General features: G+C 41.2%; 1 protein-coding gene across 3 annotated transcripts; it reads left to right on the top strand.

Moving 5' to 3' along the window:
* The first annotated feature begins 25,468 nt into the window (after nucleotides 1-25,468).
* On the top strand, nucleotides 25,469-65,199 carry pif1 (PIF1 5'-to-3' DNA helicase homolog (S. cerevisiae)). Of its 3 annotated transcripts, none has more exons than XM_072574502.1 (13): nucleotides 25,469-25,758; nucleotides 35,910-36,483; nucleotides 38,609-38,738; nucleotides 39,755-39,880; nucleotides 41,607-41,760; nucleotides 43,441-43,555; nucleotides 45,237-45,343; nucleotides 46,827-46,966; nucleotides 53,085-53,191; nucleotides 54,491-54,578; nucleotides 57,574-57,719; nucleotides 59,874-60,065; nucleotides 64,837-65,199. In XM_072574502.1, exons 2-13 carry the CDS (start codon nucleotides 35,917-35,919, stop codon nucleotides 64,897-64,899), a joined length of 1,935 nt encoding a protein of 644 aa, XP_072430603.1. In that variant the 5' UTR covers nucleotides 25,469-25,758; nucleotides 35,910-35,916; the 3' UTR covers nucleotides 64,900-65,199. The 3 variants fall into 3 exon arrangements, with proteins under 3 accessions (XP_072430603.1, XP_072430604.1, XP_072430605.1); XM_072574503.1 differs by having other exon boundaries at nucleotides 25,523-25,541; XM_072574504.1 differs by lacking the exon at nucleotides 25,469-25,758 and adding an exon at nucleotides 26,808-26,826.
* Nucleotides 65,200-72,089: the final 6,890 nt, after the last annotated feature.

Below are 72,089 nucleotides of genomic sequence, written 5' to 3'. Positions count from 1 at the left end.
TCATTTCCCGCCTCAGGCGACTGACTGTGTGGAGTTTGCACGTTCTCCCCGTGTCTGCGTGGGTTTCCTCCGGGTGCTCCAGTTTCCTCCCACAGTCCAAAAATGTGCAGGTTAGGTGAATTGGCCATGCTAAATTGCCCGTAGTGTTAGGTAAGGGGTAGATGTAGGGGTATGAGTGGGTTGCGCTTCGGCGGGGCGGTGTGGACTTGTTGGGCCGAAGGGCTTGTTTCCACACTGTAAGTAATCCAATCTACCCTTTAACCTTAAGATCTACAACCAACTTATTCTTAAAAATATTCTATGTTTTAGCTTCACTCACAGGCTGAGGCAGGGAATTCGACAGGCTCATCACACTCGAGGTGAAGAAACTTCTAATCTCAGTCTGAAATGGCCTACCCTGTATCGTTAGACGTGAACCCTTTTTCTGGACTCTCTGCCATTGGGAACATGCTTCCTGCATTTACCCGATCCAGCCCTGGTAGGATTTTATTGGCTTCTTTGAGATCTCACCTCATTCATCAAAATCTTAGTAGTCCTAACTGATCCAATCACTTTTCATATGCCATATGAGGAATCATGTAAACCTTTGTTGAACTTCGTCCCTTGCCAGAATGTCCTTCCTCAGCTAAGAAGACCAAAGCTACACACGGGCGGCACGGTGGCACAGTGGTTAGCACTGCTGCCTCACAGCACCCAGGTTCAATTCCCACCTCAGGTGACTAACTGTGTGGAGTTTGCACGTCCTCCCCTTGTCTGCGTGGGTTTCCTCCGGGTACTCCGGTTTCCTCCCACAGTCCAAAAGATGTGCAGATCAGGTGAATTGGCCATACTAAATTGCCCGTAGTGTTAGGTAAGGGGTAAATGTAGGGGTATGGGTGGGTTGCGTTTCGCGGGTCGGTGTGGACTTGTTGGGCCAAAAGGCATGTTTCCACACTGTAAGTAATCTAAAAAAAAAATACTCCAGTTGTGGTTTCACCAAGGCATCGTACAATTGCAGCAAGTCATCCCTACTCCTATACTCAATCTTCTTGCTATGGAGCCCAACATACCATTTGCCTTCACCATCTGTGTGCTTACTTTCAGCAACTGATGTACCAGAGAACCTAGCGGGCATTGCACCTTCCTTTTCCCCTATCTATCACCATTCAGATAATAACCTGACTTCCTGTTTTTTGCTACCAAAGCAGATAACCTTATATTTATTCACATTATACGGCATCTACCTTGCATTTCTCCACCAAACTTCTCTAAATTACACTGAAGCATCTTTGCATCTTCCTCACAACTCAACCTCCCACTCTTCTTTGTGTCATCTGCAAACATTGAGGAATTATAGTTAGTTCCCTCATCTAAATCAATGTATATTATGAATAGTTGGTGTCCAAGCACCGATCCCTGTAATACCACACTAGTCACTGATTGCCACTTGAAAAAAAATCATTTGTTCCTACTTTTTATTTTTTGATTGCCAACGATTCTCAATCTATGTCAATACACTAGCCCAATCCCACATAGTTTAATTTTATATACTAATCTTTTATGCATGATCTTATTGTAAGTCTTCTTAACATCCAAGTAAACCACATCCAGTGGCTCCCTTTTATCAGTTCTACTAGTTACATCAAGCAAGATACTTCAAGTGAGATTTCCCTTTCTCATCGTCTTACTGGCCTTAGCCTTTGATTCCTCCTCAGTCATTTTTCATACTGAGCTACTGCTCTGGTTTCCAGCCCCCTGCCACTCTAGTTTAAAACCTCCTGAGTGCCACCTCCCTGCCAGTTTAAGTAAAACCCTTCCTTCATGCACAGGTTCCACCTGCCCCAGAAGACATCCTAATCATGTTTTGAGAAGATTTGTGGCTCAGGTTGAGGTTCTGGATGTAAGTTTGCTTGCTGAGCTAGAAGATTTGTTTTCAGATGTTTCATCACCATACTAGTTAACATCATCAGTGAGCCTCTGTTGATGGTACAATACACCCACTTTTTATTGATGTGCTTAGGTTTCCTTGGGTTGGTAGTGTTATTTCTTGTTCTTCTTCTCTGGGGTTGGTAAATGGGATCCAAGTCAATGTGTTTGTTGATGGAGACCCAGTTGGAATGCCATGCTTCTAGGAATTCTTGTGTGTGTCTCTGTTTGGCTTGTCCTAGGATGGATGTGTTGTCCAGTCAAAGTGATGTCCTTCCTTATCTGTATGTAAGGATACTAGTGATAGTGGGTCATTTTTTTTGTGGCCAGTTGATGTTCATGTATCCTGGTGGCTAGTTTTCTGCTTGTTCGTCCAATGTAGTGTTTGTTACAGTTCTTGCAAGGTAGTTTGTAAATGACATTAGTTTTGTTTGTTGTCTGTATAGAGTCTTTCAAGTTCATTAGCTCTGATTTAGGGTGTTGGTGGGTTTGTGGGCGACCATGATGCCAAGAGGTCTGAGTCGTCTGACAGTCATTTCTGAGATGTCTTTAATGTAGGGGAGAGTGGCGAGGGTTTCTGGATATGATTCTGCTTCTTTGGGTTTGTTGCTGTGAAATCAGGGGACTGTGTTCATTGGGTACCCGTTCTTTTTGAATACACTGTATTTTCCACTGCTCTTCATAGCTCCTCTGTGCTACACAAATTGCTCCATGAAGTTGAGGAGGCAGCTGGTTTTGCTGCTGGAGCAACTCCTAATGTTCCTCAACAAAGGCTAGGATAGAGCTGCATACATAACTCCCATGATGCTGTGAATGGTGACAGCAGGGAAATGAGGAAGAAGGGAGTTTCTACAGTATGTTCACAGCTAACCAAATATTATTAAAGAAAGGGACAGTGAACGTACTTTTGCAGGAATGGAGACCAAAGTCAACTGATAAACTATTACCCCATGTGGCGTAATAGAACAATCTTCTGAACAGAACAATCTTCTGCAGGTATATATGAAACTCCATCATCATTCTATTGAGAAATAAAAAAATCTGTTGCTCATCAAACTTAAACAACCTAGCAGTCAGATACTAATAACATCCAAATCGGAGCATTTTAGCTGAAATATTTGGATCTCTAGCAACCCCAAGAACAAACTCTATTGATGTATTGGTCTAACATGGCAAGTTGTCAACGTGAGTCATATTTGAACAGCACTGGAGATAATACAAGTCCCACTAACTAAATTATATCATCTTTACTCTTAAAAAAAACTTGTGTTCTCCTGAGGCAGCTGAGATCAGATAGGTACCAGAAATAGCACAAGTCACAGTAACCTCTGTCATGCTGCAATGTTTACAGGCAATTGGAACAGCACAGAGCAGAGCATCCACTGGCCAAATAGCATCAGAATGTTCAGATTGTTGTTTGCCCACTGTAACGAAATGTGCCATCAGAAATATCATTTCATGATTTAAGAATGGACGGGAAGGAATCGGTACAAATGTGTTGTGGGGAATGTGGACAACATGCAAAGTTTGGTAGCGGTTTGAAAACTCATTTAATTCTGGAACAGATCTTGCTTTAACTCTTTAATTCAGTATTGCAGCTGCATCCTGTACCCATTTTTATCATTTACTCAGGTTGGGCAGGTGGAATGGAGGTTCAGGCCCTCACAGCAGGTCAGTGTTGACATCTGCAGCATCTGGACTACATCTGTACCCAGTAAGGGTAAGAATTGCTCAACTCGACACTCATTCAACAGGATTAAACCACCAAGGAATGATGAGGAGAATGATGAAGGCTTCTTCCCCCCCAAAAAATGGAAACTTAACTGGAGTTCCTACTGCAGATTTGAAGAATCACAATGCAGTGATATTTGCCAAGAATGAGAGAAACAGGCCAGCTGACCATAACACTCTTCTGTAGATCAAAGTGCTCAAAGTAAACAACATGTGTGTCACACTTTACACGTGTAGACAGTATGCCAAGGTGTTCACGTACATTAGGGTGTGGTTCGAAAAGGTATTTTCTTAATTGATGAATTTTGGAATCATTAATTTAGGCTATAATTTATTGCCCACCCCTCACTTGTAGTTGTAGGGTTGGAGTCATATGTAGGCCAGGCCAGTTAAGGATGACTGGTTCTTTCCCCTAAAAAACATTAAGAACCAGATGGGCTTTACCAACAATAGTTTACATTGTCTTCACTAGACTCTTAATTCTAGTTTTGCTTTTCTTCAATTTCAATACCACCATATATTTTGAATTTGAACCCTAAGTCTCTGAATTAATAGTCCAGTGATAATACCTCAAGGCCATTGCCTCCTTATGTGGTGATATGGCGTGATACAGGCTTTAGGCACCACAGGAACAGAGAGAACTCAGATTTCTGCTGGTCAGATCTCAGATATTGAACTAGATCTCGTGCTATGGGACTTGAGGATTTACATTGAGCATGACAGAAAGAGGCCGGCCCGGCAAAGCAAACATGTATGCATGGAAATGATTGAATACACAAGCAACAGCAGCAGCATGGTCTCCCAAACCGGAAGATGGGTTCTCAAGGGGTTTGAAGGTCAGGAGAAGTCAGTGGTAAAACTGTAAGTTGCATGGTCATGTTGACACTGGGAATTTTTGTACATGCAGACTGACACGTTGGCTTCTGCTTCCAAAGCTGCTCCAACTCACACACCTCAGATGTTTTTGCAATGGAAAAGATTTTACAGGGAACATTGCAGTTGATGCAACTGCTGGTGCTTCTGCTGCTCTCCTCTTGTTCCTTACCAGACGGTCAAGGTAGAGATGCTGTAGCTGCTCCCATTCTGTGCTGAAAGCAGTTTCATAAAACCGCCATTGCGTCTGTCTATCTTGACACCAAACGTATACCTGGGGTAGAATAATCTGTTAGACAGAATACATTGATTGCAACAAACACAACAGAAGATATGATAGCTTACCTCATATTGTCAAATACTAACAAGTTCACGATCATAAAACCCTCAGACAGAGGAGCAAAAGGAGGCCATTCGGTCCATCAATTCTGCTCCACCATTCAATGAGATTATGGTTGATCTGCCAATCCTCAAGTCCACTTTTCTGTCTTTTTCCGAGAACCCTTAATAATGAAAAAGCTGCCTCCATCAGCCCTGAATATACTTAATGACCCAGCCTTAACAACCCTTTGTGATAAAGAATTCCACCGATCCAACACCGTCTCAGAGAAGAAATTCCTCCTCATTTCTGTTTAAAATGTGTAATCCATTATTCTGAGATGCTGTCCTGCAGTCCTTGACTCTGCCATGAGGGGAAACAACCTTTCCATACCTACTCTGACAAGTCCCCGAAGAATCTTACATGTTTCAGTAAGGTTGCCCCTTATTCTTCTATATTCCAATGATTACAGGCCCAATCGACTCAACCGCTACTCATAAGACAGTCCCTCAATACTTAGTATCAGCCTAGTCAACCTTCTCGGCACTTCCTCCAATACCGATATTTCTTTATGTAGGTAAGAAACCCAATAATGCTCAGTGTTTCTGCTGTGGTTTGATTAGTGCATTGTATAGTTTTAGCAAAACCTTTCTATTTGTATGCTCCATTCCTTTTGAAATAAATGCCAACATTCCATTTGCCTTCCCTATTACCAACTGAACTAGGATGCTAGAGTTTTTTTATGTCATTCATAGATGAGGACTCCCATATCCCTCTGATCTGTAGACTTATTCAAGTCTTTCTCCATTCTCACACATTGTCTTCCATCTGCCAGGTTTTTGCCCACTCGCTTAACCTGTTTATATTCCTCTGCAGACACTTTGTGTCATCTTCACCACTTACCTTCCCACCTGTTTTTGTATCATCTGCAAACCTGCCAGTAGTACACTCACTTTCCTCATTCAGGTCGTTATCATATATTGCAACTAATCATGGCCCCATCACTGATTCCTGTGGCACTCCACTAATTACACATTGTTATCCTGAAAATGATTTGTACCACCTCTGTCTTCTATTAATTAGCCAATCCACTATCCATGTTAATATTTCCAACAGTATTGGTTCTTATCTCATTAAGTAACCTGATGAATGATACCTTATCAAATGCCTTCTTAAATATTCATACAGATTTTCTAATTGCAGAACAATTGACTTGCTTCTAATGCCAGGTTAATATGAATTACAGAAAATTCTTTCATTTTTGGAACTAATCAACTGATAACTCTTTTTATGCAGTTTATGATTTCCATCTCAGGAGCCAAATGCTTTAACCAAAAGAGGATTTTCAACAATACATCATTCTTTCATTATTAACTCTGAGCTCTCAGTACATGGATAATTTAAGAAACGCATTACAGTAGTCCCCCCATACCCACAGGGGATATGTTCCAAGATTTACCACGGAAACCTAAAACCGAGTGAACCCATACGTTTCAATGGGAAATTTACCTTCCAGGCAGCCCACCAGTTCCTGGTTCCGGAAAGTTCTCTATAATAGATTCGGGTCGCAGTAAACCATTGTTTTCCCTTTGGAAAACAATTCAGAGGATTCAGGGCCACCCTGTACTTAGTTGTTCACTTCTAACACTTTCAGCCTCTGGCCTTATCTAGTCATAGAGTATCCACAAAAACCCAAGCTGAATACCAGTTGTGATCAATATAAAGACTTCAGGCTGTATGAATAATCAAACCTTTTCTAGGAGCAGCCTTCTGTGGGTCAGAATGATGGCAATACTTTCAATTCTTCAGTTTCTTTCATAAAGCTGTTCACTGACTTCATTTACTCTGAAATGGATCAAACAGAGTGCAACAGTCAGTGCAACTCCATTAGAATCAGTGAAACTGGTTCTGCAGCCTCAAATTTTACCCCATTAATCTCATTTTAGAGTCATCAAGTCACAACGGTTTACAGTGTGGAAACAGACCATTCAGTTCCAATTCATCCATGTCAACCAGATATCCTAAATAAACCTAGTCCTATTTGGCCCATATCCCTCTAAACCCTTTCCACTCATATAACCATCCAGATGCCTTTTGAATGTTGCATTTGTATCGGCCTCCACCACTTCATCTGGCAGCTCATTGCATACACATACTACCCTCTACATAAAAAAGTTACCCCTTAGGTCACTTTTATATCATTCCCCCATCACTTTAAACCTATTCCCTCTAGTTCTGGACGCCCCCACCCCAGTAAAAAGACCTTGTCTATTAACTCTAACCATGCCTGTCATGATTTTATAAATAGCTATAAGGTCACCCCTCAGCCTCCGCCACTCCAGGGAAAACAGCCTCAGCCTATTCAATCTCTCCCCATAGCTCAAATTCTTCAACCCTGGTAACATCCCTGAACCCTTTCAAATTTCACAACATCCTTCCTATAGCAGGGACATCAGAATTGCATGCAGTATTCCAAAAGTAGCCAAACTAATGTGCTGTACTGCTGCAACATGGCCTCCCATCTCCTATACTCAATTCACTGACTAATAAAGGAAAGCATACCAAACAACTGCTTCAGTATCCTGTCTACCCAGGACTTGTATCAGCCTCCTAGTTTGTTCACAGCAAGAGATGCTGGATACATTGGCCGAGTAAAAACTGTAATCACAGAACCCACATGCCAGACACAGTGCAAAAAAAAAGCCAGCTGCTAATGTTATTAGCATAGTGTAAAAAGTAACAGTTATTTTGGACAGACATACCCCACAACTTTCACACTAAACAAAGGCGAGCCCAGACAGAAAAGCATTGGGTCCTGCTACACAAAGAAATTGATGGTAGCATGCTATCAAAATACTTGTTTAGTATCTCCCCCATCTCCTGCGGTTCCACACATAAGCAGCCTTGCCAATCTTTAAGTGGCCTGATTCTCTCCCTAGTTATCCTTTTGTCCTTAATATATTTGTAGTATCCCTTTGGATTCTCCTTAACCCAATTTGCCAAAACTATGTCATGACCACTTTCTGCCCTCCTGATTTCCTTCATAAGTAAACTCCTACTGCCTATATCCTCTTATAGGGATTCACTCAATCCCTGCCGTCTATACCTGACATATGCTTCCTTCTTATTCTTGACCAAAGCCTCAATTTCTCTAGGCATCCTCCACACCTACCAGCCTTGTCTTTCACCGTAACAGGAACATATTACCTCTGCTCTATCCTTATCTCATTTTTGAAGGCTTTCTATTTTTCAGCTATTCCTTTACCTGCAAACATCCGCCTCCAATCAACTTTTGAAAGTTCTTGTCTAAAACCATCAAAATTGGCCTTCCTCCAATTTAGAGCTCTTTCCTTTTAGATCGGTCTATTCTCTTCCATTACTATTTTAAATCTAATAGAATTATGGTCACTGGTCCCAAAGTGCTACCCCACTGACACTCTGCCTTATTTTGCAGCAACGTTTTTCACTTCCTCTTGTAGGTACATCCACAAACTGAATTAGAAAAGATTCTTGTGTACACTGTCATGGACCAGGCCAGACCCCTCAAAACATTTCAAGAAGGTAGCCCAGACCCTAACTTTGCTAGTTGTTTTAAGTGTTGTACAGTGGATATTCCAAGAGTAATGCAGCTGGTCAAGCCACTTAGTTTTAAACAAAACAGAATTTATTTACAAGATTACTGAATGAAACACAAACAACAGAAAACCGAATACCAAACGATCTAACCTCTCCAAAAACCCAACAGATCATCCCAACTTAATGATGCTGTTCCAAATGATGCTGGCAACAATCCCCATAAACACTCCTTGGCACAAAAGGTAAAATCAAACACAAGTTCTTAAAGGGTAGAAGTCAGAGAGAGAGACCAGCCTGGACCTGCTTCTGTGGGTCCAGCAGCTCTTTTTCACACTACTGCTAAACAGAACCAAACCAAACCAGAGAAATGCTGAGCTGGGAGAACTGGCCACTCCCCTTTCATTGTCCAAGTGTTTTCTTTTAACTTGAAAGCCTTCTGCCTGAGGCAGTCTCTGTTAGTTATTATCAAATCGGTCCTAAAACCCTTCACCTCCAGACTTTTCAGAGTCTGTGTCATTTACGACCTACCTGAAAAAAGAAAGCCAAGGGCAGTATAACCTTGTTAAAGGAGCAGCTTTATCACAACACTTGACAAATTCCTCTCCATCTAAACCCTTAACATGATGGCAGTTCCAGTTTTTGTTTAGAAAGTTAAAATTCCCTACCGTAACCACCCTATTATTCTTACAGATAACTGAGATCTCCTTACAAATTTGTTTCTCAATTTCCCACTGACTATTGAGGGGTCTATAGTACAATCCCAATAAGGTGATCATCCCTTTCTTATTTCTCAGTTCCACCCAAATAATTTGCCTGGATGTATTCCCTGGATGTATCCCTTATCAAAAACACCACTTCCCCTCCTATCTTGCTCCCCTTTCTATCCTTCCTATCGCATCTATACCCTAGAACATTAAATTGCCAGTCCTGCCCATCCCTGAGCCATGTCCCTGTAATTGCTATGATATCCCAGTCCCATAATTCCCAACCATGCCCTGAGTTCATCTGCCTTGCCTGTTAGGCCTCTTGTATCCAAATAAATGCAGTTTAATTTATCAGTCCTACCTTGTTCACTGCTTTGCTCTGCCTCCCGACTGATTGACTTGCTCCTTTTCCCAGCTGCACCAGTCTCAGACTGATCTCTTTCCTCACTATCTTCCTGGGTCCACCAACTCACCCACTCTCAACACCCCCTCACTAGTTTAAATCTTCCCAAGCAGATGTAGCAAATCTACCTGCCAGTTTATTAGTCCACTTCAGGGACAATCAGTCCTTCTTATACAGGTCACTTCTGCCCCAGAAGAAATTCCAATGATCCAAAATGTGAATCCTTCTCCTCTGCACCAGCTCCTCAGTCATACATTCAGCTGGTCGATCCTCCTATTCCTAAACTCATGGTACCAGGAATAATCCAGATATTACTATCCCTGAGGACCTCCTTTTTAAAGTCCTACCTAACTTCCTATATTCTCTCCTCAGAATCTCTTCCTTTTCTCTTCCTATGTCCTTAGACCCAATGTGTACAATGACATCCTTCTGGTCACTCTCCCCTTTGAGAATATTCTGCACTTTCTCTGAGATATTTTTGATCCTGACACCAGGGAGACAACATACCATTCTGATATCTCAATGTTGGCTGCAGAAACGTCTATCTGTGCCTCTGACTAGAGAGCACCAATCGATCACTTGGAACTTGACATATCTCTCATTACATTAGAGTCAGTCTCGGTACAGAAACCTGGCTCTCAGTGCATCATTTTCCTAAGGGTCCATCACCCCCTACATTTTCCAAGCCAGCATACTTTTTTGAGGTGGGGATAGCTGTAGGAGACTCCTGCATTACCTGCCTACCCTTCCCTTTCCTGAAGGTAACTCATCTACCTGACTGTGTCTGCGGGTTTTCACCCTTCCTGAAAATGCCATCCATTACACCCCCAGCTGCTGTAAATTCCTTATTGCCTCTAACTGCTGCTCCAACCGATCCATGCAATCTGACAGGATTCACAACCAAACACACTTCCTGCAGACATAATCACCAGTAACATGGAAACTCTCCCGAATCTCCCATACCTAACAGGAAGAGCACATCACTCTACTAATGGCCACCTTTACTCGTAGCAATTTACAGACCCAGAAAATAGCACTGACCTATTCCTCCAAAACATTGCTCCAGGCTAACTTGCTACTTAGGTTTTATATTTTTAAAGTTTAATCAAGAGATTTCTATCTCTTGATTCAGTGAGCAATAATGAGAATGGAGATGAGCATTCCAATTGTTGATAGTGTTGGATCCATTGATCAGGGCCCACTTATGTTGAGTTGTTGGCAATAAAATTAGGAAAGTTCAAAGATATCGATGGGGGTCTAAGATTAATTAAGTCCATTTCTAAATGCTTTATACATCTTGTTGCCGAAGAGAATAACCATAATTGATGAACCAGTACTATTAGCCTTTTAATTTATTCTGTTAGAGATATGGGAATGCCATAATTTGTTGCCCATCCCTAACTGTAATTGAATGGAGTGATTTATTAGATCATTTCAGATGGCACCTAAGAATCAATTATATTATTGTGGACCTAGAGTTACATGTAGGCTGGACTGGTAAGATGGCAAATTTCATTTTTTAAAGGATAGTATTGAACTATATAGGTTTTTAACAAGAGCTGATGATAGCTTCATGGTCACTGTCATTCAGATTTATAATCAATTGTATTGATATTCCATCAGCTGCCCTGATGAGATTTGATTTTGCGTCCTCAAGCATTACTTTGGGCCTTTGTGCTACTAGTGCAGTCACATTACCACTGCACCACCGTTGCCATTCTAATTTGTTCATGTAAGTAACGGGAGTAGGGCTGGTGGTAACTGCTTTCCTGGGACTTTAACATGGGATCCTCATAGGACTGGCGACTACCGTCAACACTTCAGACATCAGTGATACATGCGAGACCAGCAGTAATGGCAAGTAGTTATAACTGCAGACAACAAGGAGAGAACACCAAATCCAGTGTGGGCAGGTGAGGTTTCAACAAAGAAGTAACTGAGAGTGGGGCTGTGTAACAATTAGTAACCAGGTTCCAAGACTCTACGATGTATGAGCAATAGTATTGAAGGTTTCCTAGCAACAGCAACTTTAACTAATGCATCCTACACTGCAACAATATCACCGGCTCAATTATATGGATCAAAAACTCACTAAGATGTTCATTAATTATGATACAAGATAGCTGTGCTAAGACAGACAGTTCAACAAATAATGTTTCTGTTCATCACATTTCTCTCATGAGGGAAAGTTGTTCAGATGTTCCAGCCAATCACATTGACTCCTAGAGCGATCAATCACTCAGTAACAAACTGTGCAATTCCTTTTTGTTCACTCAAATTCATTACGCAGCCTCCTGCCTCAATTGTGTCGAGATTATAAAATTATCAGATTTGATCTCACTCAGAAATGCTCAGTATGAAGTGTGAAGCTTCTCTGTCATTTGACTTAACCAGCTAAACACCTCAACTTGATGTACCTTTTTGCTATGTATTCGGGTTTTATTTAGATTGCAATGGCAGAATGATCTGGAATGTAAAAACAAGTTTCCCTATGGATCCAATTCAGTGAATATGGTAGGTGGGCAATAGTGAAGAAATTACTAGCCTTTTCAGGAATAGAGTTCACTCCCTGCTTGTGGGGCACCACAATGGTTCCGTGGTTAGCACTACTGCCTCACAGTGCCAGGGACCTGGATACAAATCCAGCCTTGTGTGACTGTGTGGAGTTTGCACATTCTCCCTGTGTCTGTGTGGATTTCCTCCCACAGTTCAAAGAGGTGTAAGTTAGGTGAATTGGCCGTGCTAAATTAGTGTTCAGGGATGTGTAGGCTAGGTTCATCATTCAGGAGAAGGTAGGGGAATGGGTCTGGGTGGGTTACTCTCTTAAGGGTCAGTGTTGACTTGTTGGGCCGAATAGCCTGTTTCCACACTGTAGTGATTCCATGAATATGCCAGTGTGTTTGAAGCAGTGATTTTGTGTTTTTTAGGTTTGTGCTGACTTTGTGCCTCACATTTCATATAATTATAGGAACTAGACACCATTCATCTGAAGTTGTGTGACTTAGTCAGGAATTGAATTGAATTTTTAGTAGACTATGAGTTTTGTTATGACTAGGACTTTTTGACAAGTCCTTGCCGGGATAGTCAGAAGTTCCATTATGTTTTAGAAAATACTGCAGGTAGCTGAGGCAAAGTTTCAACCTTGGACTTTAAAGTGTGGCTAACAATTTTTGTCCAATCTCTGGGACATCTTCAACTTTGCTGATGATGCTAATAAGCAGCTGAATATATTAACAGAATACTGCAGATTCAGCACACTCAGACTGACAATGCTGGCCAATCAGGAACTCCACGGTGGAACCTGCAAAAGAGCCCAAAAGAGACAATATGGAATCTGGCACAGAAGATTTACTCATCACAATTCATAGAACTCAACAGTATTAACTGAGTTGTCCTTCAACATCTACAAATCACCTTTGAATCTTCTTGTTGATGTTCCATTATGCACAATCTCCTCATTCAGATCATCTAGCCAATCACATTCACTCCTAGAGAGATCAGCCAATTAACTTTTAATTTACTTTGTTTCTTGAACTGAAGGAATTTGTGCAGCCTCTTGCATCAACTGCATCCAGTTTCTGAAGCTATGCTGATATCTGATCTCACCGTGATCTCAGGGTCAGGGTAAAGCTAGTTCTGTGACGTCATTGCTTGACTCAACCGGCCATGTGTTGTCATTGTTTGACTCTAATAGTTAGCGTATTTTAACGTATGTTATCCATAAGTATATGTATATAATATATAGTTACTAAAACAGCTTTGCTCTGCACAATAGCATATGAAGAAAACAAAACAAATACTGAAATTGGACTTTATCCAATAAACAAACCAAAGGCATCTCTTACTTGTGTAAGGTTATATTTACATATATTTGAGGCACTGGGAGAGTCCAATAACTGAACAGACCCCCATTTAACTTCAGCAGAAAGGTCTCAGATAGTGGACTTTCCCACTGCAGCAGCTACCTCAAGCTTTAGTGCATCCCTCAGCATGTAGTCCTCAACCTTGAAATGTGCCAGTCTGCAACACTCAGTCAGGGTCAACCTTTTGCTCTGGAATGACTGCAGTTTTGAGCAGACCATAGGGCACCTTTCATCGAGTTGATCGTCCTTCAGTTGCAGTCAATTTTGATCTCAGTGTGCATCCCAGGGAACAGCCATAGTGCAGAGTCCTGCGTCAAGGAACTGCTCTGGACAAAAACCATTGCACTTTCTCCAGACCTTCTTCACAAAAGCACATTCCAGAAGGCAATGTGTGACAGTCTCATTGCCCCCTACTCCTACCCCTCACCCAGCAGCAGCTTTGAGGGCAGTGTGTTGTGGTGCAGAGGTAGTGCCCTTGCCACCACCAGCCAAGCAATCTCAATCGGTTAGGTACCTCACTTTGATGAAAATGTTGGATGAACAGCCTTGGGTTTTAATTTATGTTATGAGGACAGATCTATGTTATAAACTGGCTTCCATGCGCTTATCCTTGAACATGGGGGAGGTCCCAGAGGACTGGAGAATTGTTAATGTCGTCCCCTTGTTTAAGAAGGGTAACAGGGATAATCCAGGTAAATACAAATCTGTGAGCCTGACATCAGTAGTTGGGAGGCTACTGGTGAAGATACTAAGGGATAGGATATACACCCATTTGGAAGAAAATCAGCTTATCGATGATCGGCAGCATGTTTTTGTGCAGGGAAGGTCATGTCTTACAAACCTAATAGAAATCTTCAAAGAGGTGACAAAGTTGATTGTTGAAGGAAGGGATGTAGATGTCATATACATGGACTTTCAGAAGGCTTTTGATAAGGTTCCTCTTGGGAGGCTGATGAAGAAGGTGATGGCGCATTGGGTCCAGAGTATTCTAGCTAAGTGGATAGAGAACTGGTTGGGCAACAGGAGACAGAGCGTAGTAGTAGAAGGGAGCTTGTCAAAATGGAGATCTGTGACCAGTGGTGTCCCACGGGATCCATGCTGGGACTACTGTTGTTTGTGATATATACATAAGTGATCTGGAGGAAGGTGTGGCAAGTTTGCAGATGACACTATGGTATGCTTTCCTTCATCGGAAGGGGTATTGAGTACAAGAGTTGACAGGTCATGTTACAGTTGTATAAGACTTTGGTTCATCCACATTTGGAATACTGCATACAATTCTGGTTGCCACATTATCAAAAGGATGTGGATGCTTTGGAGAGAGTGCTGAGGAGGTTCACCAGGATGTTGCCCTATATGGAGGGTGTAGCTATGAGGAGAGGTTGAGTAAAATAGGCTTATTTTCATTGGAAAGAAAGAGGTTGAGGGGGACCTGATTGAAGCCTACAAAATCATGAGATATAGACAGGGGTGGATAGCGAGGAATTTTTTTTCCCAGAGTGGAGGACTCAGTTACTAGGGGTCATGAATTCAAAGTGAGATGGGAAAAGTTGAGGGGAGATATATGTGGAAAGTTCCTCATATTTAGGATGCTGGTGCCTGGAATGCGGTGCCAGCAGAGGTGGTAGGGGTGTGAACGATAGCAGTATTTAAGATGTATCTAGACAAAATCATGAATGGGCAGAGAACAAAGGGATACAGACCCTTAGAAAATAGGCGACAGGTTTAGATAGAGGATCTGTATCGGCACAGGCTTGGAGGGCCAAAGGGCCTATTCCTGTGCTCTAAGGTTCTTTGTTTTTTGTTCTTATAACCCAGTGAATATGGCCAGTGGGCAATGGTGATGGGATTGTTCATCTTCTTGATATCATTTTCCTTTGGTGAAGCATGATTGCAATTGTCTTTGAAACAGTGCATATGGAGTCCTGTGTTGCTGTACACTCAAAATCATCAGTTAGTATCAGACACCAGTGATCAGAATCCACTGATTATATCTTGGTCCAGAGGCAAACAATGGAGTTGATCACTGCTGGTGCGGACCTTAGTTGGAAATGAATTAAATTCACAAGTTGAATGTATCAGTGCTAAGGCTTTTTAACAAGTCCTTGCTTGGAGAAAAGCTATCCATAAATCAGTTTCATTGAACTCTATTTTTCTGGACAAGGGAAAATGTCTACTTGGGTCTTTAGCGAGTAGATCGCAAACATAAATCATTTTAGTCTAACTTCCAGAGTATCTCAAATATTGCCATCAGGAGGGGAATGAGTACTTAACTCTGATTGGCGATGCTAGTCATTCAGGACTCCAAGCAAGGACCTGAAAGTCAGACTGATTAATCATCAAAGAGGCAAAAGTGAGGACTGCAGATGCTGGAAACCAGAGTTTAGATCATCAGGAATGGAGGCAGGGAGCATCCAAGGTGGAGAGATTTTATCCCTGGCTCCCTGCCTCTATTCCTGATGAAGGAGTTTTGCCTGAAACGTCGATTTTCCTGCTCCTCAGATGCTACCTGACCTGCTGTGCTTTTCCAGCACCACTCTAATCTAATCATCAGAGAGATCAGGGTCTTGGTACACAGCTACATACCAGCAATAACACACAAGATTTACTGATAGCAAATAAAATTATTCCATACTGCATATTTATTTATCGGTATACTTATTGGGTTTATAATGTCCTTCACCAATTACAATGCAAGATGACCATGGTAACACAAAACAAAGCTTTATATTTTCAGTAACCTTCCTTGAATCCACAATACATGATGTTACCACAGCTCATGCTTCTTTCATGAAGTAAACTTGTTCTGATCTTCAAGCTGATCTCATTCAGCATTAGGTAGATCAACCAGTTAGCAGTTCCATTACTTTCACTTAAACTGATTGTGCAGTCTTAAACTACTGTGATATTTGATCTCACTGTGATGCTTGATCTCACTGTGATGCAGGCATGGTGCAGATAAGACTTGTCCTGTGACATCGTAATTTGACTCATCTAGTTAAAAGGGGGAAAACAGCTGAAATTATGTTTGATTAGCACCCTTGGGCTTCACTGACTGAGGCTGCAATAACTTACAGTGCAAGTATTCAATAACAGGTTTCTATGTAATCAATCCTCGAGGCCAGGGAACACTTGCAATGGGCAGCAATGGGATTCTTTGCCACAAAATAATTATCTGCATTTACAAAACCGAGACATTAGGAACCACTGATGATAATTTAATGCCAGAATCAGAAAAGCCACTTGTCTTTGTTGGAAATGTGGCCATCAGGATTCTACAGTCTGTAAGCAACATTTTTCAAGACTTACCATCTACAGCAATTTCAAAGAACCCACCCTTACCCCACATCAATATTTCTAACTGTTACATAAATCAAATAGCTTATTAAAAACCTTCATTAGTTACAAAGTAGCCTTAATCAGATAAACTTCCAATATCCACAGCCTTATATCTAATCTATCAGTTGATTATGTTGATGGCATTTTGTTCACAGTGTAAACATTTTCTAACTGAGCACATTCATTCCTAGAGAGATCAGCCAGTCAATAATAATCAGTTTATTTCAATTTCTTTCACTAAAACTAGCTGCACGGCCTCCCGCCTCAACTGTTTCCAGTTTCTAACACTGGTGTCTGATCTCACTGTGATGCTCAGTGTGAGGGCAAAGCTGGCTGTGTGATATCATTGCTTGACTCAAGCAGGTTTGTGTCTCTCCATGATGAAAGCGTTGGACAAACAAGCTTAAGTTTCACCTATGTCATAATGACAGATAGAGCTGCAATATTAGAAATTGGTTTCCATGTGGTTACAGCCCAGAAAACGTGGGTTGGTGGACAACAGAGATGGGATTGGGTGTCTTCACAATGCCTCCTTCATCCTTGCTCAATGCTTGGTTCCTAGGTTTTGTAGTGATGTTCTGCTGCACACTCCTGATCATTGATTGGTGCAAGATACCATTCTTAAGAAGCCAGTGTAGAAAGCTTATGTCTCGAGACATCTCTGTTGTCCACCAACCCACGTTTTCTGGGCTGTAACCACATGGAAACCTTTTCAACAAGGTTATTGGAGTTGAGCCAGTTTCATTAAACTATTTTTCTGGATAAAGAGAGCAGTTCATAAAAAATGATCATGTTAGCCTAACCTCTAGAATATCTCAAATATTGCCAATGTTGTCAGTTCCTAATTACATAATGCATATCATATTGTTACATAACAGGTCATGAACTCTGTGATTGGCAATGCTGGTCAGTCTGAGACTATAAGGAAGGACCTGACAGTGCAATTGATTAATTTTTAGACAGATCAGACTCCAGACATCTAAGTACCTATCAACAATGTCATGAAAAAAATCCTTGTGACAACAGATACAATTTCATTCTACAGTACAGCAGTATTCAAAAATACAAGAAAACCATTTTGAGACAAATCTTTCAATTATCTGTAATCTACTATTTTTGGTTGATGATGTTGTGATTGTTCACAGTGTCTCCCCAAAGTGAACTTCTCAGATCTTCTAAGTGATCACATTCACTCCGAGGTAGATCACCCACTTAGTAAGATTATGCAACTCCTCTTCTTATTTAAACTGTTTAACCTATTGCCTCAAACTTAACCAATTAACAAACCTATTGGGACATGCCATATGAGGAAAGCTTGCTTTCTGATGTCATGGCTTGAACCCTTAATTAAAAGGGGCTCGATTTTGATAAAATTGTGATTAGCAAAAAGCCTTGGGCATCAGTTCGGGCAAAAGTTTGAGAAAATTACAGAAAATAAAGGCTGTTTGGCAAAACTTAAGTCAACCATCCAAAAATATTATAATGCTCTGCAACTGGATATAGGTTGCTTACTGAGCTGGAAAGTTTATTTCCAGACATTTCATTACCCTACTAGGTAACATCTTCAATGGGCATCAGGCAAAGCACTGTACATGATTCCTGCTTTCGATTTATACGTTTGGGTTTCTTTGGGCTGGTGATGTCATTTCCTGTGGTGATGTCATTTCCTGTTATTTTTCTCAGGGGGTGGTAGATAGGGTCTAACTCGATGTGTTTGTTGATAGAGTTGGAATGCCATGCTTCTAGGAATTCTCATGCATGTCTCTGTTTGGCTTGTCCTAAGGTGGATGTGTTGTCCCAGTCAAAGTGGTGTCCTTTCTTGTCTGTATGTATGGATAGTAGTGAGAGAGGATTATGTCATTTTGTGGCTAGGTGATGTTCATGTATTCTGGTGGCTAGTTTTCTGCCTGTTTATACAATGTAGTGTTTGTCACTGTTCTTGCATGGTATTTTGTAAATGATATTAGTTTTGCTTGTTGCCTGTATTGGGAGTTTCAAGTTCATTAGCTGCTGTTTTAGTGTGTTGGTGGGTTTGAGGGCTACCATGATGCCAAGGGCTCTGAGTAGTCTGGCAGTCATTTGGAGATGTCTTTGATTTAGGGGAGAGTGGTTAGGGTTTCTGATTGTTTGCCTGATTGTTTGGGTTTGTTGCTGACAAATCGGTGGACTGTGTTCATTGGTACCCAATCTTTTTGAATATGCGGTATAGGTGATTTTCCTCTGCTTTGCATAGTTCCTTTGTGCTGTAGTGTGTGTTGTCTCGTTGAAATAATGTTCTGATGCAGCTTCGTTTGTGGATGTTGGGATGAATGTTTCTGTAGTTCAATATTTGGTCCATATGTATTGCTTTCCTGTAGATGCTGGTTTGAAGGCGCCCATTGGCTGTTTGCTCTACTGTGACATCGAGGAATGGCAGTTTATTATTGTTTTCCTCCTCTTTAGTGAATTTCATGCCAGTAAGAGTATTATTGATGGTCTTGAACGTTTCCTCTAATTTGTTTCATTTACTGATGGCAAAGGTGTCATCCACATAGTGGACCCAAAGCTTGGGTTGGATGGTTGGCAGAGGGTTTATTCGAGTCTCTGCATTACTGCCTCTGCTAAGAACCCTGATTTCAGAGATCCCATGGGTGTTCCACTGGTTTGTCTGTAGGTTTTGTTGTTGAAGGTGAAGTGTGTGGTAAGGCACAGGACAACTAGTTTGACAGTACTGTCCTTTCTGATGAAGTTTGTTGTATGTGTCTTTGGTTCTCCTAATAGTGTAGTCAGTGTTTCCTTGGCCAGGTTGATATTGATTGATGTAAACAGGACTGTTACATCAAAGGAGACCATTATTTCATCCTCTTCTATCTTAATGTCTTTGATGGTCTTCAGGAATTCTTGGGTGGAGTGGATGGGGTGGGGTGAGTGTTCTTCTAAGTATTTTAGTCTTTGGTGTAGCTCCTTGGCTAATCTGTAAGTTGGTGTTCCAGGTAGTGAGACTATGGGTCTGAGGGGGGCTCCTGGTTTGTGAATTTTGGGTAATTGGTAGTAGTGTGGTGTGTTGATCTGTCTAGTTTCATTTTTTGGAAGTTGGTCTTATTTATTTCTCCAGATTTCTGAAGTTTTTTGAGTAAGACTGTGATTCAGTTCTCTACTTGTGGAGTTAGGTCTATTGCTACTTGTTGGTAAGTGTTGGTATCTCTAAGTAGTGTGTTCGCTTTTTCAAAGTAGTCTCTTCGATTTAGAATGACTGTCAAGCGTCCTTTGTCTGCAGGTAGAATAACATGATTTGCAACTTTATATTGCTACATCTCATTGTTTCACAACATCTATTGGATATTTTTGCAGGGTAGTAATTAAACAAATGCTGTATACTGTCCAATTCCTGCACAAGTCTGTTTAAGTCTCTCACTGAAAGCCACATTCCCACTTGCACATGAGCAGAATCATATTAATTGAACAAATGTAATGAAGGGCTTTGTCTAAGATAGACAAAATGCTGTTCTTCATAAGTGGGGAAATATATTTACAATTAATTTATATTAGATTCCCTACAGTAAGGAAACAGGCCCTTCGACCCAACAAGTCCACACTGACCCTCTGCAGAGTATCCCACCCAGCCCTATTTTTACCCTACATTTACCCCTGATTAATGCACCTAACACTATGGGCAATTTACCTGACTTGCACATCTTTGGATTTTGGGAGGAAACCACAGCACCCGGAGGAAATCTATGCAGGCATGGGGAGAATGTGCAAACCCCACACAGACAGTTGCCCAAGGCTGGAATCAAATCTGGGTCACTGGTGTTGTGAGGCAGCTATGCTAACCACTGAGCCACCGTGCTGCCCCTTATGAAAGTCACATGCTACTTAATAACACAATTTCAAAATTACCAAAAGTTTAAGGATCATACATGTGTTATTTCATGAGGAATAAGATTGATGTGAATTATTGGGTAACTAGGACATGCCTAGCTCTTCTATTATTAAAAACAACAAATTCCAAAAATCACAGCAGATCAGACAGAATCCACAGAGTGCGAGAAAACAAGTGTTTCGAGTTTAGTTGACTCTTCATCAGAGCTGAAGTGAAGTGTGGAGGGGAGTGATGGGTGTAGAATGCTGATGAAGAAAAGATGTTGATAATTCAGATTAATTGAGCCATATGTGAGAATGGCAGAACCATGGTGTGTCTAACTACCGATTTCAAAGAGCAGACAGCTCCCCTGGAGTTGGGGAAGGGAGAGAGAGAACATGGTGATTTGGAATGTATAAATAAAGCTAAAAGGAAGGGAAAAATGGGAGAATGCAACAAGTAAGATAAAAAGAAATGGAAGAAATGGGAGTTGGTTCACAATTTGAAGGTGTTGAACGCAATTAAAGTCCAGTAGGCTGTAAAGTGCCTAGTCTGAAGTTGAGATACTGTTCCTCCAGTTTGTGCTTTACTGGAACACTACAGCATCCTGAGGACAGACCTGTGGGCATGTGAGCAGGACACTGTGTTAAAATGACTGGCTATGGGAAGGTCGGGGTCATATTTGCACACAGTTCAGAGGTGTTCCACAAAGCGTTTGCGTTTGTTTTCTCTAATGTAGAGTAGGCCACACTGGGTGCAGCAAATACAATACACAAGATTGGAGGAGGTACAGGTGAAATCCTGCTTCACCTGGAAAGACTGTTAGGCCCTTGGATGGTGAGCAATGAGGAGGTGAAGAGGCAGGTGTCGCACCTTTTGTGGCTATATGGGAAGGTACCATGGGAACGGTATATGGTGTTGGTGGTTGTAAAATGGACTAGACACTCCCCGAGGGAATGATCCATGCAAAGTGCAGACTGGGGAAGTTAGGGGAAGATGTGTTTGGTGGTGGCATTCTGATGGAGTTGTCTGAAATGGTGGAGAATGATGCTTGAATGTGGAGGCTGGTAGGATTAACAGTGAGGACAAGGGGAACCCGATCATGCTGTTGTGAGCAATGGAAAGGGGCAAGTGCGGAAGCAAAGTGATAGGTTGGATGTGATAGAGGGCCCTGTCAACCACAGTGGGTGGAAAACCATGGTCATGGAAGGAGTAACCCATGTCAGCAACTCTGTTTTGGAAGGTGGCATCATCCAAACAGATGCGACTTTGGCGAAGGAACTAGGAGAATGGGATGGAGTCCTTGCAGGATGTAGGGTGTGACAAGCTGTAGTGAAGGTAGCTATGGGGGTCCGTGGCTTTGTAGTGGACAGCAGTGAACAGTTTATGCCCAGAAATGGAGACAGAGAGATCAAGGAAAGGAAGGGAAGTGCCAAAAATGGATGAATTGGAAGTTATGGTGGTGGGAGGTGGGCAATTCTGGTCTCCTTCCTATCGGAAAGATGTTGTGAAACTTGAAAGGGTTCTGAAAAGATTCAGAAAGGGTTCAGAAAGGATGTTGCCAGGGTTGGAGGATCTGAGCTACAGGGAGAGGCTGAACAGGCTGGGGTTGTTTTCCCTGGAGCGTCGGAGGCTGAGGGGTGACCTTATAGAGGTTTACAAAATTATGAGGGGCATGGATAGGATAAATAGACAAAGTCTTTTCCCTGGGGTCGGGGAGTCCAGAACTAGAGGGCACAGGTTTAGGGTGAGAGGGAAAGATATAAAAGAGACCTAAGGGGCAACTTTTTCACGCAGAGGGTGGTACGTGTATGGAATGAGCTGCCAGAGGATGTGGTGGAGGCTGGTACAATTGCAATATTTAAGAGGCATTTGGATGGGTATATGAATAGGAAGGGTTTGGAGGGATATGTGCCGGGTGCTGGCAGGTGGGACTAGATTGGATTGGGATATCTGGTTGGCATGGACGGGTTGGACCAAAGGGTCTGTTTCCCTGCTGTACATCTCTATGATTCTATTGTTATTTGGTGTCCTCCTCAGTTGCTGCCATTTGGATCCATGCTGCTGGGTAAGTGTGAGCATTCCCCACAGAGGAATTCAGGCCCTGGGAGGTCAAACCCTGATGAGCAAGGGAGCAAGTTACTCAGGTCCTGAAAGTTTTTGATTTGTTCATGGAATGCTGGTCTTGCTGGCTAGGCAAGTGTTTATTACCCATTCCTAATTCCCAGAAGGTAGTTAAGCATCAACCACATTGAAGTGGATCTGGAGTCACATGTAGGCCAAACAAGGTAAGAATCACAGATTTTTTTCCATAAGTGATTAGCTTACAACAAATCTACCGCTAAAGGACATTAGTGAATCAGATGGGTTTTACATCTATCAAAGGGTCACCCTTTTTTTTAGTTTCTGAATTCAAATTTCACCATCTTCCATGCTCAGATTTGAGCCCATACCCCAGAATATTAAACAGAGGTTCAGGATCATTAGACCGGTGTCATTACCACTATTCCACCATTTCATCCAGCAAAGGTCGAACCAGAGGCAACAAACAGTGCCGATTGCATCTGTGGTTGGGAGGTGACTGAATCCCAGCTTGCTGAAATCTCACTCCCAGTGCTGGAAACTGAAGCTGAAAGAAGAGCTGTTGCAGCCAAGTCACCTCATCAGTAACAGAGCATCGGATGATCGCAGATCAAAGGCTGAGGGGGTGAAAGATAGCTCCCCTGGGCCTGGTGAAGGTCATAATGAACAGGGTGGAATTCCATGATCCAAATGTTGGAATTATGCCAAATGGCATAAATTTCCCACTCCAGCATTATTTATGAAATATGTTGTTTCTTTGGTCAACAGAATTCCAAGATTTGTAGATTCTACTTACTGCCACATTAAACATCAGAAACTGTTCCATTCACATTCCATATATGTCAGTTGTACAATCTGTGGCAATGTTGTTGTTAGAGGTTTTCTTTTTTTTCAAACTATGGTTGGTTGGTAACACTTGTATCTCTGAGTCAGTCAGAAAGGTTGAGTACAGACTCTGCTGCAGAGTCAGGATAACAAAATTTTCAAACTGATTCCAGTGCACTACTGTTTGCAGTTGTTGTCTTTCAAGTAATATGTTAAAGTAAGGCCACATCTACCCTCTTAGGTGCATGCAAAATACTGCATGACATTATTGCAAAGAATGATATTCCTGGTGTTGTCAATCTTTATCCTTCAATCAACTTTTAAAAAGAACTGGTCATTATCGTATGGTGCAGCTTGCTGCATTTTCTACATCAACGGCTATACTTAAGAAGCTGTGGACAATGTGAAGCACTATGTAAATACAACTTTTACCAGAACTATCCCTGAAAAGTGAGGGATTAGTGTCAGCTGGTGATTGATTGCTTTATTTGCTAACGCATTTTACATTAAAAATGTAAACTATTGCAAAATGCTGTGGTTTAATTTAGTTTAGATATTTAAATAGTGAAGCACCTGCTTTTTCACCTTGATCCTGGGGATTGAACAAAAAAAGTTCACTCTGCACATACGTTCTCTCAACAACAACTTTTATTTATTCAGTCGGTTACCCAAAATGAAGATGGGAGATCCAAGAAGGGGAGGGAAGTGTCAGAGATGCTCCAGGTGAATTTATTTATTGAGCACCGTTTATTTATCGTAATTAACAGTTCCAATCAGGCAGTTTGCAGGAACATTGATTTGTAGGTGCCAGTCCTGAACTGGGGTGTACAAAGTTAAAAATCACACAACACCAGGTTATAGTCCAACAGATTTATTTAGAAACACTAGCTTTCAAAGTGCTGCTCCTTCATATGTGGTTGTGGCAGATCAGAATCTGATGGCCAAGTTCGGTACCCATGAGGATGGCCTCACTGGGACCTTGAGTTCATGTCACACTACAGGTGACCCCACTGCACTACAAAAACACACAGAGACACTCCTACAGACCCATACACTCACGCAGACCTTCTCTCATACGCTTACACATACACTCCCACACACACACTCGCACCCTCTTTACACTCACACACTTTCGCACACCCCACCCCCAACCGCACACACATACACAAACACATACACATAAAAGTTTGTGGGTGAATTTGTACTTGAAGAATTACATTTTATTTTGCTGAAGAACTGCATGAATCCATGTAAGATTCTGCAAATCCCTTTTTTAGGTTAGAATCCATCTGAACATTGGGGCACAGACAACCTCACATAAGGCACCTTACACCTTCAATGCATTATCTGGGCCAACCCGGTACCTATTGTTAAAGCTTACTTGAAAATGTAACTTTAAGGAAGTTCTTGGATTTACATATGAAAGAACTGAAACCAACATGCCCACTGTAAAAGATGAGAGACTTAACAATCCAGGTCTTTTTCTATATATAATTTCAGTTACATCGCAATGTAAACTTTTGCTATAAATTGAGTCCTCCGATCTTATTCTCCACAACCACCTGATGAAGGAGCGGCGCTACAAAAGCTAGTGCTTCCAAATAAACCTGTTGGACTATGACCTGGTGTGTGATTTTTAACTTCGCAGGAACATTACTATTCCCGATAGCCCAGCGTTGTCCACAGCCGTTATAAAAGAAACTGCGAATCTAGAAAACGAAAATAAGTTAGATTCATAAACGCCAACTCGAAACCTGCCTTTCCTCGCAGGTTACCCCCCTCATTCCCTGTCAATTTCCCTTCGGTGTCCGGGGCAAGATGTTTCATCTTGTGCCCCGCAAATGTTGCAGCCGAACGCCTCGCAGTAATGTCACAATGGAGTTCGACCTCTGACCCAAGCCATCTCCAGTCACCGGGAGTTGATTGGCTAATAATTTAAAGCTCCTTTCTCTGATTGGTGTAATTGACGCCGGCAAATTTGAAAGTTGCAGCGAATGCGGAGAGGGAACGAGCGAATGAATGAACTCGAGCAAAACTCCGGATGTACATAGACTAATGCACAGGCAGCAAGCTTACACAGGTGTGTGTGTGTCGAGGGAAGGAGAGGACAAGTATCCTGTCCCAGCCTGGGCCAGCCACAGAGTAAATCCATAGATTCTAAACATCCCGTGTATTGAGCTACAGAGTCAGAAGGACGCAGGATTTGGAAAGATCAAACCGATTGCATCCGCAGTCGAACGGTGACTTAAACCTATTGTAGGGCCGATTTACGTTCTGTGATTGACCCAGATCACTCAGTAAGTAATATAAAGACTTCGTTGTAATTCAACATGTAGTATGCTATGTGTGTAGACAAACACTTGGAAGTTAAGCCAACCCAAGTACTTTCTGATGGTTCTTTTTTTTGCAATTAGAACTTAAGAAATCAGATTGGAGTGGAACATTCAGTCCCTTGAACATCCTCTGCCATTCAGTGAAATCATGGTGGATCTCATATTTCAATGCTATTTTCATGCATTCTCACCATAACGCTTAACGTTTTTAATATAGAAATCTATCAATCTCAGTCTTGAACATATTCAAGAATTGAGCCTCCATAGCCCTTTTCTACAGAGAATTATTAAGATTTATTACCTATAGGATGAAGAAATTCATCTTCTTCTGTCAGAAATGGCCTTATCCTAATTCTGAGACCATGCACCCTGATGCAAGATCATCAGCTGAGGTAACCATCCTTCTGGCATCTACCTTTTCTCATTCATGGGATGTGTGTGTTGCTGATTAGGCCAGCAGTTATTGCCTAACCCTACTTGCCATAATTAACAGTCAACCACATTGCTGTGGGTCTGGAGGCACATTTGCGTCAAACTAGGGAAGAATGGCTGTTTCCTTCCTGAAAGGACAGTGAACATAGAAAATAGGTGCAAGAGTAGGCCATTCAGCCTTTTGAGCTTGTACTACTATTCCTGCTTTCTCTCTTTGATCCCTATAGATGCAACAGCATTATGCAGCTTCTGGATTAGTGGTGCTGGAAGAGCACAGCAGTTCAGGTAGCATCCAAGGAGCTTCGAAATGGATGTTTTGGGCAAAAGCCTTTCATCAGCCCTTATAGCATTATGCAGCTCCCTCTTGAATACATCAAATGAACCAGCCCCAATTCTGTGGTAGAGAATTCCACAGGTTCACAATCCCAAGTGAAAAAATTCTTCTTCATCTCAGTCCTGAATGGCTTACCCTTATTCTTAGACTGTAACTCCTAGATCTGGACTTCCTCAATATTAGGAACATTCTTCCTGCATCTAGCCTGTCCAGTCCCATCAAGATTTTGTTTCTATCAGATTCCTCCCTCATTCTTCTAAATGCCAGTGAGTATAAGACCAGTCTTTGTTCATATGTCAGCCCTGCCATTCTGGGAATCAGTCTGGTGAATTTTTGTTGGGCTTCCTCAATAGCAAGAATGTCCTTCTTCAGACTAGGAGACCAAAATTACCCACAATACTCAAGGTTTGGCCTCACCAAGGCCCTGCATAACAGCAGCAAGACATCTACACCTCTAATCAAATCCTCCTGCTGTGAAGGCCAGCATGCCATGAGCTTTCCTCACTGCCTGCTTCTCCTGAATGCCAACCTTCAACTGTTCCACCATGGCACCCAGGTCTCGTTGCACCTCACCTTTTCCTAAACTGCCCCCATTCAGATCATAATCTGCCTTCCTGTTTTTGCCACCAAAGTGGATAATCTCTCATTTATCTACATTATGCTGCATTTGCAAAGTATGTACTCATGTAGCCAGCCTGTCCAAGTCACCCTGCAACCTCTTAGCATCCCCCTCACAGCACACACTGCCACCCAGCTTAGTGTTGTTTGCAAATTTGAAGATATTGCATTCAATTCATTTGTCCAAATCGTTAATGTATATTGTGAACAGCTGGGGTCCCAACACTGAACCCTTCAGTAACCCACTCATCACAGCCTGTCACTCCGAAAAGGTCCTGTTTATTCCAACTCTATTCTTTCTGTCTGCCAATCAGTTCTCTATCCACGTCAATAAATTGCCATTTGTCAGGAAAATATTTCTGATAATCGTTTCATAGTCACTATTAGACTCTTAGGTTCAGATTTTTATTGCATTCAAATTCCACTATCTACCATAGCAAGATGCAAACTGGCCTCGATTAATAGTCTACTGACAAACCAGTCGGCCATCTCCTCCCAGAGACCTTGATGATCCCGTTTGCATTTTAAATATTTGATTGAGATCACCATTTATTCTTCACTACCTGATATGGCAACTGTACCATTCAAGATTGGAGAAGGTTACAGAGAGTGGTGAACTCGGCCCGGACAATCACAAAGGCCAACCTCCCATCTATAGAATCCATCTACCAGGCCCACTGTCAAGGAAAGGCCGCCAGCATTCTCAAAGATCCATCCCACCCTAGCAATGTTTTTCTATAGTCTTATTTCTGACACTCCTTGTGTTAAAGCAGACACACTTTAACCAATCCTTTTGTTTCATCACGTGAGAAACCATCCCAATAGATTCACTACATCCTGTCACTGACACCCCTTTCTCCACCCCCCCCCCCCACCCCCACCTCAGATATGTGGCTCTGATTCCCAACCCCTTGCCAAACTAGTTTAAACCCTCACAAACCACATGAGCAAAAATTCCACCCACGACATTTGTGCCCCTCCAGTTCAGGTCTGACCCATCCTTCATGTACAGGTCTCCCCTTCCCCCTAAGTCATCCCAATGGTCTAGGTATCTGAAGCCCTCCCTCCTGCACCAGCCTCGTAGCCACATGTTAAGCTGCATTCGCTGACCGTTTCTCACCTCGCCTCACTATCTCGTGGCACCAGTAGCAAACCTGAGATCACTACTCTACTCGTCCTGCTCTTCAGCTTCCAACCTAGCTTTCTGTAGTCACTTTTCACAGATCCTCAATCCCTTTCTTGGCTGTATCATTGATGCCAATATGCACTACGATCTCTAGCTGCTCACCCTCCCCCTTCAGAATTCTGTAAACCAGATTGGCAACATACCTTCCCAGAATCCCGTTCCTGACCACAAAATCTCCTGTCAATCTGTCTAACTATTGAGTCCCCTACCACTAGCACTTTTTTATTCTCCACACCCACCCCACCCCGCCCTTCCCTTCTGAGCCACAGTGCCAAGCTCAATGCCAGAGACCTGAACAAATATGGCTTCCACCTGGTAGGCCATTCCCCACCAGTAGTATCCAAAATGGGATGCTTATTGCTGAGGGGAATGGCAGCAGCAGTACCCTGCCCAATCTGTTGGTTCCCTTTCCTCGTCCTGACTGCAACCCAGCTGTCCTTATCTTGTGTCTGAGGAGTGACCACCTCCCTGTACATCTTCTCAATTTCTCCTTCAGCCTATTGGATGATTTGTAGTTCATCCAGCTCCAGCTCCAGTTCCCTAACTTGGTTTTCGAGGAGATGAGTTGGGTGCACTTCCCGCAGATGTGGTTGTCCATGCTGACCAGATATCCCAACAACATCTAGTTCCATATGACTTGAGAGAAATCAGGAGGGCAAAATTGGGACATGAGATAGTTTTGGCAAATAGAATTAAGGAGAATCCAAAGGGTTTTTGCAAATACATTAAGGACAAAATGGTAACTAGGGACAGAATAGGGCCCCTCAAAGATCAGCAAGGCGGCCTTTCTGTGGAGCCGTAGGAGATGGAGCAGATAGCGAATGAGGATTTTGCATCAGTGTTTACTGTGGAAAAGGACATGGAAGATATAGAATGTAGGGAAATAGATGGTGACATCTTGAAAAATGTCCATCTGACAGAGGAGGAAGTGCTGGATATCTTGAAACGCAAGAAAGTGGATAAATCCCCAGGACCTGAGAACTCTGTGGGAAGCTAGGGAAGTGGTTTCTAGGCCTCTTACTGAGATATTTGTATCATCGATAGTCATAGGTGAGATGCCGCAAGACCTGGAGGTTGGCTAATGTGGTGCTACTGTTTAAGAAAGGTGGTAAGGACAATCCATGGAACTATAGACCAATGAGCCTGATGTCGGTGGTGGGCAAGTTGTTGGAGGGAATCCTGAGGGGCAGGATGTTTATGTATTTGGAAAGGAAAGGACTGATTATAGATAGTCTACCTGGCTTTATGTGTGGAAAGTCATGGCCCATAAGCGTGATTGAATTTTTTGAAGAACTAACAAAGAGGATTGATGACGGCAGAGCGATAGATGTGATCTATATGGACTTCAGTAAGGCGTTCAACAAGGTACCCCATGGGAGACTGGTGAGCAAGGTTAGATCTCACGGAATACAGGAAAAACTCACAATTTGGACACGGAACCTACTCAAAGGTAGAAGACAAGGGGTGGTAGTGGTGGGTTGTTTTTCAGCCTGGAGGCCTGTGACCAGTGGAGTGCCACAAGGATCGGTGCTGGGTCCACTACTTTTCATCATTTATATAAATGATTTGGATGGGAGCATAAGAGATATAGTTAGTAAGTTTGCAGATGACACCAAATTTGGAGATGTCGTGGACAGCAAAGAAGGTTACCTCTGATTACAACAGGACCTTGATCAGATGGGCCAATGGGCTGAGAAGTGGCAGATGGAGTTTAATCCAGATAAATGCGAGGTGCTGGATTTTGGGAAAGCAAATCTTAGCAGGACTTATACCCTTAATGGTAAGGTCCTGGGGAGTGTTACTGAAGAAAGAGACCTTGGAGTGCAGGTTCATAGCTCCTTGAAAGTGGAGTCACAGGTAAATAGGACAGTGAAGAAGGTATTTGGTATGCCTTCCTTTATCGGTCAGAGTATTGAGTACAGGAGTTGGAAGGTCGTGTAGCGGCTGTACAGGACATTGGTCAGGCCACTGTTGGAATATTGCATGCAATTCTGGTCTCCATCCTATCGTAAAGATGTTGTGAAACTTGAAAGGGTTCAGAAAAGATTTACAAGGATGTTGCCAGGGTTGGAGGATTTGAACTATAAAGAGAGGTTGAATAGGCTGGGGTTATTTTCCCTGGAGCGTCGGAGGCTGAGGGGTGACCTCAAAGAGGTTTATAAAGTCATGAGAGGCATGGATAGGATAAATAGGCAAAGTCTTTTCCCTGGGGTGGGGGAGTCCAGAACTAGAGGGCATAAGTTTAGGGTGAGAGGGGAAAGATGTAAAAGAGACCTAAGGGGCAACTTTTTCACGCAGAGGCTGGTATGTGTATGGAATGAGCTGCTAGAGGAAGTGGTGGAGGCTAGTACATTTGCAACATTAAAAAGGCATCTGGATGGGTATATGAATAGGAAGGGTTTGGAGGGATATGGGCCAGGTGCTGGCAGGTGGGACTAGATTGGGCTGGAATATCTGGTCGGCATGGATAAATTGGACTGAAGGGTCTGTTTCCATACTGTACATCGCTATGACTCTACCATTGGGGAGAAGGTGCAAAAGCCTGAACACATGCACCAGCCGATTTCGAAACAGTTCCTACCCTACTGAATGAACTCACAAACTCTTAACTGCCTGTACCTGTGTTTTTGTTTTTGTTGCTGTTTACCTATTATTTACTAATCTATGCTATTTTAGTCTTATTTGCCCATATTGCTCGCAAAACAAAGCTTTTCTCTGTGCCTCGGTACATGTGACAATAAATTCAATTCAGTTCAAAAATTCAGAGAATATAGGTCCAGTCCATTCAATCTTTCCCTATAGGATAATCCCTCCAGCTCAGAAAGTTTAGTGAGCCTTCATTGCACTCCCTCCATCGCAAATATATCTTCTTTTGGGAAGGAAACCAAAGCTGTACAAAATGTGGTCTCACTAAGACTCTACATAATTGCAGTAAGATATTGTTACACATATACTCAAATCCTCTTCTAATTCAGGGGCAACATACCATTTGGCTGCTTTAATTGTTTACTGTACTTGCAAGTTGATGCTCAGTGGCTCATTAACAAGGACACCTAAGCTTCTTAGAAATGTAACACTTCACATTTTCTCACTATTTAATAAATACTCTGTATTTATATTTTCCTACCAAAATTGATAACCAGGCATTTGCCTACTCAGCCTAAAACTGTTTGAAGTGTCTTTGCATCCTCCTCATGGTTCATGTTCACAGATGTGGTTGACCTGGATTTCTACGTGGAACCTGAGAGCACCCACAATTACAGCCATAATATATCAACTGGCCTGCAGTCTTAACTATACACTTGAATGCATTTATTTAGTTAAGTTGTTGTTCCTCTCTTTGCCTGACTCCTGCTTTCATATTCTATGAATCTCAAACAATCCTTAGGTGGCACTGAGAAACCTATATTTATAGATATTTTTAATTAACCTGTTCAGAGTTATCTGCACCTCTGGAGCAGATGGGACTTGAACCTGGCCCAGTGGAAGGGGCACTACCACTGCAGCAAAGAGTCTTTTACCTGCATTTATATTCTTTTTTGATGAGCTGTCAGTTAGAAGTGTTAAGGTAGTTATCTTGTTAGCAAACCTAATAGCTACAACTTCTCTGAGCATTTCTTTTATCCGTCAAGTCTGGAAACTACTGAACACTTCTTCTATATAGTAACTTGCTTCTTTTATCGGTAATTTTTAAATTAGATTAGATTACTTATAGTGTGGAAACGGGCCCTTCGGCCTAACAAGTTCACACCGACCCGCCGAAGCGTAACCCACCCAGACCCATTCCCCTACATTTACCCTTTAACGCAACACTACAGGCAATTTAGCATGCCAATTGACCTAACCAAGCATGCAGGTACAGCAGGTCGTGAAGAAGGCTAATAGCATGCTGGCCTTCATAACAAGAGGGATTGAGTATAGAAGCAAAGAGGTGCTTCTGCAGCTGTACAGGGCCCTGGTGAGACCACACCTGAGTACTGTGTACAGTTCTGGTCTCCAAATTTGAGGAAAGACATTCTGGCTATTGAGGGAGTGCAGCGTAGGTTCACGAGGTCAATTCCTGGAATGGCAGGATTGCCTTACACAGAAAGACTGAAGTGACTGGGCTTGTATACCTTTGAGTTTAGAAGACTGAGAGGGGATCTGATTGAAACGTATAGGATTATGAAAGGACTGGACACTCTGGCAGGACGGAACATATTTCCGTTGATGGGGGAATGCCGAACCAGAGGACACAACTTAAAAATACGGGGTAGACCATTTAGGACAGAGATGAGGAGAAACTACTTCACCCAGAGAGTGGTGGCTGTGTGGAATGCTCTGCCCCAGAGGGCAGTGGAGGCCCAGTCTCTGGATTCATTTAAGAAAGAGTTGGATAGAGCTCTTAAAGATAGTGGAGTCAAGGGGTATGGAGATAAGGCTGGAACAGGATACTGATTAGGAATGATCAGCCATGATCATATTGAATGGCGGTGCAGGCTCGAAGGGCAGAATGGCCTACTCCTGCATCTATTGTCTATTGTCTATTGTCTAACCTGCACATTTTTGCTAAATGTAAGCAACATTAGACTTTACTGAGAGATTATTTTTTTAAGATCAGTTTCACTAAGCTAACCCCTAGTTTCACACTCTGCAGTTATGCTGCATTTACTGGTTTGACCATGGCCGTTGGATATATCAGGGTTGCTCGATCTCCTTTACTTATCATAATTCCTTTTGCCATAATCATTACTGCGTTATGCCCCAGAGTCATTGAGATCTACAGAAAAAGGCCCCTTGGCCCCTCATTTTCATGCCAGTCAGAAACAAGTATCTAACTGTTCTCCTCTCATTTTTCAGCAATTGCCCTGTATGCCTTAGCATTGCAACTGCATATCTAAATATTCACCCTCTCACAACCCATATTTGCTCCACTAGTCACCTAAAACATGTAACATCTCTGACTTTTGCCCATTCTGACAAAAGGTCAAGGACTTTACAAAATTAGCTTGATTTCCTTTAGCACAGATGCTACCTGACTTGCTAAGTATTTCCACTATGTTCTGTTTTCTTCATCAAGATTTTTTATTGTTGTTCAATGCTTTTAAACTTTCTTAGGAAACAAAAAGTCAGTTCTGAATCTCAGCATCTACAGATAATGGAAATATGATATGAAGTAGATATAATTACTTATCGGAACATGTGCACGTAATATCTTCCCAAATTGCTTGAATATGAGGGAAAGCTGGCGATTCTAATTTGTAACAAATGTATGGTCTTATGAAGGAAATTACGGTATCGTACTTTCTTGAAATGCAGCTTCTAGGTATGGTTTACTGTAGATGCCAGAAATAATAGCACCAGTAAATGAAAGCTTGGAGGAAATATTTAGATAATGATCCTTGTTTGCTCCTGCACTTTTTATGTTCTGTCCTTGCCTGTTGTCAATTCCTAAAAACCCCGTGCACTGGCCAAGAAACTTAGAGAAAAAAATGATAAATTACTTCTGAAAGAAGCAGGAAATGCACAAGAGGCCAGTCAGCGGTGAGAACACACAGGTTTGAATTTTGGTACCAACTTTCTTTAGAGCAAGAGCCTTCAGATGAAGGGTTCACACTCCAAATATAAACTTGTCCATTTATTTTAATGGAATTCTAACTTTTGTAATACATTTAAAGGTTGGTTTTCATTTGCAGTTTTTACTCGGGCAAAATTGATTCTTGAGTGTCAAGTGAAATTTAATTGAATGTCACTGCTGTTGACTGCAATGAGTAGACTGAAATGTAATGGGCAATCAGCAGCTCAGTTGGCTGGATCCTTGTTTGCAAAGCTGAGTGGTGAAAGCAAAGGCTTTGCCTGGTGACCCCCAGGATAAACTCACCATCCGTCACTTCTCTGTAATGAGCGTTCTGCCCGGCACTGTAGCAACTTTCATTTTTGAGGCATTACCTGCCTCCAGGAGTGGATATGAATGATCCAATGGTACTACAGACTGTTCTGATATAACGCAAAAGTTGTGTTCCCATGCAATCCCACGTTTTAAGAAAATTGCAGCACCATTTAAATCTTTGGAACCAGAATTGGGTTATAGCCAATACAGGTAAGGAAAGTTTGCATTCTACAAATAATAGCCTCAATTCTTCAATTGTGTTATAGACAATTCACATTGAAGAAATGCACGTTATCACAGAACCAACTGTATTTCTAAGATGTGATCAATCTTGCTCCCTCACCATCATCACAAAAAACATTATTTGGTCATTCTCACATTCCTCTTTGTCGGAGTCAACCACTCTCATCTCTCACTCTCTCTGATTTCATCACTGAATACACTTAAAAAGGACTTGATTAGGTGTAAAGTGCCTTGAGACATCCCATAACTATGACAGGTACCTGTATAATAACACATATTGTGCAGGATTTTGGTTGAAATCTTCTGTTCGATTACCTGATGTACTTATATAAGGTATGATTTGTCTCGTTAGTATGCAAAACAAAACTTTTCACTGTATCTTGGTACATGTGAATAATAAATCAAATCAAACCAAAGATTGGCTTCGAAACATGATTGAAAGTCAAGTGTATTTCTCTATATAGATGCAAGACATTAACTCCCTGCACAATCCAGTCTGTGCCTCTGCCAAGCATCCGTAAAATAGAATTCTGTCTGAATTTTTTTTCACTGTTTGGTGTAACTTTGCTATCTTTTCCACTTTATATGAAATTAAGAATCACACAACACTAGGTTATAGATAAAGGGCTTTTGCCCGAAACGTCAATTTTCCTGCTCCTTTGATGCTGCCTGACCTGCTGTACTTTTCCAGCAACACTCTAATCTAGACTCTGCTTTCCAGTATCTGCAGTCCTTGTTTTTAACACCAGGTTATAGTCTGACAGGTTTAGTTGAAAGTACAAGCTTTTGTAGCTCTGCTCCTTTGTCAGGTAGCTAGTAGAGTAGGATCATAGGACACAGAATTTATAGCAAAAGATTACAGTATCATACACTGATGTGATATATTGAACAAACCTAGATTGCTGTTAAGCCTTTCATCTTTTAGAATGAGTTGCAGGTTTCAATTCATTAATATGTAAATTATAGAACTTCTTTCAAGTCACATTCCCGAGATAGCTTAAGTTTTATAAAACCTTCTATTTTATCTCTGGAATGTGACTTGAAATAAATTCTAGGACTTATTTATTAATCAACCAAAACCTGCAATCAATTATAAGAGATGAAAAACTTAACAGTTTAGGTTTGTTCAATATATTGCATCAATGTATGAATCTATGATCTTTTGCTATAAATTCTGCATCCTATGATCCTACTCCACTAGCTACCTGATGAAGGAGCAGCGCTCCGAAAGCTTGCACGTTCAAACAAACCTGTTAGACTATAACCTAGTGTTGTGTGAATTTTAACTTCGTCCCTCCCAGGCGAACACCGGCACCTCCACACCTTTTATGAAAATTAGTTAGAAATCCTTTAAGCTGCCAACATGTGATACGATAATACAGCCTGTAACCAGTCATACTTTAAAATTCTACACCACTTGTTTTTACTTGTAGGAGGAGAATGCTGTCTGCCTCTTCAGGAGCTGAGGTCCAGTGCAACATTACAATTGAATACCTCAACCCAGCTGGCCAGGCGACCAAGCGCAAAACAATTCGCAATGCCATTGTCACCCTCGGGCGCAATGAATTCCGTGACATCCTTCTCCGGGTACACGATGGCAAGCTATCTCAAAGCTTTGTCCTACGTGAAATCCAACTTTTCACACAGTTTATTCGGGATGGAAAGAGTTCCATCAAACTGATTCCTGATAATATTCAAATCCTAGTTTCGAACTGTCCACCAGATAACCTTAAAGTACTCTTTAAAACTCTTTCCGTAAAATATGCTGCAGATAAGAAGGCCAGCAAACCAGTCAGTGAGCGAACCCGGCTGCTGTCCACACTCCCAAGGACATTTGATACAATCAGCCCAGTACAAGTACAGGACATGGAAAGGGCTAATGGGCTTAAATCACAGAGAACTGTGCAAACACCAATTTCAACCAAGGGGCTGAAGAATCGAATAAACGATGTTGGGCCAAGCAGAAACATAAAACGACCCCGGAGCATCTCATCAGAAAACTGTCTGGTATGTAATCTGTTCCCAAGATGCTTTATTTAATGTTGGTCTCAATGTGGCTTTCAATAATGATGTAGCAAGGTAAGTTTGATATACCAGATTGTGGAGGGAGCTGGTGTTAGATTGCGTTGGACAATGTTTAAAAATCACACAACCCCAGGTTATTACCCAACAGGTTTATATGGAAGTACTAGCTTTCGGAGCACTGCTCCTTTATAAAACCTTAAGTTATCTCAGGAATTTGACTTGAAAGAAGTTCTGGGATTTACATATTAATGAAACAAAATTTGCAACCTATTCTAAAAGATGAAAGACTTAATAGCAATCCAGATTTGTTCAATATATGGTATCAGTTGCATGATACAATGATCTTGTGCTATAAATTCTGTGTCTTACAGTCCTGCTCCATTAGCTACATGATGAAGGAACAGGGCTCCAAAAGCTAGTACTTCCAAATAAATCTGTTGGACTAGAACCTGGGTGTTGTGTAATTTTTAACTTAATGATGCACACAGAGTTAGGAGCTACTTCTGAAATCCTATTGAACTCGAGATGTTAACTCTGTTTCTCTCTACCCAAATGCCAGCAGACTTGGTGAGTTCCCCTAACACTTTCTGTTTTTATTTCAGATTTCCAGAATCCAAAGTTTAAATTTAAATTTTTTATATGGACTATATATGCCTGGCGTAGTTCCAGAGGTACTGGCATGAAGGTCAAGAAAGGCACCAACCAGGAAAAAAGATGCTTCTTTCAGTGAGGAAAACTTTTATGGGATGGTCTTCCCTACTTGCCTTTTGCATCTGGCCTCCTGACAACCGTAAATCAAGCGGTATTGACTGGGGCTTGCAAGCATCTTTTTTCCTTCATTCTTGGCCAAGGAACTCTGTGTGAACAGTTTCATAAGGTTCAACTGAAGTATTTATTATATAATCCTGTGTATAAAGGAAAGAAGGCTGAGCAGCCCTTATATAGCAAAGAAATGGGCAGCACGGTGGCTCAGTGGTTAACACTAAAGTCTCTCAGTGCCAGGGACCCAGGTTTAATTCCACCCTTGAGTGGAGTTTGCACACTCTCCCTATGTCTGCGTGGCTTTCCTCCAGGTGCTCTGATTTCCTCCCACAGTCCAGAGATGTGCAGGTTAGGTGGATTGGTCATGCTAAATTGCCCATAGTGTCCAGGGATGTGCAGGCTAGGTGGGTTAGCCATGATATTGCAGGGATGGGGTGGGTCTGGGTAGGATGCTTTTTGGATGTAAGTTGGTTCGCTGGGCTGGACGATTTGTTTTCAAAGTTTCGTCCCCATACTATGTAACATCATCAATGAGCCATCGGTAAAGCACTGCTGTTATTAACCTGCTTTCTATTTGTGTTTAGCTTTACTCGAGTTGGAGATGTCATTTGTTGTGGTGATATCATTTGCCGTTCTTTTTCTCAGGGGGTGGTAAATGGGATCCACGTCGATGTATTTGTTGATAGAGTTCTGGTTGGAATGCCATGCTTCTAGGAATTCTTGTGCATGTCTCTGTTTGGCTTGTCCTAGGATGGATGTGTTGTCCCAGTCGAAGCACTGTCCTTCCTCATCTGTATGTAAAGATACTAGTGAGAGTGGGTCATGCCTTTTTGGATGCTCTTTGGAGGGGCAGTATGGACTCCATGACTGAATGGTCTGCTTCAACACTGTAAGGATTCTTAAAAAAATAAATCTATAACTTGAGGCTACAAACTTTTTTGTCTTTGTTGTTGTGTGAAGTTTGTGAATACTGCTATCCTATCTGATAATCTTTGGATCCTGGGTTTGACTTTGGCTCAGATGAGAATGCTCATCTCTTTATTAGCATTCAGGGTCTGGAGTGAAATGACAATGTTCACCCATGTTCTGGTCTCAGTTAAAGTCAGAAGAGGCTGGATTGGAGGTGGCTGAGGTCAGGATTCGGATTTCTTTTCATTTATTACTTTCACCTCCCACCTGCCTAAACCCACTGCATTCCTCTTTTTAAAAATCCCACAAAGTTCTTACTCCTGGACCATGTATTGTAAAGTGAGTCATGAGGAAGGTGGAGGTAGTGAGAGTGAATTTGGGATGATTTGGAAAACTTAAAGGTTTTTTTTAATGTTTGTGTATTGCCCTTCTGCAGGTCACCGAGCTAAAGTCTGTTAAAAAGCCCACGTTGTCAATGCCAAGTGGACGGAAGCTCACAAAGGAACAGTCACAAATCCTTAGCATGATCCTGAAAGGAAAGAACGTCTTCTTCACTGGAAGTGCTGGTAATTTGGTGATATTCATTATGCTTCAGGAGGAAGATTGTAGGGACATTTCCTATTTCAAAAATACAATACAAGCTCAACACATAAAACATTAAGTGCAAGGTGATCAAACTATTGTACAATGACAAACCAAAATGTTTGCTTGGATCTCTGAGTCCATGTAAGAGGCAAATCGAGATAGATCAGAATATCCTGGAAATGACACCAATCCAGCATATCCAATCTCTACTATCTCCTAGTGTGATTTACAATTCCTAAAGAAATTTAGGGCGGCATGGTGGCACAGTGGTTAGCACAGCTGTCTCACAGTGCAGAGACCTGGGTTCAATTCCCACCTCGGGCAACTATCTGTGTGGAGTTTGCACTTGAGTTTGCACATTCTCCCATATCTGCATGGGTTTCCTCTGGGTGCTCCAGTTTCCTCCCACAGTCCAAAGATGTTCAGGTTAGGTGAATTAGCCATGCTAAATTGCCTGTAGCATTAGGTGTAGGGGAATGGGTCTCTGGGTTGCTCTTTGGAGGGTCAGTGTGGACTTGTTGGGCCGAAGGGCCTGTTTCCACACTGTAAGTAATCTAATAAGAAACTTTTTTTCCCAATTTTTCCTCTTGAATTTTATACCAGGTTAACGAAACTTATTGTTCATTAATTTTGTAAACTTATGCCTGTATTAAATGGTGGTTTACAATATTGTCATTCTATCTCTGCAAGCTTTTGAGGAATTTCAGCAAAACTAACAGTAGGTAAATCAGCATTCTATCATTCCACGTTCCAAGCAAAACCTTCCATTGCAAGCATTATATCGAGTTAAATGGGCATGTGTTGTTTATGCTAGCATGAGGAACAGAAATCTCAATCAGGGTAATTCCTGTGACTGAATCTAACGGACATTGTTATTTCAAAGCAATGCTGTTTATCATAAGGTTAAAGATGTAAAAATGACCTCTTACTGACACTGATATTTCTGTAATATGTGTACATTCCCAACCACTCACTCTCTTTCTGACTTTACTTCAAGGAACTGGAAAATCATTTTTACTGAAGAGAATTGTGGGAGCATTGCCACCAAAAAGTACTTATGCAACAGCGAGTACTGGAGTGGCTGCCTGTCACATTGGAGGAACAACTCTCCATGCATTTGCAGGTCAGTTGTATGCGATAGTACATTTCTCTGTAGTAAGCTATCCATAACTAGGAATGAGAAGAGCTGAGAGGGTGGGGGAGTCCAAAACTAAAGGGCACAGGTTTAAGTGAGAGGGCAAAGATTGAAAAAGTCCCTGAGGGGCAACGTTGTCACGCAGAGGATGGTGTGTGTATGGAATGAGCTGCCAGAGGAAGTGAGAGAGACGGGTACGATTGCAACATTTAAAAGGCATCTGGATGGGTATATAAATTGGAAGGGTTTAGAGGAATGTGGACCAATTGCTAGCATTTGGAACTAGGTCAGATTGGGATGTCTGTTTGACAAGGACAAGTTGGACAGAAGGTTTTGTTTCCATACTATATGACTCCATAACTACCCCCATGAGTCCAAATCAAACTGCACTTCACAAATAAATGCACACAGTAGAGTGCGAAACATAACGTTACCTCTCAACAAGCTGATATCCCCTAATCCCGTCAAACCAATTATGAAATGCTTTTGAACTATTTCAAATGACCAGCTACTATATAGATTTCTCTTGAACTCCAGAGATTCTGAACATCGAATGAGACTATTCATCCCATTAAGTCTGCACTAGCCTCTGCTGGAACATTCCAACACATATGGTTCTCTTCCCATTGCCTCAAATATCACCCACATTTCGCTTGAAAGAAAGCTTTGATGGTTTCATCATAATGATTTGAAACTCAAGATACAATTCAAAGGTGAAATGTAATGTTTATGGCATCTCCTAAGTTAATAAAATCAACTCCCTGGGTATCTATTCTTATTGTCCACATTGTTAAGCACCTCATTCCACTCCACAAATGGTTGGACAAATTACATCAAGACTGTCTGAGGAAAATAAAGGATTGCAGAGGGGGGTTAAAAGGGAACATTTTTTTTTCTAAGCTATAATTTAGGTAATGGCTGATTAAGGAAACTGGGTTAAATATGCACATCAACAAATCTCTCAAATTCACACTGCTCAATCTGCTTCTATTTGTTGATTATATATCTTGTCTCTTTGCACAGTTGTAGAAATTACTGTGTTATTAAACAAGTTTATCAGTGTCACTGTTTGAGTAGAGAATATCATTCACAGCTCTTGATTTTCTGGTTCTGTGGGTCTAGCTGGTTAGGCATTTGATTTTACATTGATTATTGGTTACAAATAATGCTTTGAGGTAGTCATTTTTATGGAGACAAGCTTTTTAGGAGCAGGTTGAGAAAAGTATAACTTTTATTGGTAATGGAAGAACAGCAAAATAACAAACACTTCCTAATTCTAGCTCATTATGACATTTTATTAGTCCATCAAATAAGCATACAAAAGGTCATAAAGAGCTGTGTTATTTTGAGCTTACAATGTGGAAAATCTTCAATGTAATAGGCCATGGAGAAATATCAAAGGGAATTTCCTCACTGTCAAAGCTCAATTACAAATGGTCATTTACAAATGGACTGTTGCTTTCTGTAGAGATTTGGCCTGATCTGCGCTGAATATTTCCAGCATTTTCAGTTTTAACTTCTGACTGTTACTACCTTGCCAAATAATATTTTCTACAAGAAATAATTGCAAGTTGCAAATGATTGAAACACTGCCATACAAGAATGAATGCTCTAAGAGTTTGATTTTTGAAACAGTTAAAAGTCACAAATGCATAGATTTAGATTTATTCTCTCCCTAAAATGGGTTAAAATTTTATATTTATTTTGTCATCAGGAATTGGTTCAGGAAAAGCTCCCTTACACCAATGTGTAGAACTTGCTCAGAGACCTGGGATTAAAAAACACTGGCAAAACTGCAGACACCTTATCATAGATGAAATCTCCATGGTAGAAGGAGAATTCTTTGACAAGCTTGAAGCAGTGGCCAGGTATGTCACATGAGCTGCAAGACCACTGTAAAATCTAGTTTCTTTTTTCCAACCTTAAAAACAAAGTCGCTTTTATTTATGTCCTTTTAATATGATCATATATTGTAATACTGTTACCGCACCAATTAAGAAACATGCTGTTCACAGTTGTGTTAGACATCACACACTGTCAATTGTGACCACGTTCCTTATTGTGTATAATAGCGCAAGACATCTCATTTTTTTTGTCCATTGGACATAGGTTAGTAATGTTCCAGATTGTACATTTTGCTATCTTTCTGATATTTATCACCGCATGCATCTTATTAAATGTGCAATTTGTTTCCAATTACCATTCCCTAGATTTTTTTTTCTGATAACCCTGTACTCCTGAATCTATTAATGCTGTAGTGGGTTCTGAAAGTATAACACTGTTAACAAGCTGAAAATGCTTATGGTTTCCCAGTTTGTTTTCTGTCAATGTATCACAAAGGAGATGATATTTAGCTATGTTTAGATGAGCATCCTAAAATGGTACACTTTGGCACATCCAAAGACAGTGTTCACTTCCACCTGAACACTAACAGTATTTAGCTGTACTCCACCATATGTTCCTCTATTTCCTCACTGTCTCTGTCCAGACAGACTACTTGACTTAGACAAATCACAATTGGAACTCTGAAGCCATTGTCTTCTGCTCTTGTTACAATCTCTGTATCCTTGCTGTTAATTTAATTATCTATCTGTCTTGACTGAATTGAATTGTTCATAACCTTGGCATTCTGTTCAAATCCTGCTTTAATCTCATACAATATATCACAAAGGTTGTTTGTTTCCACCTCTATTACTGGTTACTTCCACCCTTGCCATTGTCCATCTGTTGTTAAACTCCAATCAATGTCTTTTTCTACCTCTAGTCTTGGTTACTCAATTGATCTTCAGTTTGTCTTTTATTCCTTATACTTTGTAAACTTCTGCCCTTAAACTGTACACTTAACCCAGGACCACCTCACCTATATTTTTTGTCCTTGGTAACATAGATGACACACACTGATAGGCTGGGAGCCAATTTAAAATTTTTATCCATTCATTTGGTTTTCCCTTCATTGAACTGTCTATTTGATGGTGAAGGCTGGTGCAATTACAACATTTAGGTACATGAATGGGAAGGGTTTAGCGGGATATGGGCCAAATGCTGGCAAATGAGACTAGATTAATTTAGGATGATTCGTTGGCATGGACGAGTTGGACCAAAAGGTCTCTTTCTGTGCTCTACAACTCTATGACTCTATGATATGAGTGCCCCTTCCTCTTTTCATAATAGCCACCTAGGCTATATGCTGTGAAACTTCCTCCTCCCGTCTGCTTCTTGCATTTTGGTTTTCAGAGGATGCTTGTTACCACTGACCATATTATTGGCTTTTGTTTGAATCTGCACAAGATTCTTTCTCCCTGAGGAGAACTTACTTGCAGCTACAGTTTATTTGTGGACAACAACAGTACAAAACATGGCTTATGCATCATGATCTTGACTTCAGAAACACTGACAAGGAGTTTGTTGATCGTTTTAACAAACATACAATTACAACACTATGGAATAAGGCTATGAAAATCACTCAGTGTAAAAAGATTGGCTCAATGGGTGTACTCCTTTTGTAATTGTTGAGTATCGTGAGCAATTGTTATGTTTCACCATTGCAGGATTGTTTGTAAAAGAGATGAGCCATTTGGTGGAATCCAGCTTATAGTTTGTGGAGATTTTCTACAGCTTCCTCCTGTGTCCCGAAATAAAGAAAAATACAAACTTTGTTTCCAGGTAACAAGTTGACTAATATAAAGCTTTTCATTATAACAAAAAGAATTTACATGATTTGCGAAAAAAAACCTTATTTCCCAATTGATGCTCAGCACGATGAAAATGGTTAGATTTGGGCAACTGTTAGATGCCTACTTCTGACACAAAACAGATAAAGCTGCAAGAGCTGTGAATGGGTTTCCTTACAAAGCTCATGCCCTACAGCCTTGTGAACACATAATGCAAAGTGATCTTATATCTGACATTGAGAATTACAGCTGCAACTATTCTTGAGCATGTCAAAGGGTCAAAATGATCAGCGATGTTTGGCATCTATAAGTGATGTGACATCAGTGCATAAAAGGAATTCCTGACAGCATTCAGAAGACTTTTGTTGAAATTTGATTGTGTTTTGTGTTTTAAAGTTTCAGTAGCCATGTGGGGGAAAAAAAATTTATAGATTGTGATGGTGTTCAGTGTTTCTCAGGCAGTCTTAAGATGCTGTGGTAACATACACTGTTTACATGTGTGTTGTTACATTCCTGTGATGGAGTTATCTTGTGAGGACAGGTTGGGCCTGTACCTATTGCAGTTCAGAAAAATAAGAGGTGATCTTATTGGAAAATACAAGATCTTGAGTGGACTTGATAGGATGAATGCTAAGAGGATATTCCTCACTATGTTTGAGAATTAAGAAACACTGTTGTAAAAATAAGGGGTGTCCCATTTAGATGAAGAGAACTTTTTTTTCTAAATATGTGGATTGTTAGTCTGTGGAATTCACTTCCCCAAAGAGCAGTGGAGCAGGTTCATTAAATATTTTTAAGGTTAACTAGAGAGATTCTTCAATGGCAAGGGAGTTAAAAGGTGTTGAAGTATATGGATAAGTAGCATTGAGCCATAATCTAATCAAATAGCAGAATATGCCTGAGGGATAAACTGGCCTACTTCTGTTGCTAATTGGTATTTTTGTCTAGAACTATGAATAGTGATGCTAGAGGCTCTGACTGCCTTTGCATCACATTCTTGGTCAGGGACCTCTCCCACCCTTATCACCCACCATCAGTGTGTTGGAGGGACTTGCAGGTTCATTATGATGGTATTTTGCTTGGCTATTTTCCTAATGTTTGGAATCAGAATTGTTACGGCACAAAGGGAGGCCATTCGGTCAATCATGACTGCAATGTTATTATGACCTAATGCCAATCTCCTGCTGTTTTTTCTCCATATCCCTGCCCACTATTGCTATCCATGATCATCCTCTCTCTGGTTCTTTTGCTAGTCACTGTAAATCAGCGTTCCTCTGATTCTTTATTCCTCTGCAATGGAACAGTCTGTCTATATTCACTCTCCCCAGGCACCACAGGATATTGAAAAACCTGGATGAAATTGTAACATAATTTGCAGCTCTAAACACAGCTTATGAATTATCAAATTTTTCATTGTCCTCCATTTCATTAAGAGAACCAACAGAGGAAAACTGTGGAGAGAATTGGTGTGTGGAAGATGTAACATGAGAGGCAGGAAATGTGCAACAAGGAAGAAAACATAAACTGAGAATACGTAATTGTGCTCACTGCTGTGTATTTGTTTCGTAGGTGGGGAACTATCTACAGAAAGTGATACTTTGTTCTCTTTCATTCATTGGATTTTGGGAGCTTTTGCTTAATTGTTTAGTAATGTAAATGCAATTTTATTAAAGGCTAAGAGTTGGCAGAAATGTATCCAGGTGAACCTGGAACTAACAGAGGTCCGAAGGCAAACTGATAAAAAGTTCATTGCAATATTGCAGTCTATTCGTCTTGGGAAGTAAGTATTACATTACATAGCATTTAGAGCATCAAATATCTTGCATAAAATAATTTTGTATGATCCATTTTCGATTATGCATTTTGTGGCTGTAGTTATTGAAGTTTGTGTGTGTGTGTGGAGAAATCCGATATTCCATCCAGATGGATGAACTTGCTATATTTAACAAAGGAAAATCTGTACAAAGCACAATAGATATAGCCACTGAGGCAGACCACATTAACAAACGTAAGAGACAATCAAATGTGCTTCTGGAGAGATAGAGGAAAGAAAGGGATTAAGGGTTTTTGTAATGCAATTGATTATTCAGAAATTGGGTCTAATAGCTTTCTGCCATTTCTAAGATTTATTTTGTGTTAGTACTTAAGTATCTGATAAATTTTTTATTTATTTGGATACTTGCAATTTTGATGGAGATTCCTTCACTGATTTTGACCCATTCTCCCATTCCGTCTGTCGAAAATGGATGATATTATTTCTGTATGTATTCTTCTTTTGGGAGCAGTGTAGTAGGATAAATTATATCCACTGTTTCTTTAATGAAGAGTACCAGCCTTAGCTCAGAGTATAGCGCTGTCTCTCCTCAGAGTCAAAGTTTATGGATCCAAGGTCTATTCCAGAGACATGAGTGCACCATCCAGACTGGTTCATTGCACATCCGTGCACAAGAATAAAATGTAACATTCAAATAAGACATATTTTCACGGCCTTGGATTCCATGGCACTATTCAAAGTATGATAGAAAAACTTGCCCTGTTTCCCAGTCAATACTTAATCCTCCTTATTCACTGTTACCACTATTGACATTATCTCATTCTGTCTGTGGAGTCTTGTTCTACAGTGTATGAAATGCGAGGAACAATCTACATCAATGTTTTATATATAGAAAAGACATGGTGTGGACTTGATTAGCAAAGTAGCCAATATTTGTGCTGCAGCAATCAATGAATCATTGATTTAGCTTACTGATAACTAGCTGCATTGTTTGGCCGATATGAGCTTCACCATTTCTTATCTGAAAATGTGTTGCTGGAAAAGCGCAGCAGGTCAGGCAGCATCCAAGGAACAGGAGAGTCAGGAATGAAGAAGGGCTGATGCCCGAAACGTCGATTCTCCTGCTCCTTGGATGCTGCCTGACCTGATGCGCTTTTCCAGCAATACATTTTCAGCTCTGATCTCCAGCATCTGCAGTCCTCACTTTCTCCTCACCATTTCCTATGTAATTCAGACTCAGTAGTTCCTGGAATGTTTACTTGTTATGCCTATTCAATTTTGTTAGTTATGTTCTTTTTTAATTTTGTTTTTGTACAATCATATAAGCCAGATAATTTAAAGGGACCAATAGTTCCGAGATTGGTTACTATTGAACATTACTCTGGAAGCAGCATCAGTGACAGAGATCTAACTATTCCGATATTCTATATTCAGAAATGACTTATGGCTGTTCTTTTTTTTTAAAATTAAAAATCTCCCCTGAAACTAGGTGTCCAGAAGAAGTTGCAGTCCAGTTGATCAACACAGCCAACCAAAAAATTGATCGAGATGGAATCTTAGCAACGCGGCTTTGCACACACAAGGATGATGTGAAATTGACTAATGAACACAGGCTCCAGCAATTACCAGGTAACGGATGAAGATTGTGTTGGGTTCTGAGACTAATCAAAGTAAAGCCTGTGTTGGTAAAAACTCCCCACATACGTTCGAGACACCACCCACGCCCTCCACCTCCTCCAAGACTTCAGTTTCCCCGGCCCCCAACGCTCAACGCCTCATCTTCACCATGGATATCCAATCCCTCTACACTTCCATCCGCCATGATCAGGGTCTCCAAGCCCTCCATTTTTTTCCTCTCCAGACATCCCCAACAGTACCCTTCCACCGACACTCTCATCCTTTTGGCCGAACTGGTCCTCACCCTTTAACAATTTCTCCTTTGAATCCTCCCACTTCCTCCAGACCAAAGGGGTAGCCATGGGCACAAGTATGGGCCCCAGCTATGCCTGTCTCTTTGTTGGCTACGTAGAGCAGTTGATCTTCCGTAATTACACGAGCACCACTCCCCACCTCTTCCTCCGCTACATTGATGACTGCATTGGTGCCACCTCGTGCTCCCGCGAGGAGGTTGAGCAATTCATCTCTGACACCTCTCTCCCCTTCCTGGACCTCTCCATCGCCATTCATGGCGACCAACTTGACACTGACATTTTTTACAAACCCACCGACTCCCACAGCTACCTGGATTACACCTCTTCCTACCCTACCTCTTGCAAAAATGCCATCCCGTATTCCCAATTCCTCCACCTCCGCCGGATCTGTTCCCAGGAGGACCAGTTCCACCACAGAACACACCAGATGGCCTCCTTCTTTAGAGACCGCAATTTCCCTTCCCACGTGGTTAAAGATGCCCTCCAACGCATCTCGTCTACATCCCGCACCTCCGCCCTCAGACCCCACCCCTCCAACCATAACAAGGACAGAACGCCCCTAGTGCTCACCTTCCACCCTACCAACCTTCACATAAACCAAATCATCCACCGACATTTCTGCCACCTCCAAACAGACCCCACCACTAGGGATATATTTCCCTCCCCACCCCTTTCCGCCTTCCGCAAAGACCGTTCCTTCCGTGACTACCTGGACAGGTCCACGACCCCCTACAACCCACCCTCCCATTCTGGCACTTTCCCCTGCCACCGCAGGAACTGTAAAACCTGCGCCCACACCTCCTCCCTCACCTCTATCCAAGGCCCTAAAGGAGCCTTCCACATCCATCAAAGTTTTACTTGCACATCCACTAATATCATTTATTGTATCCGTTGCTCCCGGTGCGGTCTCCTCTACATTGGGGAGACTGGGTGCCTCCTAGCAGAGCGCTTTAGGGAACATCTCTGGGACACCCACACCAATCAACCACACCGCCCCGTGGCCCAACATTTCAACTCCCCCTCCCACTCTGTCAAGGACATGGGGGTCCTGGGCCTCCTTCACTGCCGCTCCCTCACCACCAGACGCCTGGAGGAAGAACGCCTCATCTTCCACCTCGGAACACTTCAACCCCGGGCATCAATGTGGACTTCAACAGTTTCCACATTTCCCCTTCCCCCACCTCACCCTAGTTCTAAACTTCCAGCTCAGCACTGTCCTCATGACTTGTCCGGACTTGTCGAACCTGCCTATCTCCTTTTCCACCTATTCACTCCACGCTCTCCTCCCTGACCTATCACCTTCATCCCCTCCCCCACTCACCCATTGTATTCTATGCTACTCTCTCCCCACCCCCACCCTCCTCTAGCTTATCTCTCCACGCTTCAGGCTCACTGCCTTTATTCCTGATGAAGGGCTTTTGCCCGAAACATTGATTTCAAAGCTCCTTGGATGCTACCTGAACTGCTGTGCTCTTGCAGCACCACTAATCCTAAAGGCTGTGTTGTATTACTGACTGATTTAGTCAGCACTTACTTTATTGCAAACTCCACATGGGTCTTTTTCTAACCAGATTATCTGATTTCATGTTTTTAACCTTTCAGCATTATTTCTAATTCTATAACAACTGTTTAATAAACAAACTTTGAGTGAAAACAGAAAACTCTGGATGCTGGAAATCTGAAATAAAAGACAGAAGTTGCTGAGAAATACACAGCAGGTTATGGCAGTAACTGTGGAGATTAACAGAATTAACGTTTGTAACCTGTGAACGTCATCAGGACTGGAAGATATTAGAAATGCTATACAATTTGGTTATAATGGTGATCTAATAATCGACCATCCAGTTTGTATTTGAGTCATGTTGAATGATTCAGTCAGCTCTACAGTAGGTCCTGATCATTTTATAGTTGTGTTTAGTTTACTTCAGAGTGCAAATAAGAAGTGCTTTGATGTTCTGATGGTGAAGCTGCTTGTTGCTGAATGGACAATGCAGAGACTGAACTTAATATTGCAACTGCTTGTGAGTAACTATGGACAGATTAAAATAGTTACAGTATAAATCTGATCCAGCAGGCAATAAAATCTTACTGTCAGGTAACAGTCATCTCCTAAAGTGTGAAATTGTCTGTTTTGGCAGAAAGGATAAGAAATTTATTAACTAAGCAGTGGGAGATAGCAGAGTTCTGAGATGCAGAGTGAACTGGATGTCCTAGTGAATCACAGAAGTTAGTATTTAGGTACAGCAAGTACTTAGAAAAACTAATAGAATTTTATATTTAAATGCAAGGAGAAATGAATGCAAGTGTAAGGTAATATAGGACATTTTACTCCAGACTGTGTACAGTACTGGTCACTGTCTTTATGGAAGGGTGTTAATCCATTGAAAACTGAAGTGGATTTCTTCAGAGGGTTATTAATGTTTTGAATTACCTTTCTCAAAAGGCAGTGGATGCAGAATCTTTAAATATTTTTAAGGCCAAGGTTGATTGGATTCTTGATTACCAAAGGGGTTATAAAATTCAGGGATAGACCGAATGGTAGAGTTGAGGTCAAAATCAGATCAGCTGTGATCTTGTCAAATGGTGGAGCGAGTTGAGTGGCTTACCCTCATTCCTTGTTTGTATGTTCATATGATGGAATTCAGCAATGTATATCATGCAGCTTTCTGTTTTGTTTTTCTTCAGCCAAGCATGGAATCTCAATGCTAGGACTTAAAACATTTAAACTATCAGTATCAAACAGTCACAGATCTGGCATAACATAAGTTAAACACAGGGTAAAGTTTCTTTCATCTGTTTTAATCTCTGTCACTTTATGTCAAAAGAACAAATTTAGTGTAAATTCATGGGAGCTTTCTGTTGTAGACCCACTTTCAGTAGGAGTTCCAACCCCATCAATTTAGTTATTTCATCTGTATTGGCCTGGACTTGAACGCAGCTCCCATTGGTGAAAGGAGATTGTGTTAACCTACAGTACAAAATGGGACACACTTACTGTGACAATTAAATGTAAATGAAAATGAAGAGAAATTCTGAGGAAGAGTCATATTGGACTCAAAGTTTTTCTCTCCATAGATACTCCAGTTTCTCCTGCACTTTGTTTTTTTTTATTTCCAATCTCCAGTATCTGCAGTACTTTGCTTTTTATTAAAGTTTAGAATTTTTTTAAAGTTAGACTCTAAAGTCTTGTGATATTTCTAGTGAAATTATTGAATGGTGGCAGAATGGAAGTATTAAAATATTTTGCAGTCCTGATGTTTTCACTTGTCTCGAGCGAAGTCTTTTGTCATCATTTGTCAGCACTTTTTGCTGTGCATTTTAATTTCTATCCTCCTACCTCTGTACACGTTATTCACTATCCAATAATTATGAAAATGGTCCTTTGAAATGCTACCAAGTCCTAAAACATAATGACTATTAGGAGATGAGTTAGGGCAGACTGAATGGATTATTTTCATTTTAAAATTTAACATTTTGAGAGAGTGCAGGAAACTATGATGAAGAGTAAGAGGGAGATGATGAGTCCAATCAAGTAATTTTCAGACACATTGTCAAAGTGGTGACAGCATGTGTAGGCAGCGCTAAGTGATCACACATAGTAAGATTCTTCACAGGAGCATTAGCAAATAAAATGTATCACCGATTCCCTGAAGAAGGCATTAGGATAGATGACCATAAGGTTGGTCAAAGCGAAGTTTAAACTTGGCTCTAAAAAGAGAAGCATGAGACAGAGGTGGAGCTACTTAAGCAGCACATTCATAAGCTTAAGACTGAGGCAACTGAACCCATGGCCATTGGTACGCAAGCATTAAAATCAGGATGTCCCATAACTGTTTGCAGATGTTTCAGACTGTAATAGACTGGAGGAGGTCAGAGGTGGGGTAGGGTGAGACCATAGTAGGATTTGAAAACCAGAATGAAGGAGCTTTACTGGACTGGAAACTGAAGTGGAACATTACTGATGAGCACTCAGTAACTGTGTTAAGCACCAGAGGGAGGTTGAAACTTTGTACACAATAAAAATGGAAAATGTGAAAATAATCAGCTCATCTATTGTAATAGAAATAGAGTTTATGTTTCAGATTGGCGGCCTTTCTCCCAGAACTGGATAAAATTAGATGTAATGGATTTTGAATAATGAAGGTCTTTGATAGGAAAGATGACCAGAGATTTTAAATGACTGAAGTGTTAATCTTCGTATTGATCGGCTGGTGATCTGCTTGCCCTCAACACTCTTGCTATGCCTGGAAGCTTGTGAAACAAACTTGTGTTTATAATGTATAAAAGAGACTTTTGAAAACAAAAAGCACACTGCTGTCCCGAAAACTGAACGTATTTATTGTCATGGCAAAATATTTTGCAAATACTGTTCCTAAATCTATAAAGAAAGGAATGACATGGTGAACCAAACAAAACTCCCATCATTTGGGGGGTAAAGTGACCCATGTTCATGGAAACAGTAACAGGGTGTGTGCTGAAATCAGTAGGAATCCGCCCAATAATGTTACTGGGCACAGGCTTTCTAGAATCACTACAGAGTGGAAGCCGATCATTTAGCCCCGCGATTCCACACTGATCTTCTGAAGAGCATCCCATCCTATCCCTGTGACCCTTTTATTTCCAATGGGTGACCCATCTAGCCTGCATATCCTCAGACACTATGGACAGTTTAGCAAGGCCAATCCATCTAACCTGCACAGCTTTGGACTATGGGAGGAAATCCGAGCACCCAGAGGAAACCCATGCAGACACAGTGAGAATGTGGAATTGAACCCAGGTCCCTGGCACTGTGGGACAGCAGTACTAGCCACTGAGGCACCATGCCACCTCTTTGTGTTTGTGTGATACTTCCCATCAAGGATTTGTGCTGCTACTGTACATAAATTGACAACAAATACTAAAATGTTTTTTTTAAAAATGGACTGAATTTTAGGATTTTTGTAAGCAGCTGACAAGAAAGACTTCAGCGTTCAGTCTATGCTGTAATAGAACATTGGTTTGAGAGGTGATAATGCAGTGTCTACCCACTGCACAGTTCAGTTCTTTTCCAATTTACATTGCTGATTTTATGATGCCAAGGCTACCCATTTTAAGTTGGTGTAGTTTGAGGAGGTTTAGCTCTGTAGCTTCTCCCTTTTATTGCCTGATTCTTCACAATGTATTTAATGCAGAAAATGAGAGAATCGTGAGCATGACACACTTCCAGGGTATGTGGAGTTAATACAAGGATCGATAATAGCCAAATGGAGTTGCAGTTGTGAAAACATATTGCTTTGTTGTGTTTAAAAAAAATTGAAAAGTTGGATATTATTCAGGCTAAAATGTTCTTCAGAAAAACAAGGTCATCTTTTTGGAGGGTTTGGGATTGGGGTTGGGAGTGGGAAGTGGAGAAAGCAAGTGAAGGAGGACTTATAAGAGAATTCTATTTCTTTTTGCAATAAAGCAGCATTCAACACCTGAATTTAAATTGTATCCAAATCATTGTCATTTAGCTCCAAACTCAGTATTACAAAAGCCCTTTGATTCTCTTGGCTTTTGTTCACCTATCTGAAAAGTCAACTCCAAATCTCATTGTGTGGAAAAATCACTACGAAATATGTGTCATAAAGCTCTGTGCTACAATCTGGCTGTATTCCATTTCCTTTAAGCTCTAATTCATCATTTGGATGAGCCATAATAAACTATTTTTTTGGCTACAATAAATGTAATATTTTAAGGCTATTTAGCATCATTATGTAACACTTCTGCTACAGGGGAAGAGATGGGCAATTGAGTTCTATGTGGTGCTTAACTAATCGTTTTTATTACGTTTACAGGGGAGTTGCACACATATCAAGCTATTGACAGTGATCCCATGTTTGTACAAACATTAAATACCCAATGTCCTGTTGGTCAGACACTGCAGCTGAAGAAAGGGGCTCAGGTTAGTATTTAATATCAAAACATCACTCGTTTTTATTTTGCACTAATTTCAGACAGTAATAATATTCTTGCTACCTCTTATTCAGAGTCAGAGTCATAGAGATGCACAGCACGGAAACAGGCCCTTCCGTCCAACTCAAACAAGCCAACCAGATATCCCAACCTAATCTGGTCCCATTTACCAGCATTTGGCCCATATCCTTCTAACCTATTCCTATTCACTTACCCATCCAGATGCCTTTTAAATGTTGTAATTTACCAGCTTCCACTACTCTGTCTGACAGTGCATTCCACACATGCATCACCCTCTAGGTCTCTTTTTATCTGTTCCCTCTTACCCTAAACCTGTGCCCTCGAGCTCTGGACTCTCACACCCGAGGGAAAAGACGTTGTCTATTTACCCTATCCATATCCCTCATGATTTTACAAATCTCTATAAAGCCACCCCTCAGCCTCCGACGCTCCAGGGAAAACAGGTCCAGCCTATTCAGCCTCTCCCTACAACTCAAATCCTCTAACCCTGGCAACATCCTTGTAAGTCTTGTCTGAACCCTTTCAAGTTTCACAACATCCTTCCTGTAGGAGAGAGACTCCTGAAACACAAGGAATATAACAAATTCTTGTTCTCTATTTCCTATCCCTCAGTCACTTTTTGTAATCATGCTGCTGCTTTCCATTTTACTCTATGATCTATTACATTCCTTACAATTCTGTTGTGTGGCACTGTATCAAATGTCTTTTGGAAATCCAGTACCTGTTTATTTCTTCTTTATTTGACCCTATTATTTATATTTCAATGCGTTCAATATCCTGATATCAAAACAATGCTAGAATCATAGAATCCCTACAGTGTGGAAGCAGGCCATTCAGCTCATTGAGTCTGCACTGACCCTCTGAAGAGTATCTCACCCAGCCCCACCTCATAACCCTGCATTTCTCATGGCTAATTTACTTAGTCTAACACATCTGTGAACACTATGGGCAATTTAACATGCCCAATCCATCTAACGTGCAATCTTTAGACTGAGAGTGGAAACCAGAGCACCTGGAGGAAACCCACGCAGACATGGGGAGAATGTGCAAACTCCACACAGACAGTCGCCCAAGGGTGGAATCGAACCCAAGTCCCTGGTGCAGTGAGGCAGCGGTGCTAAACTCCTAGACTATGTTGCTTGATAACCAGAGGGAAAGTTCTGGATAAACCAGTAGATCCTGTATTACCCTGTAGCTAAAGGTTATTTAATATGTAGGGGCACAAATTTCCATGCCACTTTGTATGTCAGCTTTTTCTATTCTGTAGGTGATGCTGACTAGAAACCTGGACATTGACAGGGGAATGGTAAATGGTGCTCGAGGTGTTGTCATTGGCTTTGAACCTGGAAACCAATGTAAGTGTTTATGTACAAACTATCAAAGCTGAGTTACAAAGTGAATGATTGTGGGTAATTATTTTAACAGGAGGAATTATGGGAAAATATATATGTTTAACTTTTACAGAATTCCATCTAGCAAAACAGAATAATAGGTATTGTGGTCATTTTTATGGTGAGGGGACAAGCAGAAGTGAAATGAGATTGAGATCATCTAAGATAGGGCTGATCGGAGGACAAACATACAGTTACATATTAACCAGCAAAAGCTTTATAAATGAAATCACAAGCATCTATAATTATTGATATTCCAGGTAGGGTTAACAACATTGTGAACAAATTTAAATTGTTGAGATGTCCAGCTTAATGCAGTGCCTGGCTAATGGGCTCTTGTGGTGCAGGGTATAATATTTCCCTACCTTTGATCCAGGAGACCTGGGTTCAATTCCCAACTGTTTCAGATGTGCATAATAACATCTCTGAACAGGTTGATTTGAAAGTTTATTTAAAAATAAATCACTACTTTGCCAGTGCTGAGAGTTAATGTTACTGAATAAGACTTTGTTTGAGGCTGTTCACTGCCACCAATCTTCGATGCAGTGTCTGGCTTAATGCAGTGCCAATCCATGTAATCCACTGATAGGTGGATGAAAATCCCTGCTGGAAGTATCAGAAACCTGTATGCTGAAGCAGTAAGCTTGCACACCAAATGGGTGGCGTGTGGATGCATTGACTTCCAGTTCCAAAAATTGCTGCCATACACAAATTCTGATGTCAATGCAGCAGCAGGAAATGTTAGAGAGAAATGCTCTGAGATGCTGCTTCACTGCCAGCAGTGAGCTGAAGGTCACCAGCTACCCATTCTGATTTCCCTGTCAAGAATTATCCATGCAGCTTGATCGCAGCAGGTAATAGTGCATTAATGAGATGAGATATGCAGCTAATAAGGTCATCAACAAGCAATAATGGGCAACTCACTGATAATTGATTTAATTTAGTTGACTCAAGCTTTATTGTCTTGTGTATTCAAGTACAGGAATACAGTGAAAAGTGTACAATGTTGCCCCACACACTGACATCTTAGGTACAAAGGTATCCAGGTAAAAAAACTTAGAGACAAGTGGTAACACAAAGAAATAAAGTTAAAAGTTAAGTGGCAACGGGACATTTTGGGAGGGAAGCTCAATGCCTTCCTTGTGTATCATTGTGTATCAATAGGTAGAAGTAGCCACGTCAACAGCCTTATTTATCTCTCTATTGGCATCAGTTGGCTCCCTGCTATTTGGGAACCCCCAGCAGCTTCCTGCGTTCATGCTCCTTCATCCCGGGTAGCTGTGTGCCCCATAGAGAGGCCTCCAACACCAATGCTGCCCACTCCCCCAGCCCTGCCAGGCTCCAGTGTTACTACATCATTACTCTCTGATCAGCCTGACCTGCCCAACTTGGCCCCAGCATTTCTTCCTTTTGTTTAATTTGGTTCAGCTCTCTGAATGCTCCTCAAACCCTCTCTCTTTTTAACTGCAACTTTACCCTGACCACTTCTGAGTAACGCTGCCAGCTTCCTGATTGGGTAAAAGCCTTTCTGCGGATTCAGTTTACGCAGAAAGGTTTGGGGCCCACATTGGTACTGATGAGAATCTGGTAAAATTCTGGCCATTGTTTCAGCAATTTGAGGGATGAGGAAAGTTAACTTTTCAGCATTAAGGAAATTGTAAACAAGTGCAAATAATAATGGAGGGAAGAAAAAGTACATCTCAGACATTATGACTACAATCGCAACAAAAATGAATATTTATATATGTCTATAACATAATAATATGCCCCAAAGCACTTCCCAGAAGCTTTTAAAACCAAGTATGACACCTAGCCACGATGGGAGACATTGAGTCAGGTGACCAAAACCTTGGTTAAATGAGGGGTTTTAAGTGTATTTTAAAGTATGGCAGAGAGATAGGGAGATGTAGAAGAGATTCCAGATATTTGAACCAAAGCAGCTGAAGGGACATCTATCAACGGTGGAGCAATTAAAACTGTGAATGCTCAAGAGGCCAGAATTGGAATGACATAGATATCTTTAAAAGGCCATAGGCGGTTACAGAGATTGGGAGGAGTCCCAATGTGATTTGAAAACAAGGGTGAAAATTTTAAAATGAAAATCGGAGCCAATATATTGTCAGTGATCGCAAGAATGAGAGGTGAATGGGTTATGCTGTGAATTGAGACACAGGTAATGGCAATTGTGAATGACCCCAGCTTACAGAGGGGAGATTGTGGAATGACCACTCGGAATGGATTTCAGTAGTTGTATCCAATGATCAGGGAAGGGAGTAGAATAATGTTTGGCACTGAATGGGACGCTTGTGAGTTGGTTAGGAGTAATTAAGGAGGTAATCTTACAGTGGTTCAATGGGGGCTAATATTAAAAATTTAAACATCATCCTGAAGTACTTCGTTCTGTACACCTCTTGATTTAACTGAGATGGAATAGCTGCATAAACCTAAGCCTTAGAGAAACTCAGCAAGTTAAATGGAGGCCAAAGGGACCCAGTTCCATGAATAAATGCATTTACAGCATTGCCTGTGGGTCAAAAGGTGCAGGAATGGTTTTTCATATTTCCTCCCAGCCAAACATTCTTACCTGCTTGCAATTCCATGAGCTGAGACATCTTATTGACTGTGAGCTCTCTCTCCTCCCTGATCCCTAACAATAGCTGGTCCTACACCCTTTCTCAGTAGATGGATATCCAGTCTGTCCTTTGGCTGGCCGCAGGGTGGGAAGCCTGTAGAAAATATTTAATCCAGAAAAGGTGTAGTTCTGGACTTCATGTCCAGGATTCTCAATACCTACTCACTCTCTGCAGAGATGGGGGCCTACATATTTCTCCACAAATTATTGATTTTGACTCCGACTCATTGTGAATGCCTAATGTTATATACAAAGTGGTTGGATGTTACACATGTCTTTAGCAAGAAACAAGCTATGAGTTATTAAATCTTTCTTTTGTCTGCCTAGCACTTCCCCAGGTGAGATTTTTGTGCGGTGTAACGGAGACGATAAGGCCAGAACGTTGGATGGTTAAAGCTTTAGGTGGATCCTACTTGACGAGACACCAGCTGCCTCTGAAGTTAGCCTGGGCCATCTCCATTCACAAGAGTCAGGTATTGCTGTAATTCCAGAGAAGATCATAAATGAAAGAATTGAACCTTCCCCATGAAAATAGCTGATGGATAAGTTTTACTTCCTCAACATTTACCATTATGATCAACCAAACTCAACATAGATTAAACTTAAATTTAACGGGCAAGTCGTTATCTGTAAGCACAAGAAAATTGCTCTATGGATAGCTGATACAACAAAGTTTTTTTTTGTGTCTCGCAACACTACAGTTGTATAGGATAGATTAGATTAGATTCCCTACAGTATGGAAACAGGCCCTTCGGCCCAACAAGTCTACACCGACCCTCCAAAGAGTAACCCACCCAAACCCATTCCCCTACCCTATATTTACCCCTGACTAATGCACCTCTAACACTATGAGAAATTTAGCATGACAGATTCACCTGACCTGCACATCTTTTGGATTGTGGGAGGAAACCGGAGCACCCGGAGGAAACCCACGTAGACACAGGGAGAATGTGAAAACTCCACACAGACAGTCACCCAAGGCGGGAATCGAACCCGGGTCCTGGTGCTGTGAGGTAGCAGTGCTAACCACTGAGCCCCCGTGCCGCCCCTCACCAATATGTCATCAAGCACTTCATAATTAATTGCTTTAATGTGGAGTCATGCTTTGTAAACAAATGCAATCACATTTTGTATAAAGGTGGTGTTTGTTGAAAGGGGAATATTAGTCAGAAAGCTAAAATAAATCTTTGATATTTTTGAATATTGCCATTGGATCACCATTTTTGTGTTGCACATGAAGGTTGGTACCCCTGACAGTGCACCATTCCCGCAACAGTGCATTCATATGATAACATAGCATACTTCAGTCTGGAATGGGTCTTGAACCTATAATTTTCTGACTCCAGAGCAGAATGCTGAAAACTGAGATATTTTGATGTAAAATACTTTCAGCTAAACTAACTTGAATGTGCAAAATAGAAATCTTTCCCCTCTAATAAAAAGGAATCACATCCCCATTTTATATACCCAAGCAGAATACAGACTTGAACATGTTTGTAACTAATTCAGACAAATGCTTGGTTTTAATACATTTGACAACTAACCGGCATTATTGATTGTGATACTTCCTTAAAGGGAATGTCCAGGAAACCTTTATGTTCAAATAATCTCCACTTTTAAACTTTTTTAAAAATACAAAGCTGTGTTTTTTTTAAATGTCAGGTTTTCTTCCCTTTTTAGCCATTGCAGCAGTATCAAGAACCATGAAGTACTACTTCCATCCAGCTGACACTCTCATACATGTTAAATATGGTACAATTTTGAGAGACAAGAGCTGGTCTGGAATAAAAACAGAAATTGCTGGAGAAACTCTCTCTGTGGAGAGAGAAACACAGTTAATGCTTTGAGTCCAATGCAACTCTTCAGAACTAATCCAGAGTTGCCTGACCTCATGGGCAAACAATATCAGTCATATGCCAATTTCTCAAATTTCTGCTTAGTTTTGTTTTGGTACCGAATTTCCTTTTTAGTTCTCCAAGGATTAACTCACCATATTTTCCATAATTAAATGCACAAGGTCTGAAACAAACATTTCTGACAGCTGGTGTCTTCAATCTGTGGCTTCAAAGCCCTTTCATTAGGCCTCCTGGGCACAGATTCTTGGAGGTAGAACTTTTCAGCTTTGTCAGCAAAGTTTGTGGCTTTTGTACAAAGATTAATTAAGGGATGACTTTGAGCTCTGTGATCTTTTGTTGGAGGAGGAGTCAGTTACTGGAACAGATTACACTTGACGGACACTCTAAGCACTACTATTCTCATGCCCCACTTCCAATACCCAGAGGGAATTATGGGATGGCAAAAGGGGTGGAAACAATTCTGCACGTGTTCCTTTAGTTGGCTTCCCACAAGTGCAGATGAATGGGTATGCTTCATTATGCAGGTGTAAAATAAAACTTGGGAATCTGAAATAACTACTGCAAGAATGAAGCGAGTAGATCTTGAGTGTGCGCATTAGAGTGAAGCAGGTAGATGGGGAGCCAATGGTTCATTCAACATTACTCCAAATTTAACTTTTTTTTTAACAAAACTGGAAATGTTACTAGTTCAAATGTATGTATGTGTTTCTGGAATAATTGTGATTTTATATTTATTTTATTCATTTCTTTTGTTTACCTTCTCTGGCTTAGGGTATGTCATTAGACTGTGTGGAGATCTCTCTGGCACGTGTGTTTGAAAGCGGGCAGGCATATGTGGCACTCTCTCGTGCTCGAAGCTTGGAAGGTCTTCGAGTGATGGACTTTGACAGGAGAGTGGTGCATGCTAATGCTGATGTCCTGCATTTTTATGGCAAATTAAAAAAAGAGAAGGCCCTGATGCAGGTGAGCGGGATAGCAGAGGTTATGTTGCGGCTAAGTTTCAGTCCTTTGAAATTTGATATTTTTCAGAAACCTGGAGCCTATTTTCAGAGGCTCTATGCACTTTCAATATTTGCAGGGTCCATTTTTGAATATGCATGAGACTTAATTTGATTTCACATTAAAATACAAAACGACAGACAAAGCCATGAGGAAGAACCAAGGAAGTTAAGGACAATACCAAATTGAAAGAAAAAATAACGTAGCAAAGAATCATATTTCAGAGGATTGGGAAAGTTTTAAAATTCAACAAAAGAGGATTAAAGAGGGAGAAAATCAACAGGGCAAACTAGCAAGTGACATAAAAACAGACAATAAGAGCATCTTCAAATATACGAAAAGGAAGAGAAAGGCAACAATGAACTTGGGCACTGGGAGAATGGGTCTGAAAAAGAATGATATCAGACTCAAAACGTTAACTCCAATTCTTTCCACAGATGCCGCCAGACCTGCTGAGTTTCTCCAGCATTCTGTGATTGTGTTTGAGAGCGAGATTGGAGAAATAGTAATGGGTAGACAGGAAATGGCAGAAGAGCTGAACTAACAATTACATCAGTCTTCACAGGAGTGGACACTAACAGCATTCCAAAAATACCAGATGATCAGGGGGCTAAAGGCTGGGAGCAAGCTAATACTAATTATTACTAAAGGAAAAAAAGTACTAAGGAAACTAATGGGGCTAAAAGCCATTAGATTCCCTTGACCTGATGGGTTGCATCCTTGTGTTTAACTGCAGAGATTGTGGATGCATTGGTCAAAATCTTCCAAGAATCCCTAGATTCTGAAAAAGTTCCAAAGGATTGGAAAACTGTCAGTGAACCATCTTTATTTTTTGAAAAAAAAGGAGATTAAAAACAGGCAACTAGTTAGTTGCCTAATTAGTTTAATATCTGTCATTTGGAAACTGACAGACACTACTATCAAGAATGTAATAACAGAGCAATTAGAAATCCATTACATAATCAAGCAGAGTTGGACTGGGGAGGCAGTGCAGCAACGGTCATTTCACTAGGCCTTGTAATCCAGGCCCTAGGCTAATATTGTGGAGACATGGGTACAAATCCTAAATATAGCAAATGGTAACATTTGAATCCAATGAAAATCTAGTAATTAAACAAAAAAAGCTAATCTAATGATGACCATGTAACCACAGTTGATTTGTTTTTGAGAGTCTGTTCACTAATACCCTTTAAGGAAGGAAATCTGCTTTCCTTAGCTGGTCTAGACTACACATGACTCCAAACCCATAGCAACATGGTAAACTCTGAACAATGGATGTCCACATGCCATGAACATTTTTTCTTAAATATCAGAGAGAAGATGGCAACACTTATACTGGCAGAGTGGAGAAGATCATTGGCTTTCCTCCTACATTGCTGTGCATTCTTCCTGCTGGCTGAGAATATCCAGTTGGACATCTTTAGCCCTATCTGCAAAGCAGATTACAACATGTCTGCCATGTCCAGGGCAAATGTCAGGAATCATAGAAGGCCAGCTCTTGACTGACAGTGCTTTTCCGGTGCACAATGGGCTTTCAAACATGACCCAGGTTTTTTTGCCAGATATCTAGTGGGTGATTAATTACTCTAGGAACATCATGGTAAGAGCCAGGAAAATGTTATGTAAGGGACACAACAGGGGCATGGCAGGTAGTGTAATGGGGAAAGATTGGTAAATTAATAGCAAGAGAACTTGAGGCCTTGCTGCAACAAAGCCTTCAAAAATCCAAAACAACTTGGATTTAGCTAAAAAAAATGCAAAATTTAGCCCACTGTCAGAAATACATAAAAATCTAGAACAAGCTAGTGCCCAAAATGTTATGCCTTTGATGGATCTTATCGACAGACAATTTGACCATCTTGCAAACTACCCACTTAAGATAAATTCAAACTTCCGAGTTTAAGAATTTATGGTATTGAGAAAGTCTTTATATTTTGAACATAAATCATGTTAGAACTGACCTGACAGCTCATGTTGTTAGGTGAAAAATGTTCTCATCTCCAGAAGATGATGAAAGTCGGGAACTCACTACGTGAAAGTCATAAGTTCTTTTCACATTTAACAAAAAAATACTCAGATAATCAGCTGAAGAGCCTTACTTACAAGACATGAATGAAAAGTCCTTGAAAGTCAGATTAAACTGGACCTGCAGGCCATATCTGGAATATTGTAAGCAGTCCCAGGCAACATACTTCAAAAAGGATCCATTGACTTTGAAAGGAGTGCAGTGTAGGTTTATCAGAATGAGCTGATATCAAGGGCTAAATTATAAAACAAGATTACTCAAGTTACAGTTGTATTCCCCTGAAAGCAGGTTAAAGTGTGATTTGATTTATGTTTTCATGATACTCGTGTTTACAGATAGGGGAAATTGAAATGAGTTATTTTTGTTGTTTGCAGAATCTAGGATTAAGAATATGGTCTAAAAAGTCTTAGGACCAGACCTGTTCCAGAGCCATAGAATCATCGAATCCTTAATTTTTAATCCATACTCCTCTAGGTTTTAGGGCACACTTCCATAAATGGTGATTAAAGCTAGATAAAATATTAAATTTATAACTAAGATTTATTAATATTTGTTAATCAAGGGTACTTTGGAGGGTGGTATGGTGGCCCAGTGGTCAGCACTGCTGCCTCACAGCGCCAGGGACCTGGGTTCAAATTGCGCCCTCAGGTGACCGACTGTGGAGTTTTCACATTCTCCCTATGTCTGTGTGGACTTTCTCTGGATTCCTCCCACAATCCAAAGATGTGCAGGTTAGGTGAACTGACCATGCTAAATTGCCCATGGTATCCAGGGATGTGTAGGTTAGGTGAATTGACACATGGTAAATGTGGGGTTACAGGGAGAAGGTAGGGGCCTAGGTTTGGATAGGATGCTCTTTGGATGGTTGGTGTAGACTCAATGGGCTGAATGCCCTCATGGTAGTGCCCTTAGCCTGGCTGTCTTCAGATGCTTCATCAATAACCTTCTCTCCATCATAAGGTCAGAAGAGGAGGACGTTTCATTGTACAATCACTAACGATCATCATTATTTTTGACTTATCAGGTGTCCAATTGCAGCAAGACCTAAACAATATCTAGACTTGTATTGATAAGTTACCTGTAATATTTTTGCTTCAAGTGTCAGGCAATGACCAACTCTGACATGAAAATATCTAACACATCTCTCCATGATGTTCAACAGCATTACCATCACTGAATTCCATTTTATAACATCCAGTGGGTTCTAATTAATCAGGAATTGAATTTGATCAGCTGTATAAATACTGTGAGAAAGTGAGGACTGCAGATGCTGGATATCAGTGTCAAAAAGTGTGAATCTGGAAAAGCACAGCAGGTCAAGCAGCATCCGAGGAGAATTGACATTCCTGATGAAGGGCTTGTGCCTGAGATGTCGACTCTCCTGCTCCTTGGATGCTGTTTGACCTGCTTTGCTTTTCCAGCACCACATTTTTTGACATACAAATACTGTGACTGAAAAGAGGTCAGATGCTTGGAATTCTGTGATAACTCTCCTGTCTCACCAATGTCTGTTCACCATCTACAAGGCATAAGTTGGGAGTGTGTGATGGATGAGTGCAACTCTGAAATTCAAAGCTTGATACCACCCCAGGACAAGGCAACTGGTTTGCTTGGCAACCTATGTAACAACGTCAATGTTCACTTCTTCCACACTGGTACACAGTGGCAGCAGTATGTACCATCTACAAGATGCACTGCAACAACTGAGTTCCTCTGACAGTATCTTCCAAAACTGGAGCTCTTCCAAGTCGTACAACATCCAAGCTTGGAACTACATTAGAGTATCACAGTATCAAAATCTTGAAAACTCCCTTCCTAATGGCACTGAATGTACTTGCAACACATAGACTGCAGTGGTTCAAGAAGAGAGCTCAAGTCCACCTTCCTTAGTCAATTTAGGGATGGGCAATGTAATTGCCGAACCAGCAACACCCACATCACACGAGCGAATGCAAAAAGTATAGGGTATGGGTGAGTATATGGACTTAAGTCACATATCCACTTTTTAATGTCAGTGAATAGCAGAACTAGTTCAAAGGGCTAAAAAGATGTCCTCATGGTCCAATGCTCATTTTGATCTGTTATATTAACTGCCATTTGTGGGATGTTGCTACATATAAATTACTGTTGCATTAGTTACAGAACTGTCACTATACTGTCACGATATTCAATCTATGTAAAACACTTTACTTCTAGATGATTGGGTTATAAATACTTTGTTCCTTTATCTAACTGTTCAAAATGTGCATTTTTTTTATTATGTAAAGTCATGAGCTCAAGAATGACTCTATCAACTGCAGTGCTTTAGCTCTTGCGCATTTCAAGTGATCATAGTAATTCATCAACACCACATTTTATTAAAAATTTGCAATTGGCAGAACAAAAATTCTGTCACCATACTTATGGTGAATTTTAAAAGGTTCGAAAGATTCTCTTTAAATATTGAACATAGTATGAGTAACTTGAAGTGTGTCAATACTCATAAATATTAATTTGTGGCAAATGATATTTGAAGGCAAAACCTGAGTTTATTTGGATGTATCGTTATCAGAATGTAATTATTTCAGAGTTTACCGGAGCAGAACACTTGTGCCACTCTACTGTTTTTTTTCGTTGTTTCAGTGCCTGTTGAATCATTTTTCTCTTTAATTGTTCTTTGCTATTTGCTTGCTGAGGAGATTATTTATCACAATTCCTTATTTTTTTCAGTCTTCACTGGATGGTTACATTGAAATAGAAAATCAGGAAAACAAGATTCCTGGAGGACTATAGGGTGTGTAATGATGCAAATCCTGCTCTTCACCATCGTCCTCTGAGAAGCTCCAATTTAATATTGATCGTTGTAACTTATGCTAATCTTATATAGGTTTTATAAACACTGGTCTTGTCCATTTTTTTTATATTTTAAATTAATAATTGGGTCTTAATTGTGGCATTAGAGCAGAAACCAATGCTATGGAATGAGAAATGTCAATGGCAATTTTGTAATTGCCAACAATGTTACTTCTGTTTTCTATCACATCAATAAAATTGATTTTGTGAAATAAAATTAATAAAGCACTTTCTATCCTACCTAGTAATTGGAAATATTTCACTCCAAACTTCTATGTCACATTTTAGTACCTCCCACCAAAGCAATGACTTCCTCTTCCCTCTTCCCAGAGAATAAGGAAATAAAAAAAAACCTTCTTTCTCCTTCCTCCATTCATTTCTCACTAGTAAAGTTATTGGCTGTCTGCTGGTCTATTTTGCAGCATTTCCTTTCTTACAAAAGCCACCAATTATCATATATGAACAATCACCTGACTTCTACCTAGCTCAAACATACTGCTCTTAAATTTTCATATCTGTTTATTTCGGTGATTTCAAGTGCAGTTCTGTTTCTGAATTTATATAACAGGTATTGCTTCCTGTAGCTGTTTTCAAGCCAGTTTTGGAATTAAAACCACCCTGTTTTGTTTATCTCATTTATTGGCGGCTTCTACTGCAAAGCTATTATGACAATAAAATAAATCATGGGCAGAATATTATGATTCTTTGCTAATGGGTTCGCAGGCAGGAATCTTGTAAAAGCCTGGGGGTGTCCTTCTCACCACCTAGTTACTCATTGCCATTTGATAGTGATTTTTCAGGAGCCGAACGAGACTAAATTGTCTCTTTCATCCTTTTCCCAGATGGAACCCTTTCTAAAAGACTATTCAAGTAATTGGTCACTTAATAGCTACTTCTCAGATCCAACAACCACCACCACCTATTCCTGCTACCCCTCCCCCTCCCCTCCCCCTCCCCCTCCCCCCAACATCACCACCACCTCTTCCAGGAAAGATATTTATTCTTTTTGGTTTTCTTTATTTTTTAATTTTTATTTTTTTTTTAAATCCCAAGAATGGTTTTAGGGTCAGGAATGAAACCCAGCAAATTAGCCTGGGTCACAGGTGAAAAATCAGGAAGGATTATGGGTCCCATGCAAGCCCCATCCTCCACCTCACCATATCTGCCCTGCTCAGGTTCCTCTCCAACACGCACACTTCAACTCCTGGGCTCACTGTGCCTTGTTCCCTGGGACTTGGTGAATTCCACATCTTGGCACTGGAACAAGAACACTGCCAGCTCCTCAGATGACCATCAGTCCTTTGAGATGGGCTTCCTGTCCAGATGGAGGTAGAATCCAATGAATCTTCCGCAACGTATTAAATGGCTGCAAGGCAGCTGTCAAGCCAATCTTTTCTCTGGTGGGATGGGAATTTCTGCCATTCAAAATTTCTGCCCCTTAAATAATTTGTTACGTTGTGGAATGGACCAAAGAGCAAGAGAAGAAGGAAGACCTTTAGATTCCTGAAATGACCTCCATTAAAAAGAATGGCAGATGCAATTCCCAAATCTTCCAGCATTAAGTAGGTTTAGATTAGATTCGCTACAGTGTGGAAACAAGCCCTTCAGCCCAACCAGTCCACACCGACCCTCCGAAGAGTAACCCACCCAGACCTATTTCCCTCTAACACTACACCTAACACTACAGGCAATTTAGCATAGCCAATTCACCAAACCTGCACATCTTTGGATTGTGAGAGGAAGATTTACAACATTGCCAGAGGTAAGAGCTGGTTAAGTATATTGGAATATAAGATGTCTCTTTCCTATCGCTGGCTATAAAACGGGCAAAAAGACAAACCGAATTAGCTCCCCCTTCAATGTTGGACACCACCACTACTGCAGCCAATATTTGGAGCAGTGCCTTTTGTGTTGAATGGAGTCTCCAGTTGTGATGTCTACCCCACCTGCCACTAAGAGACCACTGCCATTTCACATATAAGCTCCTGATAAAAAATGTATAACCTGACCAGTCAGCGTTGGGAGAGTGCTCTTAATTGCCTTTGCCAAAGTGTCAAAGCCTACAGTTCCTCCATCGTTGGGCTGCCACTTTGTATCACTGGAGCTGATGTCATCTCAGGCATCCTGAAGACCAGTGAGAGGATGAACCTCTTTCAATAACACAGCAGCTCTCAGGGAAGTTGTGAGAGAAATGAGGAGGATGAAGAGGAGGACTGTGAAAGAAAGTGGAGAGGAGGGTTGGGAATGGCGTCGGGGGAGGGGGGGGGGGGCTTGGATTGGGCTTTGGGAGATGGAGTGGGAAAATGGGAAGAGTTGGGAGAGGTGACAGGGAGGAGTGGGTTTGTATGAGAAAAGGCATTAGGATGAAGGGGTAGGATGGAGAATGTTGGAAGGGAATGAGGTTGAGACCGAAGGTGTTGCTTAGGTATTTAAGTATGGAATGTATGCTATGGCTGATCAAATAACTATTCCAGTTGTCACTCTGACTCCTGTATAATCACACAGAAAATCTTAATGGAGCAGCTCCAAGGATTTCTCTCCCTTTTCAGACCCACACATCTGCAAAACCTCTCTTTCATCGGCCATTGAAAATACAGCACAATATCACTCTAACTTGTACAATGTACAGAAGGCCCACATCTGAGCAGCACTTCCTGGATTCTGAGTCAGAAAGTTACCGCCACTCTAGAGACTTAAGCACATAGCTTCAAATGGCATTTCAATATAGAGGTGAGGTGCCACTTCTCAAACAAGGTGTTAAGTATAGGTCCCAAATGGACCTCTTGGGATAACATGAAGATCAGAAGAATTGTCCCAGTATATCCTAGCCAACATTTTTTAATTTGGTTTTTGGGCCAATGGGCTGAGGAGAGGCTAATGGAGTTTAATTTAGATAAATTAGAGGTGCTGTACTTCACAAAGGCAAATCAGAGCAGGACTTATACACTTAATAGGTAAGTCCTGGGGAGTGTTGCTGAACAAAGAGACCTTGGAGTGCAGGTTCATAGTTCCTTGAAAGTAGAATTGAAGACAGGTAGGATAATGTGGAAGGCGCTTGGTATGCTTTCCTTTATTGGACAGAGCATTGAGTACAGGAGTTGGGAGATCATGTTGCTGCTGTACAGGACATTGTTTAGGCCACTTTTGAAACATTGTGTGCAATTCTGGTCTTCCTTCTATTGGAAAAATGTTGTAAAACTTGTAAGGGTTCAGAAAAGATTTACAAGGACGTTGCCAGGGTTGGAGGATTTGAGCTATAGGGAGAGGCTGGATTGGCTGGGGCTGTTTTCCCTGGAGCTTCGGAGGCTGAGGGGTGACCTTTTGGGGTTTATAAAATCATGGGGGACATGGATAGGATAAATAGACAATGTCTTATTTCCCTGGGGTGGAGAAGTCCAAAACTAGAGGGCATAGGTTCAGGGTGAGAGGGGAAAGATATAAAAGGGACCACAGGGGCAACTTTTTCACACAGAGGATGGTGCGTGTATGGAATGAGATGCCAGAGGAAGTGGTGGAGGTTGGTTCAATTAGGACATTTAAAAGGCATCTGGATTGGTATATGAATAGAAAGGATTTAGAGGAATATGGGAATGCTGGCAAATGGGACTAAATTAGGTTAGGATATTTGGTTGGCTTGGATGAGTTGGACCGAAGTTTCTGTGGTGTACATCTCTATTGCTCTATATTGTTTCATGGGGCGTGGCTAACTTTTATTGGCCATCCTCAGTCACCTACAAGAAAAGAATGGTGAGTTGCCACTATGAACCACTGCAGTCCTTGGTGCCTAAGAACACCCAGAGCATTTTTAGGAAAGGAGCCTGCAGGACTTTGACCCCTCGACAATGAGGTGCAGCGATGTAAGTTTTGAATGAAAACTTGCTAGTAGTGGTGTTCCCATGTATCGGCTGCTCTTCGCCTTTCAGGTGGTGGAGATCACATGTTTGGAAGCTGCTATCAAAGGAACTTTGGGTGAATTGCTGCAGTGTATATTAGACAGTACACACCGCTGCCACTGCGTTGGGAATGAAACGTGAGAATATTAAAGGCGGTAACAGTCAAGCAAGCTGCTTTGACCTTGTTGCTGTCAAGCTTCATGAGTGTCGTTGGAGTTGCAATCATCCAGGCATCGGGACAGAAGTAATCACATGCCTGATCTCTACCTGCAGATGGTGGACTAGCTTTGGGGAAACGGGAGGAGAGTTACCTACGTTGATTTGTTACAATTTCTGGGCAATGTTGATAGTTGGAAATTCTGCCAGGTTGTTTGTTGGTGATCAAGGGGAGATGGTTAGATTGCCCCTTGTTGGAGGTGGTCATTGCCTGGCACTTAAGTGGTACAAATATTACTTGCCATTTATCAGCTCAAGCCTTAAGATTCAAAAACAGAAATTGCTGGAAAAGCTCAGCAGTTCTTGCAGTATCTGTGAAGAGAAATCAGAGTTAACGTTTTGGGTCCGCTGACCCTTCCTCAGAACTGATGATAGCTAGGAATTTGTATTTTATGCAGAAGATGAAGTGGGAGAAGGGGATAAGGAGTAAATGAAAGGTGGGGATAGAGCCTAAAGAGAGAAAAGAATATTTGGACAGACAAAGGAGTGGGTACGGCTAGGAGGGTGATGTTAATGGAGACTGTTCGTGGCTGGCAATATGTTTTGTGTACTTTCAGAATGTGTGATCACAGGGCCTGGTGTGTGGGGGTGGGGGCTGGGTTATTGAGATTTCATGCCCTAAAGTTATTTAACCTAATATTGATTGAAGGCTGTAGGGTCCCCAAGCAGAAAATGAGGTGTTGTTCTTCCAGCTTACACTGAGCCTCGCTGGAACACTGCAGCAAAACTGAGACAGAGAAATTGCCCAGGGAACTGGGTGGTATGTTGAAGTGGCAGGCAACTGGAGCTCTGGGTCATTTTTGAAGGCAAAATGTGGGTGTCATGCAAAGCAGTCACCCGGTCTATGCTTCATTTCCCCAACGTAGAGGAGATCACATTGTGAGCAGCGAATGCAGTAAACTAGATTGTTGTAAGTGCAGGTAAAGAGCTGTTTCACTTAGAAGTTTATTTGGGCCCTTGGATACTGAGGATGAAGATGGTAAATGGGCAAGTGTTACACTTGGGAGTGAAGGAAAACTGGACCAGGGTGTCCCAGAGGGAACAGTCCCTGTGGAGGAAGGACAGGGAGGGGAGGGGAGGGGAATGTGTACCTGGTGGTGGCATCTCATTGGAGATGGAAGAAATGGCAGCCAATGATCTTTTGGATGTGGATGCTGGTGGGACGGTGGGTAAGGACAAGGGGAACTCTATCGCTGATGTGGGAGGGAACAGATAGGGTGAGGGTTGAAGTACGTGAGTTGGGTAGGACCCAGTTGATGACCTTGTCAACAATGACACTGTGAAATCCTTGGTTAAGTAAGAGGGTGGACATTTCTGAGGCTCCCTTGTTGAAGTATCTTTAGAACAGAGGACTTGGGAGAATGGAGTAAAGTCTCTACAAGAAGTAGGGTAAGAGAATTTGTAGTCCAGGAAACTGTAGGAGTCATGGGTTTATAGTGGAGGCCAGTCTATCCCTTGAAATAGAAACAGAGATGTCAAGGGAGGGAAGTGAGGAGTCTGAGCAAGCCTCAAGGTTGTCCTTTGCTGCATTTGGACATAGATTGCTTCAGTATCTAAGATGTGGGAAATGGTGCTGAACCTTGTGCAATCATTAGAGAATATCCCCACTTCTGGCCTTATGATGGAGCAAAGGTCTTTGGTGAAGCAACTGAAGACTGTTGCACCCAGGACACTACTCTGTGGAACTCTTTCAGTGATATCCCAGGGCTGAGATGATTCATCTCCCAACAACCACAACTACTTCCTTTGTACCAGGGTCTTTTTGTACTCAAATCAGTGGAGAGATTCACCCTCGATTCCAATTTGCACCATTTTGCTAAGACTACCTGATGCCACACTCAATCAAATGATGCTTTGATATCAAGGCACTCACTCCCACCTTACAAACACCATTGTAGTATTTTGCTATGTGAAATTGGCTGCCGTGTTTCCTTATATCAAAGTAGTGACCATACTTTAAAAGTAATTCATCAGCTAGATAATGTTTTAGGCTATCTGAAGGACATGGAAGATGTTATTTAGATGGGGATTCTTAATAAATTTTCATGTTATTTTTCTCTAAGTGCTCATCTGTGGAATAATTTCAAACTTAAACTACAAGCTCTGGGTTTCCGTTCACTTGTAAGATTTGCCATTTAGAAGTATACATGTAACATCCAATTCTGTGGCAGGTGTTTGATTACTGTAATATATTTGAATTTAATCATATGCTTACAGCGCATGTTATTAGTTTCAGGACATTACTTTAGGTGTTCATTTTCTCTATCCCATCTAAATGACACTCACTTGTCATTATCTACAGTTCACTTCCTTGATCTGTGTACTTGCAAATTCAGCCCCAGACTCTATTTTTTTTATTGCATTGACTTGTTCGGTCTGCCTACACAGTCGTTCGTGGTACATAGGAGAGTTACATAGCATCAGTAGGCTACATTTTTTACATATTATCCACAGGAAGCTTGTGTCTCTATCCTCCACAGATAATTAAGGTTTGGTTTATTGTACATACATTTAAGGATACTTTCATAGCTCTTGTACTCCATCTAGTGTCAGGAAAAAAAATGGCATCTGACAAGATAGGGTATGCTGATGACAACTTGAGATTTGAAACTCAAAAGCATTCTCTTCTCAGAAAAATGCCAAAATTTGTGGAGTCATCCAATTCAACGACAAATGGCTGTTGTTATATTGTCATCCAAGAAACCTGCCATGTGTTTAGTTTGCTAATTGTGGTTCTCAGGGTTTACTTTGGGAGCAGACTTCTGCTCTGACCATTACCGAACAGTTCAGAATTCTCACAAAATCTTTTAGGTTTAGTCTTGGAATGAGGGATTATTTGTGCCAGCTTCTACGATGTTAGTGGCTAGTATGCTATTTTACTGGGCTGGTGTAGTCCAGAGCTGAGAAGGAAAAGTTGAACTCTCCTTAAATTATCTTTCTTTATTTTATATTTTGTTTTAAGTTAATGGTGACATTATTAAAATTATTAGAAGCATTATTAAAACACTTTGCACTGTATGT

Source organism: Chiloscyllium punctatum, chromosome 7 (assembly GCF_047496795.1).
Source record: "Chiloscyllium punctatum isolate Juve2018m chromosome 7, sChiPun1.3, whole genome shotgun sequence".
Classification (NCBI taxonomy): domain Eukaryota; kingdom Metazoa; phylum Chordata; class Chondrichthyes; order Orectolobiformes; family Hemiscylliidae; genus Chiloscyllium; species Chiloscyllium punctatum.
The sequence above is the reverse complement of the archived record's forward strand: the minus strand, read 5'-3'. Positions and strand labels throughout refer to the sequence as shown.

What these genes read in the sequence shown, in the direction of transcription:
- pif1 (XM_072574502.1), top strand. Translation starts at nt 35,917, where the DNA reads ATGCTGTCTGCCTCTTCAGGAGCTGAGGTCCAGTGCAACATTACAATT. An exon ending in CAGTCTATTCGTCTTGGGAA is followed by an intron (nt 45,344 to 46,826) that starts GTAAGTATTACA and finishes CCCTGAAACTAG; the next exon opens with GTGTCCAGAAGAAGTTGCAG. An exon ending in AAGAGAAGGCCCTGATGCAG is followed by an intron (nt 60,066 to 64,836) that starts GTGAGCGGGATA and finishes TATTTTTTTCAG; the next exon opens with TCTTCACTGGATGGTTACAT.